This window comes from Thalassophryne amazonica, chromosome 7 (assembly GCF_902500255.1).
Source record: "Thalassophryne amazonica chromosome 7, fThaAma1.1, whole genome shotgun sequence".
NCBI lineage: Eukaryota > Metazoa > Chordata > Actinopteri > Batrachoidiformes > Batrachoididae > Thalassophryne > Thalassophryne amazonica.
Genome location: NC_047109.1, coordinates 26,671,497 through 26,732,764, shown reverse-complemented (window position 1 = coordinate 26,732,764; position 61,268 = coordinate 26,671,497). Strand labels below are relative to the sequence as shown.

At 41.9% G+C, this 61,268-nt stretch overlaps 1 protein-coding gene across 1 annotated transcript; it reads right to left on the bottom strand.

Annotated features, from left to right (window-relative positions):
* Positions 1–6,269: 6,269 nt before the first annotated feature.
* On the bottom strand, positions 6,270–41,244 carry LOC117513728 (gastrula zinc finger protein XlCGF57.1-like). Its single transcript, XM_034173966.1, has 4 exons — positions 40,918–41,244; positions 36,274–36,389; positions 36,081–36,192; positions 6,270–7,943 (listed from the first exon to the last, which is right to left on the bottom strand). The coding sequence occupies exons 1-4, from the start codon at positions 40,952–40,954 to the stop codon at positions 6,592–6,594; spliced, it is 1,617 nt and encodes a 538-aa protein (XP_034029857.1). The 5' UTR covers positions 40,955–41,244; the 3' UTR covers positions 6,270–6,591.
* Positions 41,245–61,268: the final 20,024 nt, after the last annotated feature.

Here is a 61,268-nt window from a genome sequence, read left to right as displayed (position 1 = left end):
ACAAAAAAATTGTTTAAATATGAAATACTGTACACACACACACTATATGTGTGTGTGTGTGTGTATATGTATTTATATATACACACACACGTGTGTAAAAATTAATAAAGAACTGTTTTAAAAAGTGGTTGCAAGCATTTAGGGTAATGATTGTTAAACACCAGGGGCACATTTAGGGCAGTGATTGTGAACACTGGAGGCACATTTAGGGCAGTGATTGTGAGCACTGGGGCACAGAAGCCAGTGCTGTTAAGGTGTTAAAGGCGGTTGAGAGTATGTTGGGTTGTTTGTTGTCGGGGGGGTATGGGAGAGGTCTGTGGGTGTTTGCAGTATGTATGGCCCAGGTGATGAAGCTGCTTGTCAGCCTGCTTGTGTGGGACTTCATTGACCTGTAGCGTCTCCTGGAGGGCAACAGGTCAAACAGGGTGGGCTTGCGTACAAACAGTGACATCAGAGCACATGTATATAGCGCCAAATCACAACAAACAGTTGCCCCAAGGCGCTTTATATTGTAAGGCAATGGTGTGGTGGAAATTACATTTACAAGGCCAATAGTGCCCGTAGTTAAAGAATATAACAGGGTACCAAAACAGTTTCAGGCAATCAATACTGAACTAATAATAATACCGCTATTATTTTATGAGCATGTATTCTTGATTCAATATCTCTGAGGTACAGGTACCATTGATTATTGTAAAAATGATAAAACATCCATGACTTGTTTGTTCTGGTAACAGTATTACTTTGTGAATGAGTAATGACGTTATTTTGTAAACTTGTGGCATTAATTGTCTTTTCAATGTTAAATGCTATTGTATCTTTCTTGCTTAATTTGTACTGTATCTATGTATATATCTGTACTTTGTATTTTTCATAGTTTCTATTATTGAAGCACTTTAAGCTGCATGCTTTGTAGAAAAGGTGCTATATAAATAAAGTTTCTTCTTATTTTATTATAATTATTCCTCATCATACTCTGAGTGGTCTCATCCAAGATCACAAGGGGTTTATGAACTGCTGGATGAATGTGAAAATGATGTGAATCAAGTGCTGTGGCCTTCGCAGTCTGCAAAACTCAACCAATGTATTTATTTATTTATTTGGTTTTACAAGAAAAACACACTGAAGTAGAGTAAAGCAGAGTTGGTATGTTCACCAACACATACTCAGGATTATTTTAATGCAGGACTACTGTCTGGAAGCTAATATCCTAATATGGCTAATAGTGCCACTTTTTTCATTATTATATATTTTCTTATGTGTGTTTTTACTGCCCTTTTATACTGTTGGTGCTGTACCTTTACTGGCACCACAATTTCCTTAAGGGAACTCTCCCAAGGGATCAATAAAGTTCCATCTATCTAATATCTATAGAGCTTTCACACTCATTTCCTGCATGTTAAGCTAATTTGATTGTGAGGATATTTGGACAGACATAAAGGTTACATTAATTGCTAAATGGCCTGTAGGTGTGAAAAGTAGTGTGAATGGTTGTGTGTATATTGTTCTGTGACTGACTGGTGACCAACCCAAGGTGTATCCTGCCTCAGACAGGCTCCAGCTCCCACACAGCCCAAGTGAGGACAAGTGATACTGAAGATGAATAAATGACTGAATCTTTAAGATATACATCAATTTTGATTATTTTAATTTACATTTTATTGATGAACACACAGATAAACTTAAAACAAAGTCAGCAAACCACAAATGAATTTAATGGTCCCAAAAAAAGTACCAAAACTGGTGTGACCTTTGTTTTTATTTACTTATGTGTCGCAGGTCAGGGCTGTATATAGAACACATACGGTTGGAGGTCTTGTTTGTCCTGGACTTCCTGCATGAAGTGCCACTCCTCACTGCACATTCCAAATTTGTATTGCATTCGTCCAATTCACAAATTTGTTTTTGGCTTGTACCCCCTTTTTTTTTTTTCCTGCACATGTATTGTGACCACAGGTTGAAGAATGATTTGTCGACTGCAAAGATGCCCTTTCTGGCATCAATGCATTGACGTTGACAGGTGCCATGTCTCTGAAATGTGTTACTTTTGGTGTGTTTTCTACTAATGTGGACCTGCAAGCTTTTTTATTTATTCTGATGCCGCAGTGGTTGCAGGTCACTATCACTTGGTGGCGAACACAAACTTGTCCTGATGATGAAGACGTTGCTGCCTGTGCTGATGCCGGCGGTGCAGGAGGTAGTTCTGTTGGTGATGGACGTGGTAACTTCTTTTTACATTGACCTAAATGTCTAATGAAAGCCATTCTCTGGAGTATTGTTGATGTGCAATAACAACAGTGAAAATGTTCCATTTCTCTGCAGCCCAGATTGCATTTAACAATGACAAAAATCTAAAAACAGAAAAAAAAAGTATGATAAACTGATGTGTACAGTGATGCTTCATGCAATGTAGTACAACACCCCATACCAGCCCTAAATGGGTGGTTGTCTTACCCCTTTGTGAAAAGTTCTTGCCATGTATATTTTTATTTATTGCTAATAAAAACAAAGAAAAATAACTACCTGACATAAAATACATTTCTACATATTCACATTGGCAAATAACAGACTGCATTTATTGAAAGTTTGTGAAGGAATGATAGGCCAAGATATACAAACAACAGAAGGGTCCATACAGTTTTCCAACATTGTGGTGTGGGAGATGGGCGCACGTGCGCACACACAGTAGGCTAACGGAACTGACTTGAGAAACTTGAAATAGTTCACACACACCTTTGTGTTTCAAAGCAATGCTCACATGATTGGTAATGTAGTACTTCACCTTGTTAAAGGCGTCAAACACCATTTACAAAAGGTGCAGTGATACTTTCTGCAGCACACTGTGCATCACTTCAGAGACGGAATGGGATCCTGATGCATCTGTGCAGGTCAAACACACAAGCACACACCTTTTCAATGTTAAATAAAGTTATGATGAGTTCTAATAATACACAAACTGAGCACATTTGCTGAAAGTTGCCATATGTTTTGTTCATTTTTGTTAATCAAGCACACTGTTTAGTGGGGAGGTAGCTAATTAACACTCATACCAGCTACGTTAGCATGCAATTCCTACATTTACCACACATAATGCATGACAAACATTTAAAAAATAACTTAATGTTTATGTCAACATAAGGGGTATGTCTAGGAAAACATTTTAAACACTTATGTTTATGTTACGTTACTTACAGCCATGAAGTTAAAGTATGTTTCCACGTTACGGCTGCTCTGGGCAGGATGGCTCTTTATGTAAAAAAAAAAAAAAAAAAAAAAAAAAATGGGCGTGACTGAACCCGACTATGAGGGAGGGATTGAAACTGGAGGCGGGACTGACACTGGTTCAGACCCGCCCATTGGTTCTGGAGCAAGTACCCTCTCAACTTTGTGGAGGGTGAGCATCTTCCTCATTTTAGTATTTAACTTTACAGTTTTTCTCAGCTGCTAAGACATTTCTCAAAAGCTGCTCTCCTTTTCTCTAAACTCTGAACACAAAACCCAATTTTCAAGCAACATTCACAAAACCCGACTCTTCTTGCAAAACCAAACTTTCACCTCAAAACAGTTCAATCTGTGCTCAGAACTGAACTACGTTGTGTGTATGTTGAACTATGAAATTGTGCCCTGAGTCAACCAAAATGAAAAACACTACTGAGCAGTCTAAACACTACTTAGAAAAATAGAAAATACAATGCTGAGGACAAATGAGGCTGTAGAAATATGTTTACTGTTCACTGTAGGCTAAAATCATGTTGCAAAACAAACCTGTGCATTTAGCACTTGTACAGAGGAAAAAAGTACAAAAACAGAAATCCTGTGCATTTACACATAGCACTTGTAAAGTACAAAAACAAACCATGTGCATTTAGCACTTTTATACAGTAAGCCTACATAAAAATAAAGTTCAAAAGTTACATGGAATACTAGGCCTACAAACAGACTAATCCTCCATTACAATACTACAGTACACTGGCACAGTGATGCACTGAAATATTTACTTAAAGTATACTGTGGTACAGTATATATCCAATCCAACTTGATTTATAGAGCACTTTAAAAGAACAACAAACAGGGTGCTTTCCAAATAAGACATGAATAAAATACAACACAGATAAAACAAAAATATAAATAAAAAAAGTGACCAACATGACTAACACTGACTAGAACATGAACAATTTTGAAATGCCTTAGAGAAAAGATGTTTTTAAGCGAGACTTAAAAACCTCTAAAGAAGGAGCCAGCCTAACATCCAAAGGCAACTCATTCCATAGTTTGGGGGCCACCACAGCAAACGCTCAGTCACCCCGCTGTTTCAGTCTCGACTTGGGACATCAAGAAGTAACTGGTCAGCTGATCTGAGAGACCCTTGATACTACTGTATACTCACACAGTAATACCTGTCAACATTTACAAAATATAATGTTAGAAAAGGTAATTACCTGTTCTCTAAATCTTCAGTTTATGGTGGACACGGTGAATCGACTGATGTTTGGTTGGACCCTTTGTGCAGCCTCCCTCATGCTCATACCATGGACAAGAACATGGTCAATCACAGCAGCTCTGATTTCATCAGATATTAGTTCTTTGTCTTTGCTGACCGCCTCTCAAACTCCTCCTCTGATTTCTATCCATTGTAGTGCCTCACAAACCAGTGCTCTCTGAGCTGTCTTGTATATGCTCCCTCACATCATTAGACACAAGTGTGATCAATTTTGAGTTGTGTTCAACCGGTGACACCTGTGGTTTAACTGTGTTTGACCTTTGCCACCTGTGCTCACCATTATGAAACAATGAAAATGTGTTGACAAGTTGTGTCTAAACAGGTGCAAAGTGCTTATAGTTTTGCCAAAAGAGTGACTGATTCAATCAGTGGGTTCAGGCAACTGAACATTTGGTTCAGACAACAGGGTTTAGTGTTTTAGCAATTGAGAAAATCTGTAAACACACCCTGTGGCCAGTCTACTATGCCAAACCCATATTTGTACAGTGGGGTAAAAAATATTTGGTCAGTCCTTGATTGTGCAAGTTCTCCTACTTAGAAAGACGAGAGAGATCTGTAATTTTCATCATAGGTACACTTCAACTATGAGAGCAAAATGAGAAAAATAAAATCCAGGAAATCACATTGTAGAATTTTTAAAGAATTTATTTGTAAATTATGGTGGAAAATAAGTATTGGTCAATAACAAAAGTTCAACTCAATACTTTGTAACAATCTTTGTTGGCAATGACAGAGGTCGAATGTTTCCTATAAGTCTTCAGCAGGTTTGCACACACTGGAGTTGGTATTTTGGCCCATTCCTCCATGCAGATGCTTTGGGGATGTCGCTGGGCAACATGGACTTTCAACTCCCTCAACAAATTTTCTATGGGGCTGAGGTCTGGAGACTAACTCTGCCACTCCAGGATTTTGAAATGTTTTTTACGGAGCCACTCCTTCGTTGCCTGAGCAGTGTGTTTGGGATCATTGTCATGCTGGAAGTCCCAGCCACATTGCATCTTCAATGCTCTCACTGATGGAAGGAGGTTTTGGCTTAAAGTCTCACGATACATGGCCCCATTCATTCTTCCCTTAACACAGATCAGTCGTCCTGTCCCCTTTGCAGAAAAACAGCCCCAAAGCATGATGTTTCCACCCCCATGCTTCACAGTAGGTATGGTGTTCTTGGAATGCAACTCAGCATTCTTCTTCCTCCAAACACGACGGATTACTACCGTTCTATTTTGGTTTCATCTGACCACATATTCTCCCAATCCTCTTCTGGATCATCCATATGCTCTCTGGCAAACTTCAGACGGGCCCAGACATGTACTGGCAGTTGATTTATTCACACCAACCTGCATGACTATTGTAGATTCACTCTTCCCAGCCTGGTGCATTCTACAGTTTTCTTGCTGGTGTCCTTTCGGCAGCTCTTTGGTCTTGGCCATGGTTGAGTTTGGAGTCTGACTGTTTGAGGCTGTGGATAGGTATCTTTTATACAGATAACGAGTTCCAATAGATGCCATTAATGCAGGTAACAGGTGGAGGACAGAAGAGCTTCTTAAAGAAGAAGTTACATGTCTGTGAGAGCCAGAAATCTTGCTTGTTTGTGGGTGACCAAATACTTATTTTCCACCATAATTTACAAATGAATTCTTTAAAAATCCTACAATGTGATTTCCTGGAATTTTCTCATTTTGTCTCTCACAGTTGAAGTATACCATAAAAATTACAGACCTCTCTCATCTAAGTAGGAAAACTTGCACAATCAGGGATTGGCTAAATACTTTTTACCCCACTGTACATCGTTTCTAAGTGGTTTAGGTATTCTTGTGTTACTCTCTCACATTTTCTTATGTTCTATTGTAGTATATTCTTTTATTCCCAGGTATTTATATGCAGAGCCCTTAGCCAAATCAACATAGCTCCCCTCACCCAAGTGTATATTTTCTGCTGTTACTTTCCTACATTTTCTGATTGTGCATTCATTTATTCAGTCCAATTCCCATGCTGATGTCCTTGGATAACCAACATATGGACTGTTTCCACTGAGTCCCGGATCTGAATCTGCAAAGACTTAATGTCATCCATGAATAGCAGATGGTTTACTATTTATTAATTTTCTCTCCTGCATGAATTCTCGTGTGTATTATCAAACTGCACTTATGACCAAATGTTTTACCACACTCAGAACAGCGAAATGGTTTCTGTCCTTTATGCATTCTCATGTGTGTCATCAGATTGCCCTTCTGTCCAAATCTTTTACCACACTCAGAACAGTGAAATGGTTTCTCTCCTGTATGAATTCGCATGTGTGTGACAAGATGGCTCCTTCCTCCAAATCTTTTACTACACTCAGAACAGGCATATGGTTTCTCTCCTTTGTGAACTCTTATATGTGTGATTAGATGGCCCTTCTGTCCAAATCTTTTATCACACTCAGGACAGCTAAATGGTTTTTCTCCGGTATGAACTCTCATGTGTGTGATCAGATTTCCATTTCGTCCAAATCTTTGACCACACTCAGGACAGCCAAATGGTTTCTGTCCCGTATGAATTCTCATATGTTTGTTCAAATCGCTGTTATGTCCAAATGTTTTACCACACTCAGCACAGCCAAAAGGTTTCTCTCCTGTATGCACTCTCATGTGTGTTATCAGACTTCCATTTTTTCCAAATGTTTTACCACACTCCGAACAGCCAAATGGTTTCTCTCCTGTATGAATTCTCATGTGTGTGATCAGAATACTCTTGCGTCCAAATCTTTTACTGCAGACAGAACAGCCAAACGGTTTCTCTCCTGTATGAGTTCTTGCATGTGTTATCAGACTACCTTTGAGTCCAAATTTTTTTTCACACACAGGACAGCTAAATGGTGTTTTGCTTGCTTTCTTTCCTGTGTTTTGCTGTAAATTGTTCATTTGACCACATGCTTCTTCAGATAAATGAAACTGTGTTTTTGTAGTGTTGCCCCTACTATGATGAACAGTGACGCTGCAATTTTTCTTACAATTGAAACCTGAATGAAGTTCTCCTGTCTGCTTCCAATCGCAACTGTCATCAGTTTCAGAACCGTCTGAACTTTGACCACTGGCATCTGAATGTAATCGACAATATGAATCTGAAGTGCTGGCTCGTTGTAGTCCTCCATAGTCCTCTCCGTCAGTTTGTGCTGTCAGTGTTCTGTGTACCATTGAGCTGCTGGCTACAGGCTCAGCATTTCTGCTGTCATCACTTTGGCTTTGATGAACTCGTGACCGTGGTTTTTCATCATTTTCACTTTTCACAGGAACAGCAGCAGTGAAAGGCATCTTAACTATATCAGCCTTCTCCATCTGGTGAAGCTGCTGTCCCGGCCGTTTCTGTTTTTCATCTTTAATGTCCTCCTGGTGCACATTCAGGTTCCACTCCTGCTGTTCTGGGAGAATTTCTTCTTTAATCAACAGCAATGGCTGCATGTCTGTAAACAGCCAAATACATTGATAAAAATTTAGAACAACAGTCAAAAGAAATATAAAGCTCCACAGTGGTGAATGTGACTGGCTACAGTAAGTTACTGCACTGGTGCAACAGTACATTAGTGTATTGTATTTGTACTTTTTTTGATTTCCCACATTTCTTGAACTGTAGCTGAACATTACATTTTCACCAAAGGAAATGAATTAAAACTCAGGCACACATTTTACCTTGATGACAGGGGACATCATATTCATGTGGTTAAAGAGGCGGGCTTGTGACCAGCAGATGCCCCGTTCTCATTCCTGACAGACCACACAAACAATAAGGGCCCCTTGGCGAGGTCCTTGATTGTCAAGTTGCTCTTAGTGTGCAGTTGAGCACCCTGTTGACCCCTAAAAAGTGAATCCGCTGCAAATCATGAATTATCCGCAAGCCGTTAATTTTACTGTAAATCGTGAACAAAATCTCCCACAAAACATGAACGCAAGTCGCAAAATGTGACAATGTTTTGAAGCAACTGAAACAATATTTATAGTTAAATCTAACACCATAAAAATCCAGCTTAGGCTTTGAAGGAACTGACCATAAATACGTTTTAGCAGAAATGCATTATCGTGTATTAATGATACATTTTTGGGTAAAAGGCTGAGGTGTGCATCTTTTTTTTTTCTTTACAGTCAAACAGAAAAAAAAAAAAATTACTACTCTACTCTGATTATTGACTGAACAGCAAATGTCAATTATTACATGACAGCTAATATACACTTTATAGAAAACACTGCACTCATTAATAACACAACTTAGTGAGTGACACGGTCAATATAATTAATAAATATAATGCCTCACATCACTGATATGATTATGTATTTAAATAATATAACTGTCCGTTTGGTTTTAATAGAACATTATCATTAAGGTACAGTCAAAAGGCCTATGGTTTGTTACATGTACAGCTAATATATGTCGCAGGAAAATAAATAAAGTAAGTAAGTAAGTAAGTAAGTAAGTCAATTTTATTTATATAGCACCTTTCACAGACAAGAGCCACAAGGTGCTTCACAACATAAAAGCACAGTACACCACACAATACATAGACAATGGCCGAGACATTTAAAAACATAACATAGGATAGCAAAGCAGCCCAAAAGCTAAGCAAAAGCTTGTGTAAAAAAGGTCTTAAGTTGGCTTTTAAAAGTGACGACAGAGTCCAGTGAGAACAGAGAGAGAGGGAGACCATTCCAAAGCCTGGGAGCAACAGCCTGGAAGGATCGCTCTCCTCTGGTTGCAAAACGGGTGCGAGGAACCATCAACAAATTTTGGTCCACAGACCTCAACGCCCTGGCAGGGGCATAAGGCTGGATGAGGTCACAGATATAGGGAGGCGCCTAGCCATGTAGAGCTCTAAAAGTTAAAACCAAAATTTTAAAATTGATCCTGAAGGACACTGGCAGCCAATGAAGATCTTTAAAATTGGGGAAATATGAGTCCTCCTGTTAGCTTGTGTCAGAATTCTCGCTGCAGAGTTCTGTACTAACTGCAGTCGACGCAACAACTCCTTGTTTAGACATGAAAACAAACTGTTACAGTAGTCTAAATGTGTTGACACAAAAGCATGAATAATAAGCTCTAAATCATTTCGAGACAATTGAAAGAAGCAATTCCTCGTCAGCTGTTTACAATGCTGTACCAAAGACATGTCTTTGGTACAGAAATCACACATAACATGTACACCTATGTAATTGTTATTATCATAATCATTATTGTCCGGGGCTGTGGCAGGGAAAGCTGGAAGTGTGGAGGGGGGTGTAAATCGTCAGATTTGTAAACGACGATGGAGTACTGTGATCGGACACAAAGGTGTTCTGGGATGAATGAAATTCCTCCGGGAAGGGGCAAGGGGGCTCAAGACTGACATGCATCTGGTGTAGCAGACCGGATGGGCCACCCTTAAAAATCAGTCCGCCATTTGCATCTGTGCATGCATCATTTTGGACCACAGCATCACGTCTGAGACGGCGTCTCTTCACCCAAAGCAATCAAATGGATTATTGGGATTATTAACCATCAGATGATAAAGGTAAAACCTTTAAAATCAATCTAAAGTCAGTTTTAAGCATAAACAAGGCGAAATTCTGTGAGGTGTTTATCTGTGAACCGCGTCATCAGGGGGACCAATTTTTAAGGGGACCGTTTGGTCTGCGAAACTGCCAGAGGTGAGCTCCTCTGTATCCCTGAGGGGTTGGCGGTGCTGTGGGAGGCAAAGTTGGAATGGGGGGGGGGGGGGGGCGGCGCGAATAATTCATGATTTACAACAGATTCATGTTTTGGGGTCAACAACCCTGACAGCATAAAAGCACTATACAAAGACACTCCATTTACCATTCATGACAGTACTGATCAGACGTTACATGAACAATCACAGCTGTGATCTGTCAAAGGGGGATCCTCAGGTTGTCCCCATGCTCATCACAAGGGGAGAATGGCAAGGGGTGTTTGCACGAAGTTATGCATAATGGCTGCTCTAGGAGTTGGTAAGGTTAGACCTTGCTTGTGTAAAACACCTCGAGAGGCAGCTTTGTTGTAATTTGGCACTATATGAAATTAAAATGGCCCAACCTTCTCTTGTTTAAGCAGAAATAAAACCATGCAACACATTTTCATAGTTATTAGACACAAATATGTTTCATTCAGCCTCTGTATGGCCCTTACTATAGAATGCGTTACTATGAACTAATGATAAGAAAACGCATACTTAAAGTACATATCACTAGTGAATGAAATGCCAAATGAGCTGACTAGTCTAAATAAATATTGATGTACTGCATTTTATTTTTGGTGCCATATGCCATGAGAAATTAAGTCAAACATGGGGAGTTTACTATGATTTTACCTGCAGCTGATAAACACTCAGAAACATAAATCTGTCAGAAAGGTGAACTTCAATGGTATCATGTAGGGCAATGGCAGTCACAACCCTCTATTTAATGGAAAGGGGAAAAAAAATTACATTTTTTGCAGTTTGAAATCTCTTTTGTTGTGGAATTTGATGGTGAATACGTTGAAATGGTTAACGTGTTTTAGGACGATGCAGTAACACAACTAGTGATGTTTATTTATCCTGTTGTTAAGCTCTGATGTAACGCATCACGTGATAAATCTGTTTTCGGGTCCAAAGACCTGCAAGTTTACAATTTAAGTTACAGTAGTTTTCAGAATAATAGTAGTGCTATGTGACTAAAAAGATTAATCCAGGTTTTGAGTATATTTCCTATTGTTACATGGGAAACAAGGTACCAGTAGATTCAGTAGATTCTCACAAATCCAACAAGACCAAGCATTCATGATATGCACACTCTTAAGGCTATGAAATTGGGCCATCAGTAAAAAAAAGTAGAAAAGGGGGTGTTCACAATAATAGTAGCATCTGCTGTTGACGCTACAAACTCAAAACTATTATGTTCAAACTGTTTTTTTTAAGCAATCCTGTGAATCACTAAACTAGTATTTAGTTGTATGATCACAGTTTTTCATGATTTCTTCACATCTGCGAGGCATTAATTTTGTTGGTTTGGAACCACGATTTTGCTCGTTTACTAGTGTGCTTGGGGTCATTGGTCATTTGTTCTTTGTCCGTGTGTGTGTTGAATGTACTGTATAAGTACAAGGATGTGTTTTAAGTTACGGGATGTTTAAATTTCCTTTTGGATCATTAAAGTATCTATCTATCTATCTATCTATCTATCTATCTATCTCATTGTCTTGTTGAAACACCCATTTCAAGGGCATGTCCTCTTCAGCATAAGGCAACATGACCTCTTCAAGTATTTTGACATATCCAAACTGATCCATGATACCTGGTATGCGATATATACAACCCCTGGAAAAAATTATGTAATCACCGGCCTCGGAGGATGTTCATTCAGTGTTTAATTTTGTAGAAAAAAAAGCAGATCACAGACTTGACATGACACAAAACTAAAGTCATTTCAAATGGCAACTTTCTGGCTTTAAGAAACACTGTAAGAAATCAGGAAAAAAAAATTGTGGCAGTCAGTAACGGTTAATTTTTTAGACCAAGCAGAAGGAAAAAAATATGGAATCACTCAATTATGAGGAAAAAATTATGGAATCATGAAAAACAAAAGAACGCTCCAACACATCACTAGTATTTTGCTGCACCACCTCTGGCTTTTATAACAGCTTGCAGTCTCTGAGACATGGACTTAATGAGTGACAAACAGTACTCTTCATCAATCTGGCTCCAACTTTCTCTGATTGCTGTTGCCAGATCAGCTTTGCAGCGTGGAGCCTTGTCATGGACCATTTTCTTCAACTTCCACCAAAGATTTTCAATTGGATTAAGATCTGGACTATTTGCAGGCCATGACATTGACCCTATGTGTCTTTTTGCAAGGAATGTTTTCACAGTTTTTGCTCTATGGCAAGATGCATTATCATCTTGAAAAATGATTTCACCATCCCCAAACATCCTTTCAATTGATGGGATAAGAAAAGTGTCCAAAATAGCAACGTAAACTTGTGCATTTATTGATGATGTAATGACAGCCATCTCCCCAGTGCCTTTACCTGACATGCAGCCCCATATCATCAATGACTGTGGAAATTTACATGTTCTCTTCAGGCAGTCATCTTTATAAATCACATTGGAACGACACCAAGCAAAGGTTCTAACATCATCACCTTGCCCAATGCAGATTCGAGATTCATCACTGAATATGACTTTCATCCAGTCATCCGCAGTCCATGATTGCTTTTCCTTAGCCCATTGTAACCTTGTTTTTTCTGTTTAGGTGTTGATGATGGCTTTCGTTTCGCATTTCTGTATGTAAATCCCATTTCCTTTAGGCGGTTTCTTACAGTTCGGTCACAGACGTTGACTCCAGTTTCCTCCCATTCGTTCCTCATTTGTTTTGTTGTGCATTTTCGATTTTTGAGACATATTGCTTTAAGTTTTCTGTCTTGACGCTTTGATGTTTTCCTTGGTTTACCAGTATGTTTGCCTTTAACAACCTTCTCATGTTTGTATTTGGTCCATAGTTTAGACACAGCTGACTGTGATCAACCAACATCTTTTGCAACATTGCATGATGATTTACCCTCTTTTAAGAGTTTGACAATCCTCTCCTTTGTTTCAATTGACATCTCTCGTGTTGGAGCCATGATTCATGTCAGTCCACTTGGTGCAACAGCTCTCCAAGATGTGATCACTCCTTTTTAGATGCAGACTAACAAGCAGATCTGATTTGATGCAGGTGTTGGTTTTGGGGATGAAAATTTACAGGGTGATTCTATAATTTATTCCTCAGAATTGAGTGAGTCCATATTTTATTCCCCCTGCTTGGTCTAAAAAGGTAACCGTTACTGACTGCCACAATTTTTTTTTTCTTGATTTCTTATAGTGTTTCTTAAAGCCAGATAGTTTCCATTTGAAATGACTTTAGTTTTGTGTCATGTCTGTGATCTGCTTTTTTCTACAAAATTAAACAACTGAATGAACATCCTCCGAGGCCGGTGATTCCATAATTATTGCCAGTGGTTGTAGGCCCAACACCATAGTAGGAGAAACATGCCCATATCATGATGCTTGCACCACCATGCTTCACTGTCTTCACTGTGAACTGTGGCTTGAATTCAGAGTATGGGGGTCATCTCACAAACTGTCTGTGGCCCTTGGACCCAAAAAGAACAGTTTTACTCTCATCAGTCCACAAAATATTCCTCCAATTGTCTTTAGGACAGTTGATGTGTTCTTTGGCAAATTGTAACCTCTTCTGCACGTCTTTTATTTAACAGAGGGACTTCGCGGGGGATTCTTGCAAATAAATTAGCTTCACACAGGCGTCTTCTAACTGTCACAGCACTTACAGGTAACTCCAGACTGTCTTTGATCATCCTGGACTTGATCAATGGGTGAGCCTTTGTCATTCTGATTATTCTTCTATCTATTTTGATAGTTGTTTTCCATTTTCTTCCACGTGTCTGTTTTTTTTTTGTCCATTTTAAAGCATTGGAGATCATTGTAGATGAACAGCCTATAAATTTTTGCACCTGCGTATAAGTTTTCCCCTCTCCAATCAACTTTTTAATCAAACTACGCTGTTCTTCAGAACAATGTCTTGAACGTCCCATTTTCCTCAGGCTTTCAAAGAGAAAAGTATGTTCAACAGGTGCTGGCTTCATGCTTAAATAGGGGACACCTGATTCACACCTGTTTGTTCCACAAAATTGACAAACTCACTGACTGAATGCCACACTACTATTATTGTGAACACCCCCAACTAATAACCCAATTTCATAGCCTTAAGAGTGTGCATATCATGAATGCTTGGTCTTGTTGGATTTGTGAGAATCTACTGAATCTACTGGTACCTTGTTTCCCATGTAACAATAAGAAATATACTCAAAACCTGAATTAATCTTTTTAGTTACATAGCACTACTATTATTCTGAACAATACTGTACGTCTGTATGATCCTTTTAAGGATCTACAGTTTAAGTTTAGTTTGTGTTTACAGTGTGCACAAACCTCCGTCCCTCCCTTCTCCGCCTCCACCGCTGTTAACCGCATTTGTCTGTTTCTAAGGTAAGAACACTTTTTTCCTTTTACTTTATATATTTTATTATGCACAGGTAAAATATACATGTCTGTTTCTTAATTAAAAAATTCATTTATTACAATAAACAGGAGATTAAAGTGCAAACTTCACTTTTCCCCTGAACGACATGAACAGGAAGCGATCGCAGCTCACAGCAACTCCCACTGAAAACAACGGAGAAACAACCTGACCTTCTGGCATTTTTACATAAACGCAATAACGTCTAAAAACCCAGTTTATATAAACTGGAGAGTTTTAGGCACAATATACAAAGACTTTTATGTTGTGATGTTAATGCTGTTGTCCGTGTGCAACGGTTTAAGTGTAGCCTGATCAGAGCGCCTCAGTGCAGCTCTCAATGTTAATGACAGCGCGCCTTTTTTTATTTGGACCCAAAAGTTGAAAATCACACGATGCATTACATCACACTTAACAACCAGTTTAGATTGACAGTTTTTCCAAAGATATTATTTTGAGGAGTAACTGAAGTTAGGTTTTTTTTTGTTCCTCTCAGACAGACTGCAAGAATAAAACCAAATATAGCATGAATAAAACCAAATATAGCATGACAATGTTCTTTAAAAAACTGATCTAACCACCACAGATTCTATCCTTTACATTTGTGCGGCTAGCAGAACTCTTAAAGCATGTTGCCTTTCCCGAAAGCGTGGAACCGGCCGTGTTTCTGGTTTGTGCCACTGTGTCGCATTGCGCCATACTAAGCTAAGCTGCCACATGCAGGACGTTGGTGAGTGTCGCTGAAGAAGCTGCATGTATTATCACAGTCTAACAGAATGCGATGACAAATGACTGCTGTTAACAGGAGAGCCATGAGGTGGTTCCAGTTCCACCTCATGACCTGGAAGCTGGTCATGAGTTGGACGCAGACTGGCACCTCCCGACTTAGCTGACCTAATTAAACCCTACCTACCAGCCCGGGCTCTGCGTTCTCAGGGTGCAGGACTACTTTGTGTCCCTAGGGTGAATAAAGTCTGTGGGCCACAGAGCTTTCTCTTATCATGCCTCTTTTCTGTGGAATGATCTCCCTGCATCAATAAAACCGTCAGATTCTGTAGAGACTTTCAAGTCCAGACTTATTTTCTCTTTTGTATGGCTAGCATACTGGCATAGTATGTTACTATGCTTTTTACCCTTTAAAATTCATTTTATTAGGAAACAGAGTGGGCCGCAGCCTCAACTTTATCTAAAGTCTGGGTCTTTTAGTGAAGCTTAAGGCTAGTGGCCGGCGATCACCTTCGTATTTCTTCTGTTTTTCTTGTTGCTTAATGCTGACAAATTATACTGTATTTGTTGTCGTTCCAATTACTGATTCTGGATTTTTTCCCCTCTCTGTTTGAATTGCGGCTCCATCCAGAGATGGGAGTGGTGTCTACTTCTGCAACCCTCCCATCCTGTGCACCGGCAAAATTGTCTGTATATTCGTTTTGTAAACTGTCAGTAGCATGGCCCAAGCAGAGGGTTGCCCCTTTGAGTCTGGTCTGCTTGAGGTTTCTTCCTCAAATCATCAGAGGGAGTTTTTTGTTACCACAGTTACCTGTGTGTTTGCTCTGGGGGTTGGTAATGTTAGGCCTTACTTCTGTGAAGCACCTTGGGGCAACTTTGTGTTTTGACACTATATAAATGAAAATAAATTGAAACTGAAAAAATAGAAATTCCAGCTGTTTGTGTTATCGGCTAGGCTGAGCTAAACCAATAGCTAACATAAGTTACCAGGAGCTGGCGAGCCTGGTTTAGGAACGCTGTTTTTCTGTGGACAAATGACAGTGCCACACAGCTGAACAATAATTCGACTGCACATGGTTCTGTGTACGAACACAGCAGGAGCAGGGGTTTAGGCAGCGAGCCGTCAAGCCGTCATTCGGGCGGTCAGTTTTCAAAAAAAAAAAAGAAAAAAAAAGCATGCGGCGGCTTGTTTAAAGCCATCTAAAATTAGGACTGGGTTTGATTGCTGGCGTCGTCTATGTCTGTGTGAGTCGGCTGGCTGCAGAGGGGAGGGGGGGAGCATGAGCTGCTTCAGTCCATGCAGAGTGAGAGTGCGCGCACACAGCAGAGGGAGAAACATGTTAAGAAAACAAACAAAAACTGGCACTGCCTTTATTTCTACCTGGACGGTTACGATGGTACATCCTGTTCACACAGTGTGCGCATGACTGTGACAGTTATAGTGAATTTATGAGATGAAATAAATGGTCAAAATTCCTTTAAAAATGAGAATATAGGAATGAAACTCTGCAGTGATGTTCGGAAGCAGAATTCACAAAAAGCAGGTGAGCACTCTGAACTTTAATAGGCTCTTATTTTCCAAAGATACTTATTTTAGATATTGGGCATGTTCAAGCACAAAAATGTGACTGAGGAAGAGAAAAACAGGAAATGAACTTGAGTCAGAGCTGATTTTGACCTGGATGGTTATGAATTTAATAACATACACCAAGAGGTGAAGAGGTAGCTGTGTATGTGGACAAGAACCTGAAGTTTAAAGTGGTAGAAAATATGACCAAAGTGATGGATGGCATATTTGAATGTATAACAGTAGAAATTTATATGGGGGGGGGGGGGATCAAATGTAATTGTTAGCTGCATGTATAGAACACCAGGTTCAAATGTTGATACAGTGTACAGTCTGAGCCTCTATCCTAAAGTTACCAGACCTAGCAGAATTACAGCTGAAAGTGTTACATTAAAAGGTAATATACAGTTGTATGCAAAGGTAATAATAATAATAATAATAATAAAAAGATAATTTTCATGATTTTCCTTTATACAGTAGTGTTCAGAATAATAGTAGTGCTATGTGACTAAAAAGATTAATCCAGGTTTTGAGTATATTTCTTAGTTACATGGGAAACAAGGTACCAGTAGGTTCAGTAGATTCTCACAAATCCAACAAGACCAAGCATTCATGATATGCACACTCTTAAGGCTGTGAAATTGGGTTATTAGTAAAAAAAAAAAAAAAAAAAAAAGTAGAAAAGGGGGTGTTCACAATAATAGTAGCATCTGCTGTTGCCACTACAAACTCAAAACTATTATGTTCAAACTGCTTTTTTAGTAATCCTGTGAATCACTAAACTAGTATTTAGTTGTATAACCACAGTTTTTCATGATTTCTTCACATCTGCGAAGCATTCATTTTGTTGGTTTGGAACCAAGATTTTGCTGGATTACTAGTGTGCTTGGGGTCATTGTCTTGTTGAAACACCCATTTAAAGGGCATGTCCTCTTCAGCATAAGGCAACATGATCTCTTCAAGTATTTTGACATATCCAAACTGATCCATGATACCTGGTATGCGATATATAGGCCCAACACCATAGTAGGAGAAACATGCCCATATCATGATGCTTGCACCACCATGCTTCACTGTCTTCACTGTGAACTGTGGCTTGAATTCAGAGTTTGGGGGTCATCTCACAAACTGTCTGTGGCCCTTGGACCCAAAAAGAACAGTTTTACTCTCATCAGTCCACAAAATATTCTTCCAATTCTCTTTAGGACAGTTGATGTGTTCTTTGGCAAATTATAACCTCTTCTGCACGTCTTATTTAACAGAGGGACTTCGCGGGGGATTCTTGCAAATAAATTAGCTTCACACAGGTGTCTTCTAACTGTCACAGCACTTACAGGTAACTCCAGACTGTCTTTGATCATCCTGGAGCTGATCAATGGGTGAGCCTTTGCCATTCTGATTATTCTTCTATCTACACTCAAAAATATAAACGCAACACTTTTGGTTTTGCTCCCATTTTGTATGAGATGAACTCAAAGATCTAAAACTTTTTCCACATACACAATATCACCATTTCCCTCAAATATTGTTCACAAACCAGTCTAAATCTGTGATAGTGAGCACTTCTCCTTTGCTGAGATAATCCACCCCACCTCACAGGTGTGCCATATCAAGATGCTGATTAGACACCATGATTAGTGCACAGGTGTGCCTTAGACTACCCACAATAAAAGGCCACTCTGAAAGGTGCAGTTTTATCACACAGCACAATGCCACAGATGTCGCAAGATTTGAGGGAGCGTGCAATTGGCATGCTGACAGCAGGAATGTCAACCAGAGCTGTTGCTCGTGTATTGAATGTTCATTTCTCTACCATAAGCCGTCTCCAAAGGCGTTTCAGAGAATTTGGCAGTACATCCAACCAGCCTCACAACCGCAGACCACGTGTAACCACACCAGCCCAGGACCTCCACATCCAGCATGTTCACCTCCAAGATCGTCTGAGACCAGCCACTTGGATAGCTGCTGAAACAATCGGTTTGCATAACCAAAGAATTTCTGCACAAACTGTCAGAAACCGTCTCAGGGAAGCTCATCTGCATGCTCGTCGTCCTCATCGGGGTCTCGACCTGACTCCAGTTCGTCGTCGCAACTTCACACAGCCATTGAAGAGGAGTGGACCAACATTCCACAGGCCACAATTGACAACCTGATCAACTCTATGCGAAGGAGATGTGTTGCACTGCATGAGGCAAATGGTGGTCACACCAGATACTGACTGGTATCCCCCCCCCCCCCCCCCCCAATAAAACAAAACTGCACCTTTCAGAGTGGCCTTTTATTGTGGGCAGTCTAAGGCACACCTGTGCACTAATCATGGTGTCTAATCAGCATCTTGATATGGCACACCTGTGAGGTGGGATGGATTATCTCAGCAAAGGAGAAGTGCTCACTATCACAGATTTAGACTGGTTTGTGAACAATATTTGAGGGAAATGGTGATATTGTGTATGTGGAAAAAGTTTTAGATCTTTGAGTTCATCTCATACAAAATGGGAGCAAAACCAAAAGTGTTGCGTTTATATTTTTGTTGAGTATATTTTGATAGTTTTCCATTTTCTTCCACGCGTCTGGTTTTTTTTTTTTTTTTGTCCATTTTTAAGCATTGGAGATCATTGTAGATGAACAGCCTATAATTTTTTGCACCTGCATATATGTTTTCTCCACTCCAATCAACTTTTTAATCAAACTACACTGTTCTTCTGAACAACGTCTTGAACGTCCCATTTTCCTCAGGCTTTCAAAGAGACAAGCATGTTCAACAGGTGCTGGCTTCATCCTTAAATAGGGGACACCTGATTCACACCTGTTTGTTCCACAAAATTGACAAACTTACTGACCAAATGCCACACTACTATTATTGTGAACACCCCCCTTTTCTACTTTTTTTTAACTAATAGCCCAATTTCATAGCCTTAAGAGTTCATATCATGAATAGTTGGTCTTGTTGGATTTGAGAATCTACTGAATTACCATTACCTTGTTTCCTATGTAACAATAAGAAATATACTCAAAACCTGGATTAATCTTTTTAGTCACATAGCACTACTATTATTCTGAACACTACTGTAAATCATTGGTTGTCTGGATCAGAAATTTCAGTTAAACATATTGTATAGCAGACTAACACAATGATATTTGAGAAGTGAAATGAAGTTTCTAGTATTTACAGAAAGTGTGCAATATGTATTTAAACAAAATTGGCCAGATGCAGAAATTTGGGCACCCTTGTCATTTTATTGACCTGAATACATTTAGCACAAATTACTGGAACACACAATTGGTTTGGTAAGCTCATTGGCCCTTGATCTCCTTATACAGGTGAATCCAGTCATGAGAAAGGATATTTAAGGTGCCCATTTGCAAATGTTTCCCCTCTTTGCATCTCTTCTAATGAGTGGCAACATGGAGGCCTCTAAACAACTCTCAAATGACCTGAAAACAAAGACTGTTCAACATCATGGTTTAGGGGAAGGATACAAAAAGCTATCTCAGAGATTTCAGCTGTCAGTTTCCACTGTGAGGAACACAGTGAGGAAATAGAAGACCACGGGCACAGTACTAGTTAAGGCCCAACATGGCAGGCCAAGAAAAATGTCAGATAAGCTGAAGCGAAGGATGGCGAGAACAGTTATAGTCAAACCACAGACCTGCTCCAAACACCTACAACATGATCTTGCTGTAGATAGTGTCCCTGTGCATCGTTCAACTATAAAGCGCACTTTGCACCAGGAGACGCTGTATTATGCTGTCATGCAGAGGAAGCCTTTTCTGCGTACACGCCACAAACAAAGTGAGGAACCTTGGGGTAATTTTTGATCCTACGTTGTCCTTTGACCTCCACATTAGGGACATTACGAGGACTGCTTTCTTTCATCTGAGAAATATAGCGAAGATTCGCCCCATCCTGTCTATGGCTGATGCTGAGACTCTGATCCATGCGTTTGTCTCTTCTAGATTGGATTACTATAATGCTTTATTTTCTGGCCTGCCGCAGTCTAGCATTTGAGGACTTCAGTTGGTACAGAATGCTGCTGACAGACTTTTGACACAAAGTAGAAGGTTTGACCACATTACTCCCATACTGGCATCCCTTCATTGGCTACCGGTTTCTGCCAGAGCGGATTTTAAAGTTTTATTGTTGGTTTATAAAATTGTTCATGGACTGGCACCTTCCTACCTGGTAGACTTGGTTAAGTCTATGTACCTGCGAGGCCCTTGCGTTCGCAGGGCACAGGGCTTCTGTGTGTTCCAAGGATGAACAAAATGTCTGTGGGGTATAGAGCCTTCTCCTACCATGGTCAGGCTCTTTGGAACGATCTACCTGCTGTTATTCGGCAGTCTGACACGGTGGAGATTTTTAAATCAAGACTGAAGACCCACTTTTTTAAACTCTTATCAATTTTTTAATCTGTTTGTGTTTGTTTTGTAATTTCTTTTTATTCTACTGTGTTTTATCTTTTTACTGTGCTTTTCTTGCTTTTAATTTTGATTTTAGATTAATTTGTGTTGTTGTGAATTATGTGAAGCGCCTTGGGGTGACTGTCATGAGTTGGCGCTATATAAATTAATAAATTGAAATTGAATAATGAGAAAAACACTGATGATATGAATGATGTGGTAAATAACTTTAATAAGTATTTTGTAAATGTTGGTGCATTTTTTTTGTAAATGTTGGTGCATTTTTTTTTGTAAATGTTGGTGCTTTTTTTTTTGTAAATGTTGGTGCAAAGCCTTTCTTAGCTCTCCTTGTCCTTCAGGAAAAGGTGGTGGAGCAGCGTCTGTTTTTAAATCCTGTTTTCACTGCAGACAGCTTCCTTCAGCCATATATTCCAGCACTGAGCTGCAGCTTTTTGAAGTACAGATGACTTTGCCAATGCTGTGCGCCGTAAACTTTATTAAGGAATTCTCAAACTTTCTGGCAGAGATTTTGCCCACTGCTGATCAACATTTAATAATGGGTGACTTTAACATTCATTTATGTGTGAGGTTAAACCTCTGGGCAGTGACTTATTGATGGTTTTAACCTTACGCAATGGGTATGTGGTGCCACCCACAAGAAAGAACATCTATTGGACCTCGTCTTATCGCTAGGAGTCTACGTATGCATTGAAGAAATGCCAGACTAGCATCTCTGGTCATGTGCTGGTTATTTTCAATCTAACTCTCAGCCTAAACAGAAGCATAATCTCAACCCTGCAATCTTGTCTAATTATAGGCCCATATCGAAGCTGTCTTTTCTATCTAAAATCGTTGAAAAACTTGTCTATGTTCAACTGCAGGCTTACCTTAATGGTAACAGTATTTTAGAAAAATTCCAATCCGGCTTTAAAGCATTGGACAGCACGGAAACTGTCCTTTTAAGAGTTTTTAATGATCTCCTTTTAACATTTGACTCAGGCCACTCTGTAGTGCATGTGCTCTGAGACTTGTCTGCTGCCTTTGATACGGTCGACAACCAAATTTTAATTTCTCATCTTGAACAGTTTGTGGGTATCAAAGACACAGCCCTACATTGCTTCAAGTCTTATTTGGAAAACAGGACCTTTTATCTTCATTTGGGGCCTTACTCATTTGGTTCAGCTCCTCTGACCTGTGGAGTTCCCCAGGGTTCGGTCCTGGGCCGGTTTTGTTCTCTTTGTATATTTTGCCTCTCAGTAATATTAAAAAAAAAAAAATACAATATTACCTTCCACTGCTTTGCAGATGACCTGCAGATTTATCTGCTCCCCTAAAATCAGGCAGCACAGTGACTTTGCTGGCATGTCTGCAGGATGTGTAGAATTGGCTGGCTCAAAATTTTTTAAAACTGAATGAAGTTGTTGTGTTTGGGCATCCTAATTCCGCATCATGCAATGATTGTGTTCTTGGCTCCTTCAATCAATCAATCAATCAATTTTTTTTATATAGCGCCAAATCACAACAAACAGTTGCCCCAAGGCGCTTTATATTGTAAGGCAAGGCCATACAATAATTATGTAAAACCCCAACGGTCAAAACGACCCCCTGTGAGCAAGCACTTGGCTACAGTGGGAAGGAAAAACTCCCTTTTAACAGGAAGAAACCTCCAGCAGAACCAGGCTCAGGGAGGGGCAGTCTTCTGCTGGGACTGGTTGGGGCTGAGGGAGAGAACCAGGAAAAAGACATGCTGTGGAGGGGAGCAGAGATCGATCACTAATGATTAAATGCAGAGTGGTGCATACAGAGCAAAAAGAGAAAGAAACAGTGCATCATGGGAACACCCCAGCAGTCTACGTCTATAGCAGCATAACTAAGGGATGGTTCAGGGTCACCTGATCCAGCCCTAACTATAAGCTTTAGCAAAAAGGAAAGTTTTAAGCCTAATCTTAAAAGTAGAGAGGGTGTCTGTCTCCCTGATCTAAATTGGGAGCTGGTTCCACAGGAGAGGAGCCTGAAAGCTGAAGGCTCTGCCTCCCATTCTACTCTTACAAACCCTAGGAACTACAAGTAAGCCTGCAGTCTGAGAGCGAAGCGCTCTATTGGGGTGATATGGTACTACGAGGTCCCTAAGATAAGATGGGACCTGATTATTTAAAACCTTATAAGTAAGAAGAAGAATTTTAAATTCTATTCTAGAATTAACAGGAAGCCAATGAAGAGAGGCCAATATGGGTGAGATATGCTCTCTCCTTCTAGTCCCCGTCAGTACTCTAGCTGCAGCATTTTGAATTAACTGAAGGCTTTTTAGGGAACTTTTAGGACAACCTGATAATAATGAATTACAATAGTCCAGCCTAGAGGAAATAAATGCATGAATTAGTTTTTCAGCATCACTCTGAGACAAGACCTTTCTGATTTTAGAGATATTGTGTAAATGCAAAAAAGCAGTCCTACATATTTGTTTAATATGCGCTTTGAATGACATATCCTGATCAAAAATGACTCCAAGATTTCTCACAGTATTACTAGAGGTCAGGGTAATGCCATCCAGAGTAAGGATCTGGTTAGACACCATGTTTCTAAGATTTGTGGGGCCAAGTACAATAACTTCAGTTTTATCTGGGTATCATCTGCGTAACAATGAAAATTTAAGCAATACCGTCTAATAATACTGCCTAAGGGAAGCATGTATAAAGTGAATAAAATTGGTCCTAGCACAGAACCTTGTGGAACTCCATAATTAACTTTAGTCTGTGAAGAAGATTCCCCATTTACATGAACAAATTGTAATCTATTAGACAAATATGATTCAAACCACCGCAGCGCAGTGCCTTTAATACCTATGGCATGCTCTAATCTCTGTAATAAAATTTTATGGTCAACAGTATCAAAAGCAGCACTGAGGTCTAACAGAACAAGCACAGAGATGAGTCCACTGTCCGAGGCCATAAGAAGATCATTTGTAACCTTCACTAATGCTGTTTCTGTACTATGATTAATTCTAAAACCTGACTGAAACTCTTCAAATAGACCATTCCTCTGCAGATGATCAGTTAGCTGTTTACAACTACCCTTTCAAGAATTTTTGAGAGAAAAGGAAGGTTGGAGATTGGCCTATAATTAGCTAAGATAGCTGGGTCAAGTGATGGCTTTTTAAGTAATGGTTTAATTACTGCCACCTTAAAAGCCTGTGGTACATAGCCAACTAACAAAGATAGATTGATCATATTTAAGATCGAAGCATTAAATAATGGTAGGGCTTCCTTGAGCAGCCTGGTAGGAATGGGGTCTAATAAACATGTTGATGGTTTGGATGAAGTAACTAATGAAAATAACTCAGACAGAACAATCGGAGAGAAAGAGTCTAACCAAATACCGGCATCACTGAAAGCAGCCAAAGATAACGATACGTCTTTGGGATGGTTATGAGTAATTTTTTCTCTAATAGTTAAAATTTTGTTAGCAAAGAAAGTCATGAAGTCATTACTAGTTAAAGTTAATAGAATACTCAGCTCAATAGAGCTCTGACTCTTTGTCAGCCTGGCTACAGTGCTGAAAAGAAACCTGGGGTTGTTCTTATTTTCTTCAATTAGTGATGAGTAGAAAGATGTCCTAGCTTTACGGAGGGCTTTTTTATAGAGCAACAGACTCTTTTTCCAGGCTAAGTGAAGATCTTCTAAATTAGTGAGACGCCATTTCCTCTCCAACTTACGGGTTATCTGCTTTAAGCTACGAGTTTGTGAGTTATACCACGGAGTCAGGCACTTCTGATTTAAAGCTCTCTTTTTTAGAGGAGCTACAGCATCCAAAGTTGTCTTCAATGAGGATGTAAAACTACTGATGAGATACTCTATCTCACTTACAGAGTTTAGGTAGCTACTCTGCACTGTGTTGGTATATGGCATTAGAGAACATAAAGAAGGAATCATATCCTTAAACCTAGTTACAGCGCTTTCTGAAAGACTTCTAGTGTAATGAAACTTATTCCCCACTGCTGGGTAGTCCATCAGAGTAAATGTAAATGTTATTAAGAAATGATCAGACAGAAGGGAGTTTTCAGGGAATACTGTTAAGTCTTCTATTTCCATACCATAAGTCAGAACAAGCTCTAAGATATGATTAAAGTGGTGGGTGGACTCATTTACTTTTTGAGCAAAGCCAATAGAGTCTAATAATAGATTAAATGCAGTGTTGAGGCTGTCATTCTCAGCATCTGTGTGGATGTTAAAATCGCCCACTATAATTATCTTATCTGAGCTAAGCACTAAGTCAGACAAAAGGTCTGAAAATTCACAGAGAAACTCACAGTAATGACCAGGTGGACGATAGACAATAACAAATAAATCTGGTTTTTGGGACTTCCAATTTGGATGGACAAGACTAAGAGTCAAGCTTTCAAATGAATTAAAGCTCTGTCTGGGTTTTTGATTAATTAATAAGCTGGAATGGAAGATTGCTGCTAATCCTCCGCCCCGGCCCGTGCTACAAGCATTCTGACAGTTAGTGTGACTCAGGGGTGTTGACTCATTTAAACTAACATTCATCCTGCTGTAACCAGGTTTCTGTAAGGCAGAATAAATCAATATGTTGATCAATTATTATATCATTTACCAACAGGGACTTAGAAGAGAGAGACCTAATGTTTAATAGACCACATTTAACTGTTTTAGTCTGTGGTGCAGTTGAAGGTGCTATATTATTTTTTCTTTTTGAATTTTTATGCTTAAATAGATTTTTGCTGGTTATTGGTAGTCTGGGAGCAGGCACCGTCTCTACGGGGATGGGGTAATGAGGGGATGGCAGGGGGAGAGAAGCTGCAGAGAGGTGTGTAAGACTACAACTCTGCTTCCTGGTCCCAACCCTGGATAGTCACGGTTTGGAGGATTTAAGAAAATTGGCCAGATTTCTAGAAATGAGAGCTGCTCCATCCAAAGTGGGATGGATGCCGTCTCTCCTAACAAGACCAGGTTTTCCCCAGAAGCTTTGCCAATTATCTATGAAGCCCACCTCATTTTTTGGACACCACTCAGACAGCCAGCAATTCAAGGAGAACATGCGGCTAAACATGTCACTCCCGGTCTGATTGGGGAGGGGCCCAGAGAAAACTACAGAGTCCGACATTGTTTTTGCAAAGTTACACACCGATTTAATGTTAATTTTAGTGACCTCCGATTGGCGTAACCGGGTGTCATTACTGCCGACGTGAATTACAATCTTACCAAATTTACGCTTAGCCTTAGCCAGCAGTTTCAAATTTCCTTCAATGTCGTCTGCTCTGGCCCCCGGAAGACAATTGACTATGGTTGCTGGTGTCGCTAACTTCACATTTCGCAAAACAGAGTCGCCAATAACCAGAGTTTGATCCTCGGCGGGTGTGTTGCCGAGTGGGGAAAAACGGTTAGAGATGTGAACGGGTTGGCGGTGTACACGGGGCTTCTGTTTAGAACTACGCTTCCTCCTCACAGTCACCCAGTCGGCCTGCTTTCCCGGCTGCTCGGGATCTGCCAGGGGGTAAATAACGGCATCTAAGCTACCTTGGTCCGCACCGACTACAGGGGCCTGGCTAGCTGTAGAATTTTCCACGGTGCGGAGCCGAGTCTCCAATTCGCCCAGCCTGGCCTCCAAAGCTACGAATAAGCTACACTTATTACAAGTACCGTTACTGCTAAAGGAGGCCGAGGAATAACTAAACATTTCACACCCAGAGCAGAAAAGTGCGGGAGAGACAGGAGAAGCCGCCATGCTAAATCGGCTAAGAGCTAGTAGCTACGCTAAGCTAGCGGATTCCTAAAAACACGCAAAGTGAATAATGTGTAAATAATTTAGAGGTGATTCAGCAGAAGGAGTGCTTTAGTTAAGGCACGTAAAGATTACACTGGGAAACAAATCGTAATCTAGATAACTAGATCAATCTAACTGCGCAGATTAAACAGCTAACAGATACAGAAAAACACCGCTGTGCTCCGGAACAGGAAGTGATACCTTTCCTTGTCACCTTTCTCCCAGTCTGTGTAAAAAAAAAAAAACCTTGGTTTTCTAATAGACAGCTCATTTAAGAATTCTGCTGCTTGCTTGCTGACGGGCACCAGACGCAGTGAACACATCACGTCTGTTCTGTCATCTCTGCACTGGCTTCCAGTCAGCTATTGTATTGATTTTAAAATTTTGGCCATTGTTTTTAAATGCCTGAATGGTTTGGCTCCACCTTATCTTTCTGAGCTGTTGTCCTCTTACGCTCCCTCGAGGATGATGAGGTCCAATCAGCTGCTTCTCAACGTGCCAAGAACATGTTTAAAAACCACAGGAGACAGAGCCTTTTCTGTAGCTGCTCACAAATTGTGGAACAGCCTTCCTTTTAATATTAGAGCCACGCCTTCCTTAAATGTTTTTAAGTCATCATTGAAGACCCATTTCGTTTCACAGGCCTTCATTACTGTACCTGTAAAGCTCTTTGGGCAGCTTTGTTTGTTGTGAATGTGCTATATAAATAAACTTGACTTGACTACCTATCACTGTGGTGATGCATCAACACCTCAACAACAACTGAACTCAAAGCTATACTGCCTGATATCTGAGCTTCACATTTGGAAAATACCAGTCTTTTGGATAGTTAAACTTAGCGCTCAAAACTACCCTCAACAAGAAAATCTGCAGTGATTAAACTTAAGAAACCTAATCTTGACCCTAGTGTATTGAAAAACCATAGGCCGATATCAAATCTATCATTTTGCTCTAAAATTCTGGAAAAGGTGGTTTCACTGCAGCTTGTGGGCCACTTTACTGAGAATAATCTTTTTGAGCCACTGCAGTCTGCTTTTAGAAAATATCATTCCACAGAGACGGCTCTCACTAAAGTGGTAAATGATCTTCTGCTTTCAATGGATTCGGACACCACTACGGTTCTGGTGCTGCTAAATCTTAGTGCTGCGTTTGATACCGTGGACCATCATATTCTACTTGATAGTCTGAAAAATCATTTTGGGGTTACTGGGAGTGCCTTTGCATGGTTGACGTCATACTTGACCAGTCGTTCTCACTGCATTTTGTACAATAACGCTACCTCTAACCTTAGTGATGTGAAATTTGGGGTTCCACGGGGGTCCGTCTTAGGCCCCCCTTGGGCACATATTGCAGCGTTTTGGGATTACCTTTCATTGCTATACTGATGATACTCAGTTACAGTAGTGTTCAGAATAATAGTAGTGCTATGTGACTAAAAAGATTATTCCAGTTTTTGAGTATATTTCTTATTGTTACATGGGAAACAAGGTACCAGTAGATTCAGTAGATTCTCACAAATCCAACAAGACCAAGCATTCATGATATGCACACTCTTAAGGCTATGAAATTGGGCTATAAGTAAAAAAAAGTAGAAAAGGGGGTGTTCACAATAATACAACCCCTGGCAATAATTATGGAATCACGGGCCTCAGAGGACGTTCATTCAGTTGTTTAATTTTGTAGAAAAAAAGCAGATCACAGACATGACACAAAACTAAAGTAATTTCAAATGGCAATTTTCTGGCTTTAAGAAACACTATAAGAAATCAGGAAAAATAATTGTGGCAGTCAGTAACGGTTACTTTTTAGACCAAGCAGAGGGAAAAAAATATGGACTCACTCAATCCTGAGAAATAAATTATGGAATCACCCTGTAAATTTTCATCCCCAAAACTAACACCTGCATCAAATCAGATCTGCTTGTTAGTCTGCATCTAAAAAGGAGTGATCACACCTTGGAGAGCTGTTGCACCAAGTGGACAGACATGAATCATGGCTCCAACACGAGAGATGTCAATTGAAACAAAGGAGAGGATTATCAAACTCTTAAAATGGGGGTAAATCATCACGCAATGTTGCAAAAGATGTTGGTTGTTCACAGTCAGCTGTGTTTAAACTCTGGACCAAATACAAACAACATGGGAAGGTTGTTAAAGGCAAACATACTGGTAGACCAAGGAAGACATCAAAGCGTCAAGACAGAAAACTTAAAGCAATATGTCTCAAAAATCGAAAATGCACAACAAAACAAATGAGGAACGAATGGGAGGAAACTGGAGTCAATGTCTGTGACCGAACTGTAAGATCCCGCCTAAAGGAAATGGGATTTACATACAGAAAAGCTAAACGAAAGCCATCATTAACACCTAAACAGAAAAAAACAAGGTTACAATGGGCTAAGGAAAAGCAATCGTGGACTGTGGATGACTGGATGAAAGTCATATTCAGTGATGAATCTCGAATCTGCATTGGGCAAGGTGATGATGCTGGAACTTTTGTTTGGTGCCGTTCCAATGAGTTTTATAAAGATGACTGCCTGAAGAGAACATGTAAATTTCCACAGTCATTGATGATATGGGGCTGCATGTCAGGTAAAGGCACTGGGGAGATGGCTGTCATTACATCATCAATTAATGCACAAGTTTACGTTGATATTCTGGACACTTTTCTTATCCCATCAATTGAAAGGATGTTTGGGGATGATGAAATCATTTTTCAAGATGATAATGCATCTTGCCATAGAGCAAAAACTATGAAAACATTCCTTGCAAAAAGACACATAGGATCAATGTCATGGCCTGCAAATAGTCTGGATCTTAATCCAATTGAAAATCTTTGGTGGAAGTTAAAGAAAATGGTCCATGACAAGGCTCCAACCTGCAAAGCTGATCTGGCAACAGCAATCAGAGAACGTTGGAGCCAGATTGATGAAGAGTACTGTTTGTCACTCATTAAGTCCATGCCTCAGAGACTGCAAGCTGTTATAAAAGCCAGAGGTGGTGCAACAAAATACTAGTGATGTATTGCAGCGTTCTTTTGTTTTTCATGATTCCGTAATTTTTCCTCAGAATTGAGTGATTCCATATTTTTTTTTCCCCTGTGCTTGGTCTAAAAAAGTAATCGGTACTGACTGCCACAATTTTTTTTCCTGATTTCTTAAAGCCAGAAAGTTGCCATTTGAAATGACTTTAGTTTTGTGTCATGTCTGTGATTTTTTTTTTCAACAAAATTAAACAACTGAATGAACATCCTCTGAGGCCGGTGATTCCATAATTTTTGCCAGGGGTTGTAGTAGTGTGGCATTCAGTCAGTGAGTTTGTCAATTTTGTGGAACAAACAGGTGTGAATCAGGTGTCCCCTATTCAAGGATGAAGCCAGCACCTGTTGAACATGCTTTTCTCTTTGAAAGCCTGAGGAAAATGGGACGTTCAAGACATTGTTCAGAAGAAGTGTAGTTTGATTAAAAAGTTGATAGGAGAGGGGAAAACTTATATACAGGCACAAAAAATTTTAGGCTGTTCATCTACAATGATCTCCAATGCTTTAAAATGGACAAAAAAAAAAAAAAAAAAAAACGTGGAAGAAAACGGAAAACAACCATCAAAATGGATAGAAGAATAACCAGAATGGCAAAGGCTCACCCATTGGTCAGCTCCAGGATGATCAAAGACAGTCTGGAGTTACCTGTAAGTGCTGTGACAGTTAGAAGACACCTGTGTGAAGAAGAATCCCCCGTAAAGTCCCTCTGTTAAATAAAAGACGTGCAGAATAGGTTACAATTTACCAAAGAACACATCAACTGGCCTAAAGAGAAATGGAGGAATATTTTGTGGACTGATGAGAGTAAAATTGTTCTTTTTTGGTCCAAGGGCCACAGACAGTTTGTGAGACGACCCCCAAACTCTGAATTCAAGCCACACTTCACAGTGAAGACAGTGAAGCATGGTGGTGCAAGCATCATGATATGGGCATGTTTCTCCTACTATGGTGTTGGGCCTATATATCGCATACCAGGTATCATGGATCAGTTTGGATATGTCAAAATACTTGAAGAGGTCATGTTGCCTTATTCTGAAGAGGACATGCTCTTGAAATGGGTGTTTCAACAAGACAATGACCCCAAGCACACTAGTAAATGGGCAAAATCTTGGTTCCAAACCAACAAAATGAATGCTTCGCAGATGTGAAGAAATCATGAAAAACTGTGGTTATACAACTAAATACTAGTTTAGTGATTCACAGGATTGCTAAAAAAGCAGTTTGAATATAATAGTTTTGAGTTTGTAGCGTCTATAGCAGATGCTACTATTATTGTGAACACTCCCTTTTCTACTTTTTTTTTTTTTTACTAACAGCCCAATTTCATAGCCTTAAGAGTGTGCATATCATGAATGTTTTGTCTTGTTGGATTTGTGAGAATCTACTGAATCTACTGGTACCTTGTTTCCCATGTAACAATAAGAAATATACTCAAAACCTGGATTAATCTTTTTAGTCACATAGCACTACTATTATTCTGAATACTGTACACATGCTGATAACTGCTGAAAATCTCATCCACATAAAATCCTTAGAAGATTGCCTTGCATCAGCGAAAAGCTGGATGTCCTGCAATTTCCTACTTTTAAACTCTGATAAGACTGAAATGATGGTTCTTGGTACAGTGAGACATCGGCATCAATTTGACCAGCTAATGCTTAGCCTAGGCTTATGTGTCATACATCACACTGACAAAGCAAGGAACTTTGGGGTAATTTTGGATCCTACGTTGTCCTTTGACCTCCACATTAGAGCTATTACGAGGACTGCTTTCTTCCACCCATGAAATATAGCAAAGATTCATCCCATCCCGTCTATGGCTGATGCTGAGACCCTGATTCATGCATTTGATTGGACTACTGCAATGTTCTATTTTCTGGTTTACCGCAGTCCAAGCATTAGGGGTCTCCAATTGGATCAAAATGCTACTGCCAGAATTTTGGCATCTCTTCACTGGCTTCAGTCCCTGTGAGATCAGATTTCTGTTCTAACCTATAAAATTGTTCACGGACTGACACCTCCCTACTTAGCTGACCTAATTAAACCCTATGTACCGGCCCGGGCTCTGCATTCTCAGGGTGCAGGAATACTTTGTGTCCGTAGGGTGAATAAAACAGTCTGCGGGTCACAGAGCTTTCTGCTATCATGCTCCTGTTCTGTGGAATGATTTCCCTGCATCAATAAAACAGTCAGATTCTGTAGAGACTTTACAATCCAGACTTAAGACGCACTTATTTTCCATTTCGTATGGCTAGCATACTGGCATAGTATATCACTATACATTTTACCCTTTTAAATTAATTTTATTAGGAAACAGAGTGGGCCACGGCCTCAACTTTATCTAAAGTCTGGGTCTTTTAGTGAATCTTAGGGTTAGTGGCCGGTGATCACCTTAGTATTTCTTCTGTGTTTGTTATTGCTTAATGCTGACAATTTATACTGTATGTGTTGTCTTTCTGCTGCCTGATTCAGTTTTTTCCTCTATGTTTGAGGTGCAGCTCCATCCAGAGATGGGAGTAGTGTCTACTTATGCAACTCACCCGCCCTGTGCACCGCCTTGAGGCAACTTTGTTGTGATTTGGCACTATATAAATGAAATAAATTGAATTAAAAGATGTTGATCAACAACAGCAATCTGCAACTGGCAGTGGAGAAAAAATTTATGAGGTTTCCAGCCATTAATGGGTCAAAGGGATTACATATATTCCATCCTCAGAGGTTCACCTTGAAATGATAAATATAACAAAATGATCTAAAGGTGAGTGATTAGGAATAGAAATTAAACACCTAAGTAACATGGATGGCTTAAGTATTGGCTGTGGATGACAACGTAATACATATCGCTGAGCCAAAATACACTAACTACTCCACACACTGTCCCCAGAATCATACGTAGACATATGTTAAATATCCTGGCCAAAATATCTTCTATGAAAAACAAGTGTGACAAATCCAGATTGATGTAACACGTATAGTCCAGCCAATGTAAGTAAAGGTGTACTGGCCATAATATCATATCAACAATATATGACCTAAAACTCACCAAAAGTAACATTGCCACCTAAGTTCCCTGTATCAGGTGACATGATAAAACAGGTAGACAACATGTGATGCTGCGCTGAGAACAGTCATCCAATACAGAAATTACTGTGATCCATACAATACATTTGAACAAGTGGCAATATACATGTACCTGAAATACATGAGTATATAAGAGCTGTGCTGAGTGCATAATTAACATTGTGGATCAGCAGCTCTAGGAATTAAAGTGCATGTGCACATCCAACTGATAGTGCTTTTATCATGCCAGCACACATGGTATAATAAGTGTAGGAATGACAACCCAGTGCTACCTTCCAAGTGGATTGGCAGCGGCACCTCATGGGAATAACCGCCCGCAGTCCAGGGTCAGCGTTGGTGAGGAGTCAATGTGGCCTACACGCGGGTTGAACACGTCCCTGCTCAGATGACATTCACAATCACCGCCATGCCCATATTTACTCCCCCACCTGACATCATTGTGTCAGTAATCAATACATATGGATTAGGAACATCACATAATGATGGGGTAGCCCCCCAAGGCCACGTCCATGAGAAATTTGAGGTCTCCTGTGCCTCACAGTCGAGCCCTCCACCTTGTTATTACATAAACCTCCCATATACACGTTGGTGATGACATCGTTAACATCTGTCTACATATGACCACATCATGTATGATTGTGCCTCTTGCAGTTGAAGGCAGCAGCTCTTGAGAGGGCCTCCCACAACAATGACATGCAGCAGCTCTTCAACCTGCTCCACCAAGGGAAAGGAAGCACCATTTCCTGGGTAAGGACAGCAAGGGCAACATCCTCACAAACAAAGCCGGCTGCATTAGCCACTGGAGGGAGCACTTCAGCAAACTCCTGAACCACCCACCTCCACTGGAAAATCCTGTATTCTCTAGAGCAGGGGTGCAGGGGTGGTGGCCAAGTGGTTAACGCGCTTGGTTTCAGTTCAGAAGGTTCCGGGTTCAAATCCCACCCCTGCCACATTTCTCCATGTAATGTGGAGTTGCGTCAGGAAGGGCATCCGGTGTAAAACTTGTGCCAATTCAACATGCAGATCCACCTTGGATTTGCTGTGGCGACCCCAAGTGCAAACAAGGGAGCAGCCGAAGGGACTTATTTTAGGGACTTATTTTTGTTTCCGGCGCCGCCAGGCCGTTCCCCAGTTGGTTGTCGTGCTGCCCCGGTGGATCTGGTGGCTGCACTTCCTAGTCCCTGTGCCCTTCTGCTGCCCTTTTTCTCCTGGTTTCTCCTGGGGCCCTGCGTCCTGGACCCATTTCCATCATTGCTCGTGGCCGGCCGTATGGCTTCTGCCGTGCCGGAGTGGTCCATGTCATATGGTAGGATTCTGTACTTTTGTCTTGGCCCAACACACCAGCCACAGTAGTGATCAGATATTTAGTTGTGATCTGGGTCTCTGTGTGTGGATGGTTGCATGTTTGTGGCTATCACCACAATTTGGTTTTGGATCCTCTCAAGGGGTCAAGACTCTGGTGTCCTAGATTAGGGTATGGATGCTCAATAATTAGACAACAGACTGTTGCTGTCACTGTTTGTTCATGTATGGTTGTTTGTCCTGGTATGTTGTATGGTTGGGGCCCCGTCTCCTAGGTGTCTCACTTCAGTTACTGTCTTCACGACTTGTCTTTCGTTCTTGTCTGTCTTTGTGTTGTTTTGGTGGTCGGCCCTTCCTGATAGAAGTTGTTGGTTGGCTTTGAGTAGGATGTTGTAGGCTGATCGGGAAGGGCAAATGGGGGTCACACATACACACCACGTTCACTCATGCATTACATACCTTCTGTCTTGCAAGAAGAAATTGCATATATGTGTATTAATGTTCATAAATGGTTCTGCCAGTGTGGCATTTACCATTACTGTATATGCAGACGGGGGAGAGAAAAAAAAAAAAAGATCTCAGTGGGCGGAGACATCTACTTTAGGTTTCATTATGCCAATGGCTGGCGTACCAAGACAGTGTCCGCTGCTTTGGTTTTGGGGATTGGGGAAGGGTTGACCAATATGGCTTAAGAGCCGATACAGATATCGATCTATTTTGGTTGTTTTAACTTATTTTACTTGTTTCAGTTTTCATTTTTTTGGGTTTGTTTTTTGTTATTTGTACTTTGTGGTTTGTTGCTTTTCATATCCCTTCGTGTACAGCACTTTGTTTCAGCTGTAGCTGTTTTTTTTAAAGTGCTTTATAAATAAAGTTGATTTGACTGTTACTAATGTCGGCAACTGATAACGGATATTTAAAACATATATTTACCTGCAGGGAAAAAGAAGGGCATTAGACTATGATTCCTTGCCAGGAAATTTTAGGCTAAGTTAGGAGCCCTTTGACAGGGCTTTGAGTTACTTCGCGGATAGGGGCCCTGATATGCTTCATCAAACACCATCACTTGAAGTGATGAAGGTTTTTGCAAAATACATTTTGAAGTGCATCAATAAATCATGCTCAGTATGCGATTTAGATTAATTAATCACAAACCTTGCAATTAATTAGATTTTTTTTTAATCACACTAATATTTATACAACAACACTACACTAATATTTATATATTATTTTAATGAAATATTGTTTTATTCCTTAAATTAGCAGTTTGGCAACATTTTTTTATTAAGCTTTTTTATGTGGATGTTTTAAAAATCAAATATTTATTTTTGTCATTTACTGTGGTTTTCACTTGCACTTTTAAGAAAAGGAAGTGTGTTGCTTTGCACTTTATTAAAAATAAAGGAATATTTTTATCATATGTCTGCAGCTCATTTTGTTAAATGAAAAACAAAGAAAAATTTGTAGTATGAACTCTGAATCTTGAATCGTATCAAATCGCGAGTTAATGAATAGTTACATCCTGAGTTTCCACTGTTTCAATCTGTCAAGGCATAATAACTCTTTATGTCATCAGCCTCGATGTGAGAAAAGTCAGAACTGTTACCATCAGCAGGTGGGTGTAAATGAGGGCGTGGACTCGAGTCTCTGGCTGGTTGTGATCCTCCACAGTTCTCTCCATGACCTTCTAAAGACTGTGGTTTTTCTTCATCTTCACTCTTCACAGAAACAACAGCGAAAGGGCACTTAGTGATATGAGCCTCCCCCGACCCATGAAGCTGCTTCCTGTCCTGACTTACCCACAGATCCTCCTGTTCCTCTTTAATATTTGGAGGCTCTGAGTCCTTTGGGGCCACATATGGATTTTCTGCCTGCTGATCAGGGAGAACGTCTTTGTTACTCATCTGCTGTATGTCTGTAAAGAAGTAATGAAATAGATTAAATTATGAACTAGATATAAATAAATCCCCCTCTCTCCTCCCCTGGGGAGGGTGGTATGTGTGTGTGTTCCTCAAACCCGGGTCCTCTGCCAGAGGCCTGGGAGTTCAAGGGTACTGCGCAGTATCTTAGCTGTACCTAGCACTGCACTCCTCTGGGCAGAGACCTATGATATTGTGCCTGGAATCTGCTGGAACCACTCCTCCAATTTGGGTGTTACAGCTCCTAGTGCTTCTATTACATTTGGGACCACTTTGAACTTTACCTTCCACATCTCCTCCAATTGCTCCTTCAGCTGTTGGCACAGTTGTATGCAAAAGGTTGGGCAGCCCTAACAATTTTTGTGATTTTCCTTTATAAATCATTGGTTGTCTGGATCAGAAATTTCATTTAAATATATCATATAGCAGACGAACACACTGATATTTGAGAAGTGAAATGAAGTTTCTAGTATTTACAGAACGTGTGCAATAACTATTTAAACAAAATTGGGCAGGTGCATAAATTTGGGCACTGTTGTCATTTGAATACATTTAGCACCAATTATTGGAATACAAAATTGGTTTGGTAAGCTCACTGACCCTTGATCTCCTTACCCGGTTGAATCCAATCATGAGAAAGGGTATATAAGGTGGCCATTTGCAAATGTTTTCCCTCTTTCATCTCTTCTAATGAGTGGCAACATGGGAGCCTCTAAACAACTCTCAAATGACCTGAAAACAAAGATTGTTCAACATTATGGTTTAGGGCAGCTGTGCTAAATCCTGTTCCTGGAGGGCCCTTATCCTGCATGTTTTCTATCTCTCCCTGTTCCACTTCCTGGCAATTAACTCTATCAGGTGTGCTCAGCCAAAAAAATCAGGTGTGACTTCAGTAGGTAGATGTGGAAAACTTGCAGGCCAGGGGCTCTTCAGGAACAGGGTTGGTGACCCCGAGCTAGGAGAATACGAAATATATATATTTAAAATACAGCAGGGGAGAAAGTTATGAGCAATTGAAGGTCGGAAGATCTTGGAAATTCACATCTGTGTGCTTAAGGGAAAAACACCGGAAAGCTGTGATTGGTGTCTCAATGTTTACATTTCAGAACAACGGTACTATGTCAAACCTAATTATTATTTCATTTAAATGTGTGAATTGCAGCAATCCACACTAAAAACGCTGTTTTGTGACAGTAGTTTCCAAGCTAAAAACCTGTCAATTTTGCCATGTCTGGCGTCTTGCCGACTCGACATCACTTTTGCAGATCATAAAAATATGCATTGTGAAGGCTTCAATGAGCACCACCAAACCAGAAAGGTATATGATGACAGGAATTAAATGTTCTATATGATTTGAAAACCAATCTTATTCATCTTCAAGTTGAATTTCTTCAACTTTTTCGAAGCAATTTTTCAATCACGGAATTTCCTCATTTCTCCGGAATGATTTGTGGAGCTTTGGCTGGGTTGAGAATGTTAAAGCTGAAGCTATAAATATACACCATCTCCAGTTCTGCCCTACAGTGCCACATTCGCCTCTCCCCTCGTGGATTTTTGATTCTGCAAGAGTCAAAATGGGTATACATCAGCTGCTCAACTGGAAGAAAAACACCCCAGAGTGGTTTCATGTACAGAAGTATTTTGAACACACACATACGAGGTCTGTCCATAAAGTATCGTACCTTTTTATTATTTTTTAAACTATATGGATTTGATTCATATGTTTTCACGTAGACAAGCTTGAACCCTTGTGCGCATGCGTGAGTTTTTCCACGCCTGTCGGTGTTGTCATTCGCCTGTGAGCACGCCTTGTGGAAGGAGAGGTCCTGCCCCGTCGTCGTATTTTCATTGTCTGGAAATGGAGGAATGATTTGGGTTTTTTTTCCCATCACAATTTTTTCAGAAGCTGTTAGAGACTGGCACCTGGAAACTATTCGAAAAATTTATCTGGCTTTCGGTGAAAATTTTACGGGCTTCACAGAGAATAAGGTCTGTTAGTACAGCTTTATGGACCCCTTTAAGGACGCTCAGCGCGCCGCGCTCCGAGCTGCGACGACACGGCACAAGCTATCGGACCATTTCTGAGCTGATGGCTGTGTGGATACGAGACCGTCATATGCTCTTTCTCTGGTTATCACAAGAGCTGGACATCAGCCATTTTCCGGCAGATGTCACTTTTAACAAGAGATTTTGTCATGGAAAGCCGCGCGGAGGCTTCGCACGTCACAACCGGTTCGCTTTGGAAGCGAGACAAAGGAACACCTCCGTTTCGGCATGTCAGAGGACAAGTTTGGACATGTCTATCTCGGCTTTCAATGCTTACCAGTCCAGTAAGTATCAGTGAAATTGTGGAGAGCTGGATATGTCCAAACTTGTCCTTTGACACGCCGAAACGGAGGTGTTCCTTTGTCTCGCTTCCAAAGCGAATCAGTCGTGACTCGCGAAGCCTCCGCCGACGGGGCGGGACCACTCCTTCCACAAGGCGTGCTCACAGGCGAATGACATCACCGACAGGCGTGGAAATACTCACACATGCGCACAAGGGTTCAAGCTTGTCTGATGTGAAAACATATGAATCAAATCCATATAGTTTAAAAAAATAATAAAAGGTACGATACCTTATGGACAGACCTCGTACACACACGCGACTGTTCCACCCTCCAGTCCAGTATTTTGGAAAACAAGGGGGGGATTTCATGTATGTCATCAAATAGGGGGATTCCTGATTTTATGGCATTTCATGAAGCGCAAACTCAGCACTACTACCTGGAAAGTCTCTCAGGCCAGTACAGTACACCACAACAACAGTGGACATCATATATAGGTCATATGCAAGTACCTACCAGATGGGGCCCGCTCACCAGCCCACATCCCCGCATGTGTGTGTTGACAGGGAGACAACCAATTGTGTCAAATTTCAAGATGTAATTACTTGTTTTGAGGAAAATACAGGTGCTGGTCATATAATTAGAATATCATGAAAAAGTTGATTTATTTCAGTAATTCCATTCAAAAAGTGAAACTTGTAGATTATATTCATTCATTACACACAGACTGATGTATTTCAAGTGTCTATTTCTTTTAATTTTGATGATTATAACTGACAACTAATGAAAACCCAAATTCAGTATCTCAGAAAATTAAAATATTGTGAAAAGGTTCAATATTGAAGACACCTGGTGGCAAACTCTAATCAGCTAATTAACTCAAAACACCTGCAAAGGCCTTTAACTGGTCTCTCAGTCTAGTTCTGTAGACTACACAATCATGGGGAAGACTGCTGACTTGATGTCTTGCCTGGGCTAAAGACAAAAAGGACTGGACTGCTGCTGAGTGGTCCAAATTTAGGTTCTCTGATGAAAGTAAATTTTGCATTTCCTTTGGAAATCAAGGTCCCAGAGTCTGGAGGAAGAGAGGAGAGGCAGAGAATCCACATTGCTTGAGGTCCACTGTAAAGTTTCCACAGTCAGTGATGGTTTGGGGTGCCATGTCATCTGCTGGTGTTTTCTGAGGTCCAAGGTCAACGCAGCCATCTACCAGGAAGTTGTAGAGCACTTCATGCTTCCTGCTCCTAACCAACTTTATGGAGATTTCATTTTCCAACAGGAATTGGCACCTGCACACAGTGCTAAAGCTACCAGTACCTGGTTTAAGGACCATGGTATCCCTGTTCTTAATTGGGCAGCAAACTCGCCTGACCTTAACCCCACAGAAAATCTATTTGGTATTGTGAAGAGGAAGATGCCACATGCCAGACCCAACAATGCAGAAGAGCTGAAGGCCACTATCAGAGCAACCTGGGCTCTCATACCACCTGAGCAGTGCCACAGATTGATCGACTCCATGCCACGCCGCGTTGCTGCAGTTAATTCAGGCAAAAGGAGCCCCAACTATGTATTGAGTGCTGTACATGCTCATACTTTTCATGTTCATACTTTTCAGTTGGCCAACATTTCTAAAAATCCTTTTTTTGTATGGGTCTTAAGTAATATTTGAATTTTCTGAGATACTGAATTTGGTATTTTCATTAGTTGTCAGTTATAATCATCAAAATTAAAAGAAATAAACACGTGAAATATATCAGTCTGTGTGTAATGAATGGATATAATATACAAGTTTCACTTTTTGAATAGAATTACTGAAATAAATCAACTTTTTCATGATATTCTAATTATATGACCAGCACCTGTACATCTTAAAAATCTTGTTCAGTGAAACAGTCTTGGAAACATCTTGTTCTGAGTCATACCGGACACAAAAACTTTTACTCTATTTGTTAAAGACATAACTCTTGATAACAGGAGTAAAATACAGCTCAAAATTAGTTTTCTATGTTAATAAATAAAATAAAATAAAATAAAAACCTTTAGTGAAGTTTCACCTGTTCCAGTAAAGATTTGATTTTACTTGTTACAAGTACAAGGTGTTTTAACTTGATAAAAAGTAAATATCTTACTGACATTTGACATTCACTGTTGGTAAGCTTTTGTAGTGTTGATCTAAAATAAAGCTGAGGGAACAAACCTGCTGTTACAGCGAACTTCAGAAGGGAAAATAGCATCCAGCACTTTGACTCGTTTCTTCTTATAATCCACCAAATTTCTCTTTTTCCTCTGCAATTTTTTTCTTACAACTCCAGCGTCTCTTCGTTAGCCGCTGTTTCAACATCCTCCTCAGCTGTTAAGCTTTCGCGCAAACTTCGCCCTTCGTCTGGTTATTGTCGCGTCTTGTGGCTGGAGCTTTTTAAGAAGAATATTAGAAATTTGCAGAATGAAGGATAATCTGCTCTAAGAAAAGTTTTCAACGTTTAAGGCTACCTAGCTGGAGCTTCGGAAGCTAACAGGAAATCGATTCTTCTTCTTCTTTCGAATTCAATGGCATACGGCACAAGTTTAAGGTGCATCTACCGCCACCTACCGGGCTGGTGAGTGATCGCTGAGATTTACAAAACGTTAGCTCCTGGCAGCCATAGGCATTTGTTTTGATGCGATGAAGTAATCCATTGTCCTTTAGATATTTAAATAATTCTTTTTGCACAATGTGTGATGGGTTTTGCATAAGATTTCCAAGGGACATGTTCTTATTCTCTCTGCACAGTATCGTGGACAGTCTCGTCGGTTGCTCAGATGAGAGCATGATGAGCATGATGAACATTTTCCAGTTGGTCACAGTTGGGGCAGACTCCTGTTGGGTGTTTATGGATCCTTAGAAGAGTGTTATTAAGACCTGTGTGGCCTATCTTGAGATGGGCCAAGACTACTTCCTCTTTCCTGCTTCCAGCCACATCCATTCTACTTAAAACATCTTTATGGATTTGATGTAACTGCCTTCCAGTATCATGCATGTCCCAAAATTCCTGCCATAACTCCATAACCTTTCCTTTAATAAGAGTCTTTCCTTTGAACTTACTCAAGGGAATGTCCCAGTCAATTCTGTCCATTCTTAAAGATTGCTTGGCCAGGATGTCAACGTCCTCATTTCCATCAATCCCTACATGAACCAGTACCCAGAGGAAGCACAAAGAAACTCCCTTCTCACGCAGCCTCCATAACAAGTAATAAATGTTGTATATCACATCTGTTCTGCAAGACTTCCCAGATTCAATACTCAGGAGAGCTGCTTGATTGTCAGAGGCAACCACTAATTTCTGTGACAGATTTTCTCCTGCCCAGTTAAGGGCCATTAAGATAACACACAGCTCAGTAGAATACACAGAAAGGTGATCAGATGTTCTTCTTTTTATCCTGATTTTATACCCTGGATGAAAATTGTAGAACCAGTGCGGCCACTAATTGGGCCTTTACAGCCATCAGTGAAAATGAAGAGGAAGTCTTTGTACTGTTCAAAATACTTCTGTATATGAAACCACTCTGGGGTGTTTTTCTTCCAGTTGAGCAGCTGGTGTATACCCATTTTGACTCTTGCAGAATCAAAAATCCACGAGAGGACAGGCGAACGTGGCACTGTAGGGCAGAACTGGAGATGGTGTATATAAATAGCTTCAGCTTTAACATTCCCAACCCAGCCAAAGCTCCACGAATCAGTTTCCTGATGCTCCCAGCACTTCATCAAGACAGCTTTAGTTGAATGACTTTGAGCATGTCCCTGGAGATTGATCCAATAGTTCATCTTCAGTTGGAGTCTTCTCAGCCTGAGTACAGGAATAGTAGCAATGTTTTTCTGGAATAAAGATCTAATTTTTTTTGTTTCTCATGGAAGGGCTAGAAGAAAAACATATTTTGCCCAGAAATGACTCAAAAATTGGCAAATCAGGGGGCCTCACAGAAGATAGCACCCCTCCCTTAAACAACATCAACACACCTTGGGGGATTGCATCCATAACAATAGTGTATTCCTGGGGGGTAACTGGAATCCTCTCACTTATTCAGACCAGATCCTGGGGAATTATATGAGTGAGGTAAAACTGAGGAATTTCTTCTTCTTCTTTGGATTTTATTGGTGGTTTGCAAACCAACACGGTGCATTACCGCCACCAACTGGTTAGGAATGGAGCATTACTGGATTCTGATGTACGTTATACTCATGATGAATTGTGGAGATAAGGGAGGGGAGGAAAAAAGCCCTCTGGTACTAAACTCTCTTGAATAACCCTGTTTCCTTTAGATATGTCAATACATGCCTCCAAGCAGGTGGTGTAACTGTAGAAAAGGAAAGTAATCCTTGAAGCATTAAACTGCTCTGTCCTAGTGTTCTGACCTTGTCTTGTGGAATTCTCTGTCTGTTGTATGCTTGACACTCCAGCAACACGTGCGCCACCGTCTCCCTCCTGCTGCACCTCAAACACTGACCAGTTTCATGTTTTCCAGTAATGTTGAGAGTGTGATTTAAACCTGTGTGACCTATACGTAGTCGCGCGATTATTTTTTCTTCCCTGCGACTCCACTTGCCCTGCCTCCTTGATCCAACCTGCCCTGAATTTTATATAAAAACTGACCCCTAGATTCCCTGTCCCACTGCTTTTGCCATATTTTGTTCGTTTCTGTCTTGACAATTGTTTTGACTTAAGATTTGCTAAGTGGAAAGTTGATTTGAATTTCTGATTTCAGAGCTGCTTTGGCCAGCTGATCTATTGCTTCATTACCCTCAGTTCCAGAATGAGATAGAACCCACATGAACCATATGGAAATATTCTGTTGCTGTAGTTTAAATAGGCTTTGAAGAATCTCATTGATCAGGTCTGGCCTGCAAACCAATTTGCCACTTGAGATGCTGAGCAACGCTGCCATTGAATCTGAACAGATGACCTGATGACTGAACTTAACCTCATCCACCCACCACAGCACAAGCAGGATCGCTAGCAATTCCACCAAAAAGACAGATAAATGATCTGAAAGTCTTTTTACAATAGACTTAAAAACTGGGGAATATAAACTGCCGCCCCTGTCTTTCCTGTGGCTGGATCTTAAGGTCCATCAGTAAACACATGAATCATGTTTGTATATTTCATACCAAGGTACCGCTGAACTCGACCGTTCATCTCACCATACTTGCTACTGTCCTTTGGCAGGTTCTTCATCTCAAAATCTATCTGAGTCATAGGAAAAAGCCAAGGGGGAATAATAGGCAATGGTGCACTGCAGCTGTGCGTTAAGCTAGACAAGCCTAGTTTCTGAACCTGAGAGTTTCCTACCCAACCAAAACTATTGCCGTAGTAATTTTACCATGGTCTTAGCAGGTGTTCAAAACTGATTTGGTTGGATGTGTTGTGTGAGCCGCTGAAGAGGAGGTACTGCTGGCCCACCACCACAAGATGGCGCCCTGCTTGAAGTTCGGGCTTCAAGCACGAGAGGGAATCGGAGTGACTGGGAGTGACAGCTGTCACTCATCATCCATACCAGCTGTCACTCATCCACTACTCAACACCATCACCATAAAGGCCGGACTGCAACTCCACCTCCCGACCGAGGAATCAGCTACCAATCGAGGTAACCTTCTCTGCGATTTATATTGAGACTAAAAACATTGTTCTGTGTGCAGCCGTGTTCCTGCGGGCTCTGTCGGAGGCTGGATTGGCGGACAGTGAGAGGGCGACGTTCTTCGCCTCTCACTCCATCCAGGAAAGAAACCAACAGGAGCTGCACGAGTGAAATTGTTTCTGGAGGTGGAGGTTCTCCCTCCCGGAGGAACTACTCAGGGGATGATTACTGGGTGTGTCTTCACACACCCACCATTAACTGTTTCTGTTTCTGCCAGCAGTACCTGGTCTGACAGCTGGAGACGGTGGCCACCTGGGACTCGGGACTTGGCGGCTCCAGTGTTCTTCAGATCCGCTGGCGGTGGAAGCCGTGTGGGATCTGGCTCTTCTTTGGACAGACGTCTTCTATCCTCGAGCCTGCCCACACGTCACCTTGTATACGATTGACTGTACTCCTCTATTTGTTTTTGTCTGTATTCCGTTGTGCAATTCACAACATTAAATAGTTACTTTTTGGCTTATCCATTGTCCGTTCATTCATGCCCCCTGTTGTGGGTCCGTGTCACTACACCTTCCCAACAGGATTTCTCGGCCAGCGTCATGGATCCCGAGTGGCGTCAACCATGAACAGCCAATGGAAGAGCGAGGTGAACAGACGTCAGCAGGAGGCGTGTTAGGTGAGCTGCAGCAAATCTTAACTGCTTTTACTGTTCGGTTGGACTTAGTCACTGAGCAGAATGTTATTCTCAATCGGAGGATGGAGGCTCTCACCGCCCGGGTGGAAGCGCAAGTTCAGGGCGCTACTGCAGCACCTCCTCCTGCTGACCGGAGGTCTGAAACAGACATTCCGCTGGTCATTCAACGACCCCCCCCCCCCCCCCCCCCACCATCCCCTGAAGCTTACATAAGCCCTCCGGAGCCGTACGGAGGCTGTGTCGAGACGTGCGCGGACTTCTTAATGCAGTGCTCGCTCGTCTTTTCACAGCGTCCCATCATGTACAAGTCAGACGCCAGCCGGGTGGCTTACGTAATAAATTTGCTTCGAGGAGAGGCACGCGCCTGGGCTACGGCGCTCTGGGAGCAGAATTCACGGCTCCTAATGACGTATACTGGGTTTGTGAGGGAGTTCAAACAGGTTTTTGATCACCCCCATAGAGGCGAATCTGCTTCTAACTTGTTGCTGTCAATCAGACAGGGGCGTCGGAGTGCAGCGGAGTACGCAGTTGACTTCCGCATCACGGCAGCGAGGTCCAGCTGGAACAACATTGCGCTCCGCGCCGCCTTCGTAAATGGACTGTCTCCGGTCCTGAAGGAGCATTTACTGGCTAAGGACGAACCACGGGATTTTGATGGGCTTGTTGATCTGGTTATACGATTAGATAACCGATTAGAGGAACACCGTCGGGAGCAGGGCGGGGGGCGTGGCCAGGCACGAGACGTCCCTCTTCCTTCCGGGTCCGAAAGGGTGCCACCTTCCCCACGCACCACAGCCCGTGACTCCCGTGTGGCAACAGCTCCCCCTGCTGATGAAGCTATGGACACGAGCAGGGCCAAAGTTAAATCAAATAACAGACAACGGAGGCTGGCCCGCGGGGAGTGTTTTTTCTGTGGCTCGAGTGAGCATCTACAGAGGAACTGCCCCAAGCGGTTAAACGACGACGCCCGCCCTTAGAAACTGGGCTAAGGGGGGGCCATAACACGCACGTGGGGAAACCCCGTAAATTAGCACGCATCCCAGTTACGATCCTGAGCGGGGATCTGACCCTTCACGCCCCAGCACTGGTAGACACGGGGTCGGAAGGGAATCTGCTGGATAGCAGATGGGCAAGGGAGGTCGGGCTCCCTCTAGTGGCTCTACCTTCACCTTTGAAGGTACGGGCACTAGATGGCACCCTTCTTCCACTAATCACACACTAGACACAGCCAGTGACATTGGTGGTGTCTGGTAATCACAGGGAGGAGATTGTGTTTTACGTGACACCTTCTACCTCCCGTGTGATTTTGGGTTATCCATGGATGATAAAGCACAATCCCCGGATTGATTGGTCGTCTGGGGTTGTGGCTCAGTGGAGCGAAACCTGCCACCGGGAATGCCTCGGATCCTCAGTTCTGCCTGGTGTGACGGCTAGTGAGGAGGTCAAGATTCCCCCCAATCTGACGGCGGTGCCGGACGAGTACCATGATCTTGCTGACGTCTTCAGCAAAGATCTGGCACTCACTCTTCCCCCGCACCAACCGTACGATTGCGCCATTGATTTGATACCGGGCGTTGAGTACCCGTCCAGCAGGCTGTACAATCTCTCACGTCCTGAGCGAGAATCAATGGAGACCTACATCCGGGACTCATTAGCTGCCGGGCTGATCCGGAACTCCACCTCCCCGATGGGTGCAGGTTTCTTTTTTGTGGGCAAGAAAGACAGCGGACTCCGTCCATGCATTGATTACAGAGGGCTGAACGAGATCACAGTTCGCAATCGATACCCTTTGCCTCTGTTGGATTCAGTGTTCACGCCCCTGCATGGAGCCCAAATTTTCACGAAATTGGATCTTAGGAATGCGTACCACCTGGTTCGGATCCGGAAGGGAGACGAGTGGAAGACGGCATTTAACACCACATTAGGTCACTTTGAGTACCTGGTCATGCCGTTCGGCCTCACCAATGCGCCCGCGACATTCCAAGCTTTGATAAATGACGTCTTGCGGGACTTCCTGCATCGGTTTGTCTTCGTATATATACACGATATACTCATCTTCTCCCCGGATCCTGAGACACATGTTCAGCATGTACGTCAGGTCCTGCAGCAGTTATTGGAGAACAGGCTGTTTGTGAAGGGCGAGAAGTGCGAGTTCCACCGTACTTCTTTGTCCTTCCCGGGGTTTATTATCTCCTCCAACTCCGTCGCCCCTGATCCGGCCAAGGTTGCGGCGGTGAGAGATTGGCCCCAACCAACAAACCGTAGGAAACTACAGCAGTTCCTCGGTTTTGATAATTTTTACTGGAGGTTCATCAAAGGCTACAGTCAGGTAGTTAGCCCCCTGACAGCCCTGACCTCCACAAAAGTCCCCTTCACCTGGTCGGATCAGTGCAAAGCCGCGTTTAGGGAGTTGAAACACCGGTTTTCGACTGCACCAGTTCTGGTGCAGCCCGATCCAAAACGCCAGTTTATAGTCGAAGTGGATGCCTCTGACTCAGGGATAGGAGCCGTGCTATCCCAGAGCAGGGAGTCCAACAAGGTTCTCCACCCATGTGCCTACTTTTCCCGCAGGTTGACCCTGGCTGAAAGGAACTATGACGTCGGCAATCGGGAACTTCTTGCGGTGAAGGAGGCTCTGGAGGAGTGGAGACACCTGTTGGAGGGAGCTTCGGTACCATTCACGGTTTTCACGGACCATCGGAACCTGAAGTACATCCAGACCGCCAAGCGTCTGAATCCCAGGCAAGCCCACTGGTCACTGTTCTTCGGGTGTTTTGACTTTCAGATCACATACCACCCCGGGACGAAGAACCAACGGTCTGACGCCCTGTCCCGGTTGCACGAGGAGGAAGTCAGGACCGAGCTGTCAGACCCAACGGAAACCATCATCCCCGAGTCCACTGTCATGGCCACCCTTACCTGGGACGTGGAGAAGACTGTCCGAGAGGCCCTGACACGGAACCCGGACCCGGGGACAGGTCCGAAGGACAAATTGTACGTCCCACCAGAGGCCAGGGCTGCGGTCTTAGACTTCTGTCACGGTTCCAAGCTCTCCTGTCATCCAGGGGTGCGAAGGACCGTGGCAGTGGTCCGGCAGCGCTTCTGGTGGGCGTCTATGGAAGCCAACGTCCGGGAGTATGTCCAGGCCTGCACCACCTGTGCCAGGGGCAAAGCCAACCACCACAAGGCCCAAGGCCTCCTCCAGCCTCTGCCCGTGCCTCATCGCCCCTGGTCTCACATCGGCCTGGCCTCCCGCCGTCCCAGGGCATGACTACCATCCTCACGATAGTGGACCGGTTCTCCAAGGCGGCCCACTTCGTGGCCCTCCTGAAGCTCCCGACGGCCCAGGAGACTGCAGACCTCCTGGTCCACCATGTCGTGCGTCTGCATGGGATTCCATCGGACATTGTCTCGGATCGTGGTCCTCAGTTCTTCTCCCAGGTCTGGAGGAGTTTCTGCAGGGAACTGGGGGCCACTGTCAGTCTCTCGTCTGGGTACCACCCCCAGACGAACGGGCAGGCAGAGCGGACGAACCAGGAGTTGGAGCAGGCCCTCCGCTGCGTGACCTCCGCGCACCCGACGGCCTGGAGTGACCATCTGGCCTGGATCAAGTACGCTCATAATAGCCAAGTTTCATCTGCCACCGGCCTCTCCCCGTTTGAGGTGTGTTTGGGGTACCAGCCCCCATTGTTTCTGCTAGTGGAGGAAGAGGTCGGGGTGCCCTCGGTCCAGGCCCATCTGAGGAAGTGCCGTCGGGTGTGGCGTACCGCCCACTCTGCCCTGCTCAGAGCCCGGACGAGGGCTAAGGCCCATGCAGACCGCCGGCGTTCCCCGGCCCCTGCATACCACCCCAGGAAGGAGGTTTGGCTATCCACAAAGGACATCCCCCTGCAGGTGGAATCCCAGAAGCTGAAGGACAGGTATATAGGACCCTTTTTCATACTCAAAGTCCTCAGTCCGGCCGCAGTGAAGCTGGCAGCTTCAGCTTCACTGCGGATACACCCCGTTTTTCATGTGTCAAGACTCAAGCCCTGCCATACCTCACCACTGTGTGCCCCTGGACCGGCGCCGCATCCTGCCCGGATCATCAGCGGGGAGCCCGCGTGGACAGTACGCCGGCTCCTGGACGTCCGTCGAAAGGGCCGGGGGTTCCAGTATCTGGTGGATTGGGAGGGTTATGGACCCGAAGAGCGCTCCTGGGCGAAGAGGAGCTTCATCCTGGACCCGGCCCTCCTGGCCGACTTCTACACCCGTCACCCGGATAAGCCTGGTCGGGCGCCAGGAGGTGCCCGTTGAGGGGGGGGGGTCCTGTTGTGTGGGCCGCTGAAGAGGAGGTACTGCTGGCCCACCACCACAAGATGGCGCCCTGCTTGAAGTGCGGGCTTCAAGCACGAGAGGGCGTCGGAGCGACCGGGAGTGACAGCTGTCACTCATCATCCGTACCAGCTGTCACTCATCCACTACTCAACACCATCACCATAAAAGCCGGACTGCAACTCCACCTCCCTGCTGAGAAATCAGCTACCTCGGAGGTAATATTCTCTGCTGTATTTAATGCTGACTAATAGTCTGAACTTCTTTGCAGCCGTTTTCCTGTGGGATTGCCTTATCTGTGGGATTGGCGTTTGGTGTGATCAGCTTCGCTTCACACCCCAACCAGATAAGTGGTTAGACAGGAGCTGCACGAGTGTGTGATTGGAGGTGGAGGTGCTCCCTCCTTACTGAACACAGACTGTGGGATTACTGAGTGTGCGTACTCACACTCACCTGTGCTGTTTCTATTCTCTGCCAGCAGTACCAGGTCTGACAGCTGAAGACGGTGACCACCTGGGGACCCAGGACTTGGCGGCTTCGGTGTTCTTCAGGGCCGTTGGCGGTGAGGGCCGTGTGGGATCCAGCTCGGTTCTGGACGGGCATCTCCTATCGTCAAGCCTGCCCACACGTCACCCAATGTGTAATTGACTGTAGTCCCAAACTGATTGTTGTCTGTATTCCGTTGTGCACAATTTACAACATTAAATTGTTACTGTTTGGCTTATCCATTGCCCGTTCTTTTACGCCCCCTGTTGTGGGTCTGTGTTCTTACACTTTCACAACACAGTGCGCTCTTATGTCCACATCTGCTGTCAGCATCCAGCCGGCCGCGTGTATCTTGTGGACGGCACACTGCAGGACAGCTGTCCCCAGCTGTGACGTTCTGAATGTCCCCAGCCGTGATGTCCAGATCCACAGCTCCTCCCAGATGCTTCTGTCGGCGGCCACACCTCCTGTCAAGTTCAGCGCACACACCAACGTGTCACTGTGTGTGCTTGCAAAGCTACACTCGTGGGGAACTTAGACAAATTTCACATCCACCTCGACAGTGATTGTCTGCAGACTGTTTTCATGATGATAGTACGAATGGCCACACATTTTCTAGGTGCCATGCGAATGGTGTTAGATGTTCATGTGTGTCACCTGGAATTTGGCCGACACCTGCCGCAAGAGGGTTCAATGGGCTCGCACAGTGCACACTGTCTTTCAGCCACTGGCATGAATAGTTGTAGCAACCATTGGCGCAATTTGGTGGGGGATAGGGGACATGTCTCCCCACCTTTTCAACAAGGGGGGACAGAATATGGTATGCCCCCCCACCTTCTGACATATATGTGTGTACTTGAAACATGCTATGCCAGTCTTATGTGCAAACCATGTCAGTCTTATGTACAAAACCATGTCAGAATAGTATCTTTGTTGCAAGTTTGTATTTTTAGTAGCATTGACTTCTTTACAACACCTGTTTCTTGTTCGTCACATTCAGAATTTTCTGGGACTGCATTTGCCCAGATTTGAAATCAAAAATAGTTGCCTCTAGGCAGTGGTGGGCACAGTTCCGATAATTGAAGATAATGTTTTCATTATCAGATTGTTTATAGATAACTTTAAAAACCATTATCGGACTAATTAGCTTTCAAAAAAATTTGTCCGATAACTTTTAGACCGATAACGTAGTAAACAAAGCTTAATAGTGACAAACATTTTTAAAATTTAAAGTCAGTTGAGGACCTACTTGTTAAAAGTTTTATAACAGATGTATAGTTCTGCCCTCTGCAAACAGAAAAGAGCTGCTTCCAGGAAAAACTACTCTATACTCAGGCAAAAACTGGTCACAAAAAAAGAAAAAAAGAAAACCCATTTCCTTTAATACCATACTGATACACTGGCAATATCACCCAAGTCATCCAGAGGCATACATTTTTAACTTATGGTTCAAATTTTAACCAAACTAATTTTGGACAAGTTATTTAAAATTACTGTCATGTCTGAAGTTTTATAAAGTGAAAATATCAGATATATGTTTTGGTTTTAAAGTAATGTGCTAATTTTTAAGGTTTTAGTGAGCACATGCTGTGCCCAGCAGTGCATTATGGGTAGGATAGGGTAATCTCAGTATGTTCACGACAGGACAAATGCATTTCAGAGACTCTGTTCAGGCTCCACGGACAACAGCATTAAACTCTAGTGCCTAAAACTCTCATGAATATATTCTCTGGGTTTATAGATGTTGTTATTGTATTTGCGTTTGTTAAATTCCACGCATCTTAAATGTAGTAGACACGGATTATCTGGAATTTTGTTTTGGCAAGTTCTGAAGGCCTCTACTGCCATCTACTGGCCAGTAGTGTTCATGGCAGTTCATGGCAGTATTTGTCCTGAAGCTGGGCAGACACTGTATGATATTTTTAATCACTGTACTCGGTTTCAGTTCAAACTGTACCACAGAACCGCACGGTGTAAAAGTTCAGATCACATGATTTATGTTCTCATACACATTGTACGTTCAAAAACCACACGTTGAACTCGTGTTTCCAGAAGTAAAAAGTAAGCTTCTTTTTTTTCAAACTTAATTTACAAAAACTCTCGATGGGAGACATCAAAGTTTAAAAACAAAACAAAGCAACAACAAAAAAACATTACAAGACAGCTCTGCGGTGTTTGCACATGCACAGTGCGAGCGGTTGGATGCTTGTAGCTCTTCAGCAGCAGGATACCCTCACGATGGCCGACCAGAATAATATCAAACAGGTTTAATTTTCATTCGACCATACAATCGGCGATCAGGAGGTGGTCGTGAGATGTTAAACGCAGCTTGTTACTCCATGTACACTACACGATGCAGGACGCGCAATTAACCTGAAACTCGGTCCAAAAAATTCTCACACGAATGAAAAATCATCTGAAAAAGGGCCAAAACTCGCACAGTGTAAAGCCAACATTTATGTGTCAAGACAATATTGAGTGCACGTTTTACAATATAGTAAAATGTGCGCACATCATAAAATGTGCACACATTCTCTCCACATGCAAAAAATTTTTCGATGACACTTCCAGGGCTCCATAAAAATGCCTGTTTTTACAAATAAAAAAATGGAATATTTTACAAAAGCACATTTATCTGTAAACACCAACACACAACACACGTCACATTAACATGTTGGTTTACATAATGAATGACTGAACCAATCAGTGTTCAGCAGAGGCACTTTTTTCCCAGAATCCTTTGCGATCTGTCTGTGTTTGTTACAAAACCTCAGAATTAGTGCATTATTCAACATTAAAAGATATATGTTATATTTTAACTTTGTACAAATGACAGAATTGACATTAATGGAGTTATTCTATCAGTATTCACACCAAACCATAAGTCAGCATGACTTTATTTTCCAAGACCTCTTCCTGACCGGAGCATTGTGATTGGTAAAGAGCTGATGAGATGAGAGATGATACTGGAATTTATCGGTTATCTGTAATTTCTGATACATTTTTGGCTGTTTTATCTTTATCAAAGATAACTTTTCAGTTATCTGATTATCTGTTACTGAAGTTAATTTTTTGGTTATCTGTACCCACCACTGCCTCTAGGGACTAGTGTCTACACATAAGTATCAATGGACCATATGCTAATTTACTCAATTCTGAAAGTTAGAAAAGGAAATCAGAAAAGCTATCTGGGACCTCAGAAAGCCCATCTGCAATTATTGCTTGATCTCCAAAACCAGTCTATGCAAGCGAAATTATGTTATGTAGTGCCACTTCGAAAATTAAATTCATGATAAGTAATTTATCCTAAACTTATAATCTGTTGTTTTTTCAAACTTATGCAAAAACAAATCTTGAGGAAAAAAAAATCCAGTATGCGATAGTTAATAATTACTAAGAGCCTGTTCTTTCATATTTATGAATACATTTTACCGCATTGCAGTTTTTTTTTTTAATGAAAACTAAACCTATCATTCTTTTTGAGTTCTACACATGTGGTGATACCTTATTTACACCAGGATGTTAATAAAATCAATGCTGGCTATTCTCAGAATAAAGTATTTATATCCACAGTTTCAAATTGCATAAGTCAAATGGTGTCCACTTTATGGTCTTCTCAAAACATTAAAATTACTGTTCTGGATGCTCAGAATGCATCTGAACTTATCTAGAAACCATTGGCTTCTGGGGGCCTAAAGCGTCCCCAAACACCCACCCTATGGGCTTCAGCCCTGCTGGTCTCGCACTTTGTCCCCAAAAATTTCTAGTTCTAAATTGCGCCCTTGATTTTTGAGGTGCAAATATGCAGATATGACTCAAGAAAATATTTTATATTGAGTAGTAACTTTGTGGAACAGCCTCCTTCATCATGTGGTAAATGCTCCATGTTGTGTGGGCCGCTGAAGAGGAGGTACTGCTGGCCCACCACCACCAGTCGGCGCCCTGCTTGGAGTGCGGGCTTCAAGCATGAGAGGGCACCGAGACAGAGAGTGACAGCTGTCACTCATTTACACCAGCTGTCACCAATCACCTGCATCCCTACAAAAGCCGGATTATTACTCCACCTCCTCGCCGAGAAATCAACTACCGTGTAAGGTAATTCTCTGCTGTGATCAAGTGTTAACTAATTGTTCTGTGTGCAGCCGTATTCCTGAGGATTCAGTGTTTTTGGATTGGCGTGCAGTGAGAGTCTGCGACGTCTTCGCCTCTCACTCCATCCAAGGAGCCACTGTCAGGAGCTGCACGGGTGACTTTGTATCGGAGTTGGAGGTTTTCCCTCCTCGGAGATCTGTAGGTGAAGGATTACTGGGTGTGTGGATACACACTCACCATTAACTGTTTTTCATCTTCTGCCAGCAGTACCAGGGTCTGCAACAGAAGACGGTGACCACGTGGGGACTCAGGACTTGGCGGCTCCGGTGTTCTTCAGGCCGTTGGTGGTGGAAGCTGTGTGGGTCCCGGCTCTCCGATCGCCAGAGGTCTCCTATCTTCGAGCCTGCCCGCACGTCACCTTGTGTTTAATTGGCATTATCTTTGTCTGTATCCAGTTGTGCGTTTCACAACATTAAATTGTTACTCTTTGTCTTATCCATTGTCCGTTCATTTGCGCCCCCTGTTGCGGGTCCGTGTTACGACACCTCCCCAACACTCCAAGTGTTATTACTTCAAAGGAATACTATGATTATTTTATGGTGCTTGATTTTTATTGATTGACGATTTTATTATGGTGTTTGATGACTTTTACTGTGCTATTTATACATGCTGAGGATTTTCTTCCCACTTGTTCTTTAGTTGTTCTAAGCTTGGTGTTTGGCTGCCAAACATAGCTGGTAGTTGGACCCTTTTGGTCTGGTTCAGTTTGTTCCTGAATTTTGCAGCTTTGTGGTGTACTGACAGCATTTTCTTGCTTCCATCTAGGTCTCTGGCTATTTTGAGATGATCACCTTTGTTGTAGAGGTACAGTGCATCCAGAAAGCATTCACAGCGCTTCACAATTTCCACATTTTCTTATGTTACAGCCTTATTTCAAAATGGAGTAAATTCAATTTTTTCCCTCCAAAATTTTACTCAACATCCCACAATGACATCAAGATGTCTGTCTGCAAATTTGTTAAAAATAAAACTAAGAAATCACATGTACATAAATATTCACACCCTTTGCTCAATAATTTGTTGATGCACCTTTGGCAGCAATTACAGCTGCAGGTCTTTGTGAATATGATGCCACAAGTATGGCGCACCTATCTTTGGGCTGTTTTGCCCATTCCTCTTTGCAGCACATCTTAAACTCCATCAGGTTGAATGGGGAACATTGGTGCACAGCCATTTTCAGAGACTCCTTTGATATCTTGGCTGTGTGCTTAGGGTCATTGTCCTGCTGAAAGATGAACTGTCACCCCAGTCTGAGGTCAAGAGCAATCTGGAGCAGGTTTTCATCCAGGATGTCTCTGTATATTGTTCCATTCATCTTTCCCTCAATCCTGACTAGTCTCCCAGTTCCTGCTGCTGAAAAACATCCCCACAGCATCAGTGTTGTAATGTAACGAAATACTTCATTACTGTACGTAAGTAGAATTTTTAGATATCTGTACTTCGTTATTTAAATTTCTGGTGACTTTCACTCTTACTCCACAAGAAAATGTATACTTTTACTCCGATACATTTACCTGAACCATCTTCGTTACTTGTTACTACAATATGAAAGTAGATGAAATTTGATTGGGCAATGCCTGTTTACAAAGGTGAAAGTAGCGGTGCACCCTACCGGGAAGACACATCCTCTTCAGCCGCAGCCGAGGGGTCCGCCTCTCACCCCTGCAGCAAGTGCCGTGTTTGACATAAAACAAATTTAAAAATAAGAAAAAAATAAGTTGAATCTGTGCCTCCGCTGAGGAAGAGGAGACTGGATGGTGAAAAGGGGGCCATCTGAGCTTTGGATTCCAAATGCGCACACGCCAACGCACGCACACATACACAGATCGGCTCTCATTGGATTTAACAAACACACTTAACACACATTTAAGTACCAACAATTCATTTCAATTATTCAATATTCATTCATTCAATTATTTTATTTGAAATTTCCCGGGAGATGCGGTGCGTAAAAGCAGCGCCACATTTTGGATTCGAGAGCCCAAAGAGCGCTGCGTTTGGTTGCTTTGCAATGCTTGGTGGCGATGACGATTGCATTTTTTTTCCTTAAATTTGGCACAACTGTGTAGCTATAAGTAGCTGTTCTGTTTCACAAGCGACTGGCTGTTGTGTTTAACAGAAATGTGTGTGTGGTCTTCAGAAAAAGAACAGCACTCATCCACTCACCAACACCAACTGCTCCACCAGAAGCGGATCCAGCCTTGTATAGGGCTGATCAGGCCCCCTCCTGGTTTTTCCAGACACCACACTGGCTTACTTTTCGTGTCACATTTTCATTTTCCAGTTGCTTTGGATTTTACTTTTACTCAATACTTTTACTTAAAATACATTTCATATGAGAAATTTACTTTTGATACTTAAGTACAATAAATTTCAGATACTTTAAGACTTTTACTCAAGTAATATTTTTAAAGGAGACTTTAACTTTTACCAAAGTAATTTTGTGGTAAGATACTTGTACTTTCACTCAAGTATCACTTTAAGGTACTTTATACAAGACTGATTTTACTTTATCTGAGACAGGACCTGTCATTTCCTGGAAGTCAATGAAACAACCATCAGAGATGCAAACATACGGATATCAAGGATTACTTTATTCTATCTGTAGTCAATAACGGGAACATTTCTATTGAATATTGTTCAACAGCAGAAATGATGGCAGATATTTTAACTAAAGTCAGGATTGAGAAATCTGTGTGTTTTATGTTTGGTGTAAAGGGTTAAAAGTGTGTGTGTGGGGGGGGGGGGGAATCATGTCAAAAGATCATGACAAAGTGACAAAGTTTTTATTCGGCACACAAAATATTCAAATAGAAAAAAAAAAAGAACAATTCCACAAACTCAGACAAAACTAGTGAGTCCAAAAGGGTGTGGGCTGAAGCAAAGCTTATTAGCGCCCACCCCTGCTTTTTGAGTAGTTTCTTAAATCTTACTAAGGTACCACTCATTCTAACCTCTGTTGAACATTTGTTCCATTTCCTCACCCCAACCACAGACACACAAAATCCCTTTACATTTGTTCTTACTGGTGGTTTCATAAAAATTGGAAAACCCCTTAAACTATATCTGGATTCCCTCAATCGGAACAGACTCTGGACATGTCTCGGTAAGGCTTGGTTTTTTGCTTGAAACAAAGTTTGAATTGTAATGTAATCGACCAAATCTATGAATTTTAATAAATTTAAAGACACAAATAGAGAATGAGTTGGTTCACGATAATGTTTATTGCAGATGATTCGTATGGCTCGTTTTTGCAAAAGGAATATTGGATTGGTATTTGATTTGTAAGTATTTCCCCATGACTCAACACAATATGTCATATATGGTACCATCAGAGAATGATATAAAGTAAGTAACCCTTCTTGTGGCAGTACGTCTTTGGCTTTATACAAAATGGCTATAGTTTTTGACAATTTTGATTTCACATAATTTATATGTGGTTTCCAGCTAAGTTTATTATCAATTATAACACCTAAAAATTTATTCTCTAACTCAATTTCCTTATTGTTTATAGTTAATTTTTTACATTTGGGTGCCTGTTTATTTCCAAATATAATACATTTAGTTTTCCCAAGGTTGAGTGACAACTTATTAGCGTCAAACCAAACCTTAAATTTTTCCAGTTCTTTCTCCACTATGTCCAGAAGCTGTTCAAGATTTTCACCGCTACAGAACACAGTTGTATCATCCGCAAAAAGGACACATCTCAGTGAACTCGACACCCAACTTATATCATTTATATAGATTATAAACAACAAAGGACCCAGCACTGAGCCCTGCGGCACCCCACATGTGACTTCCCTGAGTTCAGAATTTGTATTATTGAATTGAACGTACTGAAATCTGCCTTGTAGATAACTAGCTATCCATTCATATGCCAGACCTCTGACTCCATATTTCTGCAGTTTAGTTAATAGTTTTCCATGGTTAATTGTGTCAAACGCTTTCTGTAAATCAAAAAAAAAAAAAAAAAACACCTATTGTGTATTGTTTATTGTCTATTGCAGTTGCTATACTTTCCACAAAGTCCATCAAAGCATGTGATGTAGTTCGAGACCTTCTGAATCCATATTGTTCTTCACAAATGATGTTATGCTTCAGTAAATAATTATTTAATCTTTTAGCAAATATTTTTTCCAAAATTTTGGAAAATTGTGGCAGGAGTGATATAGGTCTATAATTAGAAAATGTGTGTTTGTCACCAATTTTTAAACAGAGGAATTACTTTGGCTATTTTCATTTGAGAAGGAAATTTACCAGTACTTTGTGAAATATTGCAAATATAATTGAACGGTTTTACTAGACAATCAATAACTTTTTTTTAATAAAGCCATATCCAAATTATTAAGATTAGTCAATTTATTACTTTTTGAACCATGAACCAGATCAAGTATTTCCCTTTCATGAGTACCACCAATGAACATTGAAACAGATTTGTTAAACATTGAATTATTTACCCAGACGTTATTAGTTGATGAGTCAATTTTACTGGCAAGATTTTTATCCACATTAACAAAGTATTCATTAAAGTATTCAGCAATAGACTCATCATTATCAATCGTGATGTAGGTGTTACTCTGAAAAAATGAAGGATAATCTCTAGTTACTCTGTTCTTTTTTACTATTTCATTTAATATGTTCCATGTGTTTTTGATGTTATTTCTATTTCTGACAAGTAACTCATTATAATATCTTTTTTACTGAGTCTCATGATATTGATTAACTTATTCTTATATGTTTTATACTGACTTTCAGCTTCCTTAGTTCGTAGTTTTATGAATTGTTTATATAGTAAGTTTTTCTTTTTACATGCCCTCTGAAGTCCCTTAGTTATCCATGGTTTGTTGCTATATTGATTTCTATATATTTTGTCAACAAATGGACAGTGTTTATTATACAAACTGGAAAAAATGGAAATGAAAGCATCATATGACCTGTAAACATCATCAACAAAAACATCTGACCAATTCTGACTTGATAAATCCTCCCTTAAATTTTCAGTTGTTTCAGGTGTTACTTTTCTACTCATGAATTTGATATTGCTTCGATACATACAACAACCCTCCAATGCAAAGTGTCAAGGATTTTATATAGTTCATGCTCTTATTATCATTTATTTTCTTTAGTTTATGCTTATATTATTATTATTTATTTTCTTATAGTTTATGCTTATTATTTTTCCTCTTTGTGAGAAGAGGAGGTTTTAGAAAGAAAGACTTGTTGTCTGCATTCTTCATGATTGAGCAAACTATTTTTCATTTTGCCTTATCCTGCTTCGACAAGCCACAAGGCTCATGTTGCAGGAATGGAAGGTTTCAGCCGTTACCTCGCTTTGCTATCACCCTCTTGCAGACATGACTCGTGTAACCTCTCCCGACTGTCCTTGTTTGTTTTTTCTTATGTTGATGAACTAAATAAAAGGCTTGGCCAGAGGAGGGGATTTTAGGAGAGCTTTGTAGCTGAGCACTTACAAGCTGCTTCATTGTTCTCCTCCTCTGCGCAGAGCAAAAAAAAAATATATATATATTTGTCTCTCTCTGACTGGTTTCTTTTCAGTGTTTGTGCCTCTCATTTCTTTAAAAACAGGGTGCAAACCCAACAGTTTTTCTTGGCGCCCAACGTGGGGCGTCGACAGATCTTCTCGAGCGAACGGAGGAAGACACGCCGCAGACCGTGCACGGCCGATTCCACTAGAGGGATCGAAGGAAAGTCCTGAGGAGTGAATTCTCCGTCGGGCCGGTGATTATAGACGTCCACCTCCGCTCGCCGCAGTAGATTGACGATGCCTCCGAACCAAATGAGGGGCGCAACAAATTAACGTAAGTAATTACTGCCTGCCTGTGAGGAAAATATGTTGAGGAGGGGTTCGAGTCCCCATCCAGAATAAAGTGCGGGGGAGGGAGTTAGAGTCTCCGGTCCTGCCGGCACATTTGGCGGAGGGGTTAGAGTCCCCATCTGGAATAAAGTGCGGGGGAGGGAGTTAGAGTCTCCGGTCCTGCTGGCACATTTGGCGGAGGGGTTCGAGTCCCCATCCGGAATAAAGTGCGGGGGAGGGAGTTAGAGTCTCCGGTCCTGCCGGCAAATTTGGCGGATGGGTTCGAGTCCCCATCCGGAATAAAGTGCGGGGGAGGGAATTAGAGTCTCCGGTCCTGCCGGCACATTTGGCGGAGGGGTTGGAGTCCCCATCCGGAATAAAGTGCGGGGGAGGGAGTTAGAGTCTCCGGTCCTGCCGGCACAGGTGGCGGAGGGGTTGGAGTCCCCATCCGGAATAAAGTGCGGGGGAGGGAGTTAGAGTCTCCGGTCCTGCCGGCACAGGTGGTGGAGGGGTTCGAGTCCCCATCCAGAATAAAGTGCGGGGGAGGGAGTTAGAGTCTCCGGTCCTGCCGGCACATTTGGCGGAGGGGTTAGAGTCCCCATCCGGAATAAAGTGCGGGGGAGGGAGTTAGAGTCTCCGGTCCTGCCGGCACATTTGGCGGATGGGTTCGAGTCCCCATCCGGAATAAAGTGCGGGGGAGGGAGTTAGAGTCTCCGGTCCTGCCGGCACATTTGGCGGAGGGGTTAGAGTCCCCATCCGGAATAAAGTGCGGGGGAGGGAGTTAGAGTCTCCGGTCCTGCCGCCACATTTGGCGGAGGGGTTAGAGTCCCCATCCGGCTGAGAAATACAGGAGTAGTAAGAATAAATTTCAGGAGAAGCAGTTAGAGAGACGCGAATTAATTGATTATTTCAAAAGTGAAACTAAGTGTGTTTGTGGTATGAATGAGAGACAATTCTGTTTTTGTTGTTTTGTTGTAAGGATTTTGTTGTGTTATTTATGTCTTGATATAAAATGATTTATTATTATTATTTTATTTATTTATTTTTTTAGATGAGGGCTTGTCTGTAATTGCAATCATTGATGAAATCTGTAATTTATTTTGTATATGTGTGAGAGTTGGAGCGGTTGTGGGAGTGTGTGTGTGTGTGTGACAGTGTCGGACTGTATGTGCGGTATTGTTTGACTGAGTATTCCTTAGTAATAATAAAAGAATGAGACTGTGAGTGACTGAAGCACGGACAGCTTGATATCCCATTTTATCAGGGGATAAAAGTGGAGCCGTTGTCTGCAAAGTAGGTCATTTTAAGTCCATATGCACCACACTCACATATTCCCGACGAGTCTGCAAAGAGGGGTGCTGTGTGGGCCGCTGAAGAGGAGGTACTGCTGGCCCACTACCACCAGAGGGCGCCCTGCTTGGAGTGCGGGCTCCAAGCACGAGAGGGCGCCAGACCCAGAGGAAGTGACAGCTGTCAC

What these genes read in the sequence shown, in the direction of transcription:
- LOC117513728 (XM_034173966.1), bottom strand. Translation starts at nt 40,954, where the DNA reads ATGCTATTTTCCCTTCTGAAGTTCGCTGTAACAGCAG. An exon ending in GAAGTTCGCTGTAACAGCAG is followed by an intron (nt 36,390 to 40,917) that starts GTTTGTTCCCTC and finishes ACTTCTTTACAG; the next exon opens with ACATACAGCAGATGAGTAAC. An exon ending in AGGAACAGGAGGATCTGTGG is followed by an intron (nt 36,193 to 36,273) that starts GTAAGTCAGGAC and finishes GTTTCTGTGAAG; the next exon opens with AGTGAAGATGAAGAAAAACC.